At 39.2% G+C, this 71,855-nt stretch overlaps 2 protein-coding genes across 5 annotated transcripts; both read left to right on the plus strand.

Annotated features, from left to right (window-relative positions):
* The first annotated feature begins 16,821 nt into the window (after window positions 1-16,821).
* Window positions 16,822-48,397, plus strand: CPSF6 (cleavage and polyadenylation specific factor 6). Of its 4 annotated transcripts, none has more exons than XM_039570297.1 (11): window positions 16,822-16,948; window positions 27,538-27,747; window positions 28,920-29,023; window positions 29,764-29,909; window positions 30,566-30,739; window positions 31,883-32,387; window positions 33,605-33,697; window positions 34,697-34,812; window positions 35,150-35,303; window positions 35,895-36,089; window positions 43,634-48,397. In XM_039570297.1, exons 1-10 carry the CDS (start codon window positions 16,889-16,891, stop codon window positions 36,082-36,084), a joined length of 1,752 nt encoding a protein of 583 aa, XP_039426231.1. In that variant the 5' UTR covers window positions 16,822-16,888; the 3' UTR covers window positions 36,085-36,089; window positions 43,634-48,397. The 4 variants fall into 4 exon arrangements, with proteins under 4 accessions (XP_039426231.1, XP_039426232.1, XP_039426233.1 ...); XM_039570298.1 differs by having other exon boundaries at window positions 35,898-36,089; XM_039570299.1 differs by lacking the exon at window positions 33,605-33,697.
* An 8,974-nt stretch (window positions 48,398-57,371) lies between these two features.
* Window positions 57,372-65,733, plus strand: YEATS4 (YEATS domain containing 4). The gene is made up of 7 exons (XM_039571413.1): window positions 57,372-57,469; window positions 57,575-57,694; window positions 58,246-58,312; window positions 58,403-58,497; window positions 59,938-60,030; window positions 60,109-60,196; window positions 61,824-65,733. The coding sequence occupies exons 1-7, from the start codon at window positions 57,419-57,421 to the stop codon at window positions 61,991-61,993; spliced, it is 684 nt and encodes a 227-aa protein (XP_039427347.1). The 5' UTR covers window positions 57,372-57,418; the 3' UTR covers window positions 61,994-65,733.
* Window positions 65,734-71,855: the final 6,122 nt, after the last annotated feature.

Genomic DNA, 71,855 nt, shown 5'->3' on the forward strand with positions numbered 1-71,855 from the left:
CAGGAGGACAACTCCTCACACTCTTCCCCTGCTCCAACACAGGGTCCCTCACACAGGAGACATTCCTCCATGAAATTCTCTACCATTGGCCCTTCCCACAGGCTGCAGTTCTTTGTGAATTGCACCAGGGTGGCTCCTTCAGGATCAAACTGCTCCATCATGGGTCCCACACAGGGCCACAGGTCCTGCCAGGACCCTGCGCTAGCATGGGATTCCCACCGGCTCATAGCCTCCTTTGGGCATCTACCTGCTCCAGTGTGGGGTCTTCCACAGGCTGCAGGTGGATCTCTGCTCCACCGTGGCCCTCCATGGGCTGCAGGGGCACAGCTGCCTCACTGTGGGCTGCACCATGGGCTGCAGGGGAATCTCTGCTCCATTGCCTGGAGCACCTCCTGCCCCTCCTTCTCTGACCTTGGTGTGTGCAGATCTGTTTCTCTCATGTATTCTGACTCCTCTGCTCTGACTGCAATTGCTCCTGTGCAGTTACTTCTTTCTCCTCCATAAACACATTATGTCAAAGGTGCTCTCACTGATGGGCTCAGCCTTGGCCAGCAGTGGGTCCATCCTGGAGTGGTCTGGCATTGGCTCTGTTGGACATAGGGGAAGCTTCTGGCAGTTCCTTAAAAAAATTACCCCTGTATCCCCTTTGCTACCAAAACACTGCCTCACAAACTCCATACACATCAATATATGCAGACACATTTTTCACATTGAGGGAAGTCAAAGAACAGAACAGATTTTCCAGAGATGCTGGGCAGCATCCATATTTGGAAGTTTTCAAGACCCAATGGAATAGCCCTGAGTAACCTTTTATGAACTCATGGCTGACGCTGCTCAGAGCAGCCCCTGGGCTGCAGATTTCCTGACATCTCTTCCAGTTTCAGTTATTGGGTAATCCTGGGATTCTAGGACTATGTAGTGGATAGTTAGAGAGGCATAAAATATTTTTTTCAGTGGCTTTGGGGATAAATATTAAATAATCTACACACTGCTACATTTTAAGTCTTGGTTGTGTAAATCAATGAAATCCTTACAATATCCTTGTTTTCCTTGAAGTTACAGTATTAATTTTAACTATTCCAACTAACAATGCAGAGAGCTTAAATATTTTTACAAAATACTTTTTAAAATACACATTAAAGTTATCTTTCCTCCCTGACCACCCTGGAATGCATAGGGAAAACATTTCAGTCTCTCCAGTTACCATAATTGCAAGCTCCCACTATGTAGGACTAAGAATGCTCTTAGAGTAGAGGTGTACCTGTTCACACACAGAAGGGTAGAAGTACAGGCTATAAACCAAAGGTAAATCAGAACAGACAAAAGAATGATGAATGCAAGAGAAGATAAAAAACATCTGGTGATATCTTCCCTCAGTTCAATACCCTTCGTTGCTGTCCTCAGAGTCTCTGCTGCTGGCCGTAGACACAGCATATAACTCACTGATTCCCTTACAAAGCATTCCATGCCTCTTGTAACATGTTTGCTGTATTACCCATTGTTCTCAGGTTAATATTCCTTCCTTCTTCTGTTCCTTTCCACTGCCCTACAAGGACAGGATTTTTCTATCCCCTCAGTTTACAGCTACTCAGAGTTCACACCCTTTTCATCCTCTCTCTCAAGAGCTTTTGCAGTGCCCTTTCCATAAAAAATAAACTTTCAGATTGCACAGTGATTAGAAAGACTATCCACATTAAGCATTCCCCTTGTGAGCATGAACACAACAAAAGCTCATTTAAGAAGCTCAAGCACTGTGCTTTAACTGGGAGAGGTATCGCCTGTCTCCTGCAGAAGTGGCCTTTTTATTCCCTTGTTAGATTTAATCAACCATTTGTGTCTATCATCTCATCAAGAAGCTCTTTTGCTTCCTGAGGTTTGCATGAGTTCCAAAAGCTGCTGCTAAACCACCAGAACGCTTATATTAGTTTCTAGGAGTTTTTTAGATTCCCTATCTCCTTACCTCATGCTTAGCCTGTTCTGAGGTCAAACTAATAATTAAAAGCTCACACCTATTTTTTATGTTGGTAAAGCATTACCTAAAATATCTGAAAGCAAACAGAAAGGTCTGCTGTTTCTTGAGGATATTTCTCCCTGATGTTCCTCCCACCTTCATCCACATATCACTAAAATGACACAGTATAAGATAGAACCTGAAGAAACGTTCATTTATTTGGAGATTTGACTCCAGTGCAGAGAACTGTGTAAGTCATAAGTCTTTTTTACATAATCATCCCCCTTTTCCAGCCAAGTTTCCTGTTGTCCCAACAAATTATCTACAGTACACAGTTGATCCAATATTTTGTTTCTAAGGTAAATATTTTGACGTTTTCTCTCCTTTCAGCAAATATAGGCAAGGAGTTGTTTTCAATTAAGGCTAAAGAGTTTGCTGAGGACTTGGGAGATGCTTTTGAAGTTGGGTAAAAAAACAGTTGAAAACTCTGATAGCTTTGGCACAGCACCAAGCATTACAAATACAAAACCCCCATGTGATTGCCCATTACTGCCATCTCCAAGTGAAAGTGTCAGATTGAAATCTTCCTCATTTCTTAAGCTTTTCTGTTAAGTGAATGTGCTTCATTTGGCTTATGGCTGTTAAATTCATCATAGCAGGTGTAATATTAGCATGCCTACAAGAAAACAGTAAGCTACTGAGTACTTAAATGATTAATTTCCCATAAAAATTAAAGAAAAATTGACAAAAAATGCTGGTAACTCCCATGTCAGTCATGGTCAATATGGTCACGTATCAGGTAATATGTGAAATTAAACAATTATTATAAAATTACTATTTATGGTAAGTGCACTAAACGCAATACAAAACATTTAGACTTTCTTCTACTTAAAAAAAAAAATCTAGATTAAGAAACATCTTTGACTGTGTATGAAAATGTGTTTGTTCCTCATAATAGGAAGTAGAACAATTTTCGTTTTGATCTATGGGCCACGTTGCCCTGATTATGTAGGCAAAAAATTTCATTTATTGTCAGATTAAAACTGAGTCAGAGGGTACAGCAGCTCAGTACACAAATTCAGCTCTTAGAAAACATTTTAAAACATAAGGCTTCCATTTTATACCAGTTTTGTATAGGTGTTCTATTCCCACAAAAGAAGTATTAAGGACAAAATTTTTCCAGCCTCAGATGAAGAGAAAACTGAAGAAACAAGTAAGGATCAGGGATAGGCACCCTCTTCATGAGTTTCTTTTTTATGAAGTAAACTGAAAGGGTTAAAATCATTGTACTTGGGCATACTTGGGCAAGAATAAGATGCATTGTAAGCAATGTAGAATTTAGCAAATAACTTGGCAAGAGATAGGGAACAAAGCTCGCAAAAAATGAGGGACAAAGCTTACTAAAACCAGTGAACAAACGGCTGAAACCGCTAACAAGAGACTGCGCATGCCTAGAGGAGAAAGGTGGAAAGCGCAAAGCGAGGAAGAAGATGCAGCCTTCATCGAAAGGACCACCGAGCCTTCCTCAGCGCGACCACCAGGGAGCCCTGCGCCCGCGCTCCGCGCCTGCTAATGGTAATAACGGGTTCTCAGAAATGGTTTGCATAACAACACCTTTTCTAAGGAAGATGATGAATATGCATAAGATGTACCCATGTGTTGTAATGTGCTGTGTGCCTGGCGTGCGCGTGGCAGGAGGAGCGATCCCCCGCGCACCGGTGCGCTGAATGAAGCAAATACGCGCTTCTTGGACTTTGTCTCAGAAGTGTCTCTTGGCCCGGTTTGGGGCGATTCAAAACTGCAATGTAATGCAAGTTTTGAGGGGCTAGAAAGGCTATGTGCAAATAATGTGTTTTAAAAAATTACATAAGCAATTTTAAATGAACTTTCCCATAAGCAGAATTGTTAGTCTGAGTCATCCCAGAATCTTCAGGGGGTCAAAAGCAGAGAGCTACACTGCCTACCCATGTGGAGGTGGTACTGAAGAATTTTTTTCAAGTCTTTTCATAACCTTGCAGGACTTGTAGAAGAAATAAAGAGCTTTATATAAATTCCGGCACAGTAGAATCAAACAGAGATTGAGTATATACATAGCAAGCTTGTTTTAGTTTGTAAATCTGTTATGGTCAGGTGAAAACAGCAATTCTGGCTATAAAATTAATATAAATACTATTATAAAATATATTTTCAAGATTATTTTTTCAATTATATGTATGTTGGGGTTTTAGTTTAGTCTTAGTTTTTTTTCCTGTTAAAGGAATTTTCTCCCATATGCATGTTGCTAGGGGACAAATAGCTGTACTTAAGAAAGACAAAAAGGGGAGTGGGGCGGGCCTGGCTACTCCTTTGTCTACACCTGGGTGTGGGGTCAGTTCGCTCTGAGCGTCCGGAGAGAGAAGCTGCAGAGAAAGGAGCTGCTGCTTCTTTCTTTTTGGCCGTTCTTTCTTCCTGCTGGAAACAACGCCGGGACCCCAAAAGCCGCTTTCCCTGCCCTGCTGGAGACCGAGCTGTGGCTGCCCTGCCCCGCTGCTGCTTCGAGCTTTCGCTACGCTGTAGCCCTGCTCGCCCTGCCTGCCTGGGCCTCCGTGGGTTTTTCCCATCTGGATACATCTCGTCTGCCACCCGGGATTTGCGTTCGTCCCTGCCGCTCCAGCCTGCCGTTCCTGAGAGCCTGGGATCAGCTGCCCAGGGGTTTGTGAAGCCTTTGTCCCATCCCTTCCCGGGATCCCAGGGCACCGGTGCCGCGTGCTCCCCGAGCTCGCTCCGGAGCGCCCCCTGCAGCCGCGGGGGAACCATCGCACCTGCCCTGCTCACCGGGAGCCGCCAGCGCCCCTGCCGGCTGCGAGCGGAACTGCACCCGAGGGGAAAGGGCCCGACAGCCGAGAAGGCTGGGACTGGGTTTGTGATTGCTGTTACTGCCAGAGTTGTTGTTGTTTTGTTTGACTGGTTATATACATATATATATAGAGTAAAGAACTGTTATTCCTATTTCCCACATCTTTGCCTAAAGGCCCTTGATTTCAAAATATAATAACTTGGAGGGAAAAGGGGTTATATCTGCCACTTCAAGGGGGGCCTCTGCCTTCCTTAGCAGACACCTGTCTTTCAAAACTGAGACAATATAGAAATGGCTTATAGTAAACTATGAATGTTCGGAGTCATATTCCTTAAAGCAGTACCCTGGATCTAAGAATTTTTATACTTTTATTTCATATTCGTAGTTTAATGACGTAACTGTATCCTCTGATAAGCAAGTTACATATGTAATGTTTCAGTGAAATATGTTTTAAAAATTATAGCAGCCCAAGAAGAACATTCACACTGTTTGAATTAAGGCACCTGAGTCAGGAGCCCCCTGTAAATGGAGTGAGTAAGGTTCCTCTGAAGGTTAACTCAGGGAATCTTGCTTAGAAGCTTATTACTAATAATTATGCAAACAGTTTAAATATGAAGTATATGACAGCTGTGAAACTATGGTGGACATATTTTCCTTCAAAATTTTCATTGCAATTTTTTATTTGAAAATAGTCCCTGGTGACTGCTCTTTTTGGAATAAAAGTCATGCCTGCAGTTTGCACTTACCTAGATTCACTCTTTTACTGTTTCAACTATTTATCTTACCCAGGCCCAGTTGTTTACTGTGTCAAATTACGCCTTGAATCATTGCTCATTTGAGGTTTCCTACATGGTTGTTTATGTGTCAAGGTAAGAAAAAATAATGCAGTCTTATAAAAAAAATACATTATGAAAAACAGTTCTGAGGATTTTCCTTGTTTGCATGGAACTGTGCTCTCTGCTTTCACTCTGGCAATCTAGTGTACCCTAGTGCAAATGAATCACAGATGGTTTAGCTTTTGGAAAGGCTTTGTGAAACTTTTGCCAAATTAATAGTATTCCTAAGGCAGAAATATCTTGCTCTCCCTGACTTTCAGATTTCACTGTTGTTGTCTTAAAATTTGTTTTGTTATACTAGAAAAAAACACGTCTTTGCATTGTAGGAAGTACTACCAGCAGCATAATTGGTTTGATGAACACAGACATACAGACGCCAATAAGAGTAAAAAATACAGTAAAAAATACTACAGTCCTTTCTGCACTTCTTTTTGAACACTAAGAAAAAAACTTACACCTCAAGATCTGGTTTTATCTTGGCTGTGTGTTACTGAAGAAATAAAGGTCCATACATAACTAAAATTATCTTGAAGAAAGTAATGACCCTGATGGAATGCAGTAGCTGCCACAGCTGTATTTCAGTGTACATTGGACAATAAAATGATACATCATGGGAAGATTTACATCTCTTATGCTTTCTTGTGGAATTCTTCCTCTGCCCCTTGGAGAGATTTAGCTTGTCTTTTAAATATAGTATCAAGCCAGAGAATTGATTTATTTACAGCTCTATGATTTTTCTCAATACACCAGAAAGAAGTTCAGTAACAAGAAAGAGGTTTAGTAACAGTTGCAAATGCCTGAGGTTTGTCTAACCATCTTTAATTTGGATATCCAATATTGAGGGCCTTTTCCAAAGTATATATGGCTTAACAGCAAGAATCACTTTAGACTGAGTCTTCATTCTGTAAAACACCAGAACAACCTAAATAATAGTGTAGAGGAATGTGAACTGTTTTCTTCAAATGGGATATGCAGGTATATCTGAGATAAAGATATATTTCACATATAATGCAAGCCTCCATTCTAACACAGTCCCTTTGTGAACAAGGTGAAGTTATTTGGTCTCTCTCCTCTTTGATTTTCTATTTAGAAATGTGAACAACATTGCTATCCTACCTCCTGGGATATTATGAGAGCACAATCAGTAACTACTTTTGGGGTGCTCCAGTATTAGGGATATAGAGTCAGGTACAATTCTAGCTCAGATAAGTCATATTAATATGTAAATACCAAGTGCTTGCAGTATATTTCCAGGATGTGATCCTCCCGATTTACAGCAAGACATGATTGTTTCAGTTAGTAATAAGAAGATAGCAAGTTTAGATCATTATGTTGTATGTTGCTGATAACAGGCAAAATTGTAACAGAAATTAATGAAGAAAAGACGCATGTGTTTTCAGGTGAAATATTAAAAGTAACAAAAAAACTCTCTGAGTTGAGAAATGCAAGCGGATGGAAAAACTACTATGTAAATACATGATTCAGAGTTTTCCTAAGAAAACAATTTGACCTGAAAAATCTAAAACCAGAATTCAGCCACAACACAGATGCATGCCAAAAGCCTGATGCTTACTCCTTGTTGGAGTGTTCTTTAAAATTGCTCAAAGATACTATTTAGATGTTTGTGAGATCCCCAGTCCAGCTGACTTAGTCATTTGACTTAAGTTACAGTGCCATCTACTGTAGTAATAGGCACAGAGACTCCAGATCTATTCTAAAATTTCCCTCTCCTGAGCTTGTTTTGCAATTCCACTGTAACTGTAGTCAAATCAATCTATGAGTTTACAAGCACTCAAAATCACATCATATATGAATAAAAATGGAAGGACATTCAGAGTTAAAACAGCAAAGTCAGAATACCATTTTAGGAAATCAGACAGACATATAAACTACAATGAAGACTTTTTGAGGGTGTATAAATCTTGCTTCAGAGTTCAGGATGGCCAAACAGAAGGCTTTTTTCTGTACTCTGCTCTATTGAATGTATTTTCTGCTAATCTTAAGTACCTCCCTCCCAAAAGAGATGCCACAGAATTGAATTTTGTGCCCATCTGTCAGAGCATGGATGCAAAGTTGTTGATTTCCATATACAGAAATCCCAAAGTACCAGTACAATGAGCACACGTTAAATATCACAGTACATTAACATTGCAATCTGAAAGGCAGAACTGGGCATGGAAACCTTGTCATTTAAATGTAGAGAACTGGAACACCCTGAAAGGACAGATGGTAGTCAGAGATAGTTCCCCTGATTCAAGCAAGGTAAAGACTGATGGAGTAGTCTTCAGAGATTTTTCAGGTATGTTGGTATAATGACTGGGACATAACCAGCTCTTAGGACAGGTGCAGTTGACAACACAGCTCACAATTTTGCTGCCCATGTTGCTGTAAGTCTGGACAGCCCTGCAGAGTAATCCATGATATGCAATCATCTCATTTTTCTACATGTTTGTTACACCAGAGGTAATTATGTTCCAGAGACTCTCTTATGCAAACGTGTACATATATCATGTACCAGAATGAAGTAAAAGGAGCTACTATTTCTGTATCAGGCTTTAGTTTTCTAGATGCAAAGAAAGAAACCATGACCCTGAAAAGTGAGTAAGCTTCTGTAGTGTATGATTTCTGTTTATATTCCAGACCACATCCACTAACTTACTGAACCTGCAGCCAAATAGTATTTCATATTTTTCTCAACACTTTTGCTTCCAAGTAAAGTCAGGAGAATTCACATCCAAAATGCACCTGGTTGCATTACCAAACATCAAATTTAATGCAAGACTATACTGCTTTGTGTCTTAGACAGATGAGGCTCCCTTCTCTTTGCTCTCTACTTTTTCAGACCAGCCTGCCCTTCCTGCTGATTCCTCAGACCTTTTGGAAGCTGACAGTTGCACTGCAAAGGCTGCAGAGATTTACAGCTGGTTAATTCCCTCTTTCCAGTGAATTGCATTGTACATCCTGCTCCTTTTTGCTTGTATTGTGAATGATTCCCCTGTTGGAAGTTTTATTGAGCAATGGAAAACAGACCTTAAAAAACATATGATACTGTAGTTCACTGAGAGGTCATCTCATATAAAGACTGATTCAAGTTGGTTGTGTCTCAGATGGGACTTCCTAAGGATTTCATTCCGTATCAGCTGGTTGAGTTTTAGTAAGCTGGTGTGAAATATGTTACTGCTTGAAGGCACTCCTATTTGAAAGTCCTCTGTTCAACTTATAGCACATATATACCTGAAGAAAAAAGAAAAACAATTTTTCAATGGCTATAGCACCAGAACTTGTGGGAGGAAAAAAACCCGACAAAACTTCAACGAAAAAGACAAGCTAAGGTGCTAAGCATGGCTTCATTTTCACAGTTGTTTGGAACTGGCATAAACCAGAATCACCACTGAAAGAAGTCACCCTGCCCTTACCAGACCCTTGTGTGTGCAGCCCCCACCACTCCCACCTACTCACACAAAGGATCCTAAAGCCTCATGTCAGTTTTATTCTTTTTGCCATTTTGAATCAGATCACTGCTGTGACCCAGTTCACCGTGGTCTACACAAGTTAGGACTTTACTGCTAATTAAGGGAATGCCAAGCACTGCAGAGGGATTTGCAGCTACTTTCTTTACAGCTGGTCACCTCCAGGGAATGTCTCCTTCCTCTCCACAAACCCCCGGCCCTTGGTCTTACACTGTTCACACAGAGTACCATTGTGGCCCCAAGTCATAAATGTTCTTTTGTCTGCTTTTCCTCAGTTCAAAGATTCTGAAAGAATGGGATGACCATGTTGCAGCTTACCAGGAGAGGTTCTTTTATTGCATGAAACAGTGAGCATGTGTTGCACACTGTGATAACATGGGCAGGGAGAGCACTGATGATAGGATAGAGGGACCCAGAATTAACAAAGTCTTACCGGTCCTACCCAGTCAGGGGTATTCAGGGTTAAATTGTATCATGAGCCAGTCAAGGCACACAGGGAAGGTGCAGGCAGAAGGAGAAGGGCTGCAGAAGGCCAGTTCCCCTTCCTCCAGTGGCAGTCTCCACTTGAGCGCTTGGAGGACGTCAGCTGCTCTTGGAAGGATGCTGTGAATCTTGTAGCAAAGATGTGTAATAAACTTATCTTAAAGAAAGGGTATGTAATTCAAAGGAGTTTAAAACTGCTGAGTTGGCTTTGGGTGAAAGAAAAGATGTGTGAGCACTGGTGGGCATCAGTTCAGAGAATGAATCACTTAGTTTCAGTAAACCAGGGCTCTGGTTTACTGCTCAGGACAGAGCAACAGAATCTCTATCATGGACTCAATCCTGTCAACTAAAAGTTGTTGCACTTCATCTGTGCAAAATTATATGGTGGTGATACTGAATCTTCACATGTTCAACCTTGGGGCAGAGAATATTATTTGGAGTATGTGGCAGTAGACAGCAACCTTACTGTCTCTGCTAAAAAAAAAATACTGAGTTTATCTTCAGAGCTATTCATTTTTAGTTGCCATAGAAACAGCCATTAGAGCCATTTTATATCTGGCTGACAAACCCCACATTTTCTGATCTCTCTTGCTTTTCTTTCTCCTTTTTTTTTTTTATTCTTTCATGTCTGATTTTTAATTCAATGCAAAATGTCTGACAGAGATATAACTCCTACCTGAAACACAGATACAATTTCTTTTATTTTTGTCAGTGAAATTCTTCATTGCTCCTAATATGCATGTGCTCAGTTCACAATATAATTGAAAATAGAGACAAGGAATAAAGACATATATATATAACAAAATTACAGTTATAGGTACTGTTTTTTTTCCTCTTGCATTAAAGTATCAGATTAATACTAGGATGAAATCTTTCTTCTAATACATTCACAACTGCTCTCCTAGTTTGCTTCTCTTCAGTTATCCCAAATGGATTCCAAGCACAAATCAGGAGTTTATATTTAGTTACTTGCATTTTAAATTAGTCAAAATACATTTTTTTATTATTGTTTTCATTGATTGAGGTGTTATTATACTGTTTCTGAAATTTCCTAGTTCGTACTTTTTCTTTAGTAATGATATCTTGTGACCTCACACCTGCAGGAAGAGAAAATCAATGTTTTTTAAAATGTCTATTCACTTTGAGCAACTCAAGTACATAAAGATGCTAAATTTCACCAGTGTTTACTGACTACTGCTGATACTGCAATGACTGGCATTTTAGACGTCCGATTCTGACAAATTCAAGAGGTGCTTTTAGAAATTTGAGCTCAAATGTCTCCTTTTGATTACAATAAATATCATGGTACTCTTACCTAACTTACAGACAGAGAGTTAATGAATATATCATAGCATTTGTAAATGATATAATAAATTCAGATTTAAAGTGCTGGAAAAGTGCTAAATATTTATGAGTGTTTTGTGCATTTTCTGTAATTCAAAATGAATTTGGGCTAATTCAGAATGAGGCCTTCTATGCCAGAAGTTAATTATTGCATATGTAAATTTTTTTTTCCTAAGATACCCTTTAAATTCCTAAAGAAATAATCTTGTTGAGAATAAGGAATATTTTTCTACCACTAAGCTGTTAACAGCAAAAGGGTGTTCTATTTAGACCCATGAAAACAATGCTGAAGCAGTCCTTGAGAGTGGCCTTGAAACCCATAACTTGGCTGTATGACATACAAGTATTCTGACAGTAAGCCTGGTGGTATCAGCTCAACCATGCACATGGCTTTCATCAGTTCTTATTCTGCTTATTTGCTTCCCTTTGCAGTGCTTAAATCTAAACCTCTGTCCTGTAACAAGTGTAATCAGTGCACACATAATTGTTTTATGGTGTGGGCAGCAGTTGATGGCTCCTCCTCTGGGGTGAGTCCCTGAATTGCAGGGCAGCAAGAAGCTGCCATGGGGCTTACAATGGTTATTTATTCTGCGGTATCCTCAAGACCAAACCCCCTAGCTATCTGTGCAGCCTCATGTCCCTGGTACTCTTAGGGATTGTTGGAAGCAAAACCTGAACCTTCGTTCCTCTCTGCTGTCTCTGCAGCCAGGATGGCCCCTGTGAAAGCTGCAGATGAGAGTGATCCCCATTCCCTGTAGCACTTCTGCAAAGGTGCCTGGCACAGCTCATCCCGCTGCACCTGCCTGCTGTACCCCAGCACAGCCACTCCTGAAACTGTCAGTGGTACAAATGGGACAGCCTCTCCTCAAAATCTTGGTGATACAAATGAGACACTCAGCTTTTCTGGTGCAACTCCAGCAGTGGGACAGGGGTTGGGAGTTGCTATACCATCCCTGTAGCAGGAGTGATGAGCTCACAGAGGGCACAGGCAGGGGCATGTCCCCTCTGACCCTTGCTAAGTGCTCACGTGAACATCGCTCAGCAGAGCTGCAGAGACGTGGATGAGGGCCAGAGTGAGAAGGTTGGCGTGCTCTTTGAATAGGATACATTGCTTTCCAGTGCCAGACTAACTCTGCTTATTTATAACACAGTCATGATAGATACTTCCCCTCCTGAAATCTGGAAGTGTTCAAGTTTAAAAAAAAAAAAACAAACCTGAATACTACAGAGCAGGCTTCTCTTCTCTGAAACTGTATCTCTAAATAGCTGAGCTTGCAAAAGAGGAAGCCTGGAGAACAGAGTTGTGCCAGCCTGTGCTCAATGCGCTAAGGCATGCACAATGCATGAGTGAGCAGTGAAGACTTTATCCAAGTTCAGAGTGACTCCTGGTATCAGAAGTAAACAGAAACTATGTAACAAAGTTATCCCTGAGCTGAAATTCTTTGAAATATTAAAGAACATCTTAAAGTGATCTTCATAGTGCTGTTCCTTAATTTGTATATGTATATAGCCCATTCAGAGAAAGACCTTTTTAATGCAGTTAACAAGTTTGGGAGGTTTCAGTCAATTTAGAAGAGGAGTTGAACGGCAGAAAGGTATTGCAAAAAATAGATTAGTGACGATCTTCAGGAAAAAAATGAAATTTTGGAGACAGGTTTTTAAACAAGGGAAAGGGAAGCTATCAAAAAATAGGATATTATATAAAGCTGGAAATTCAATTTCATACTTTTTCTGAAGGTAACTGAGCCCTCTGACTAGCAGTTTATATGAAAGTGGATTCAAAGGGGGTGATGGAATTTAGTACCACCTTTTGTACTATAGTTGCCTTCTCTAATACACTTTTCTGCCTTGAGGGTTAGAATATGCATGCCATTTGCAAATCATATCCTGATTAGCCATAATTTTCAACCTGAGAATGAACAGTTGAACCAAGAGAATCAGCAGACTGACAGGCAGTTATATGGGGGGGAAAAAGATGGAACACAATGCTCACATGTACAAGCTCAAAACAATTGAATACCTATAAAAAGACAGCTCTGAGCAAGCAATGAATAGTGCCAACTATTTTCCTACAATAGGTATGACAGTAGGAGTTCTTGTAGATGTCCTTTGGATGCAGTTTTATATTACACTTAATCCAATCTAACTCTGAGCCACAACCAAAAGATGAGGTAATATTCCCTCTTTCCCAGCACAGGCTGTTGCTGCCTTTGTTGGGAACACAAATGTCTCTTTTCATGTCAGCCTGCAGTTACACAAGAGTTAACAAAACCTGAAATTTTGGCCTCTGAAAGCAATTATGCAGATTTGTGCCTATTTGTCATCTCATTTTGAATATAACATTTTTTCTCACTTCTTGTCTGTGGAATTTTATAAACTAAGGCATTTCAGTGGAAAAGACAATTTCTTACAGATTAGGGTGTACAGACTTGACCATTTGGATTATTTTACTGTGTGAAAAACAGTAAAAGGGCCTGCAGAGTGGCTGGAAGAGGATTTGGAGAGATCAAAGCCTTCAGGACTACAAATAAAGAAACAAAACATATTCAATGCAGTTGGACTGACATAGCTAGGACGTAAGTTTATATAACAAAACACACACTGCAGTTCTCAACTAAGCTGATGCCTCTTCTGATTTTGAGTATTATCCTGATTAACACAGCACTTTTTCGTATCTTATCTTTTCACTTTGTTGTCTATAACATTACTGCCTGAACAGTTTATACTGATATTGAAATAAAAGTCCCTTTGAAAGTTCCTGCACCATTCTCAGTCTCGATCCCTCAGGCAAATTCTACATACATTTATTTTTAAAAATATAAATATATATGTTTGCCATGTTGGTATTAGCAGAAATAGGTTAATGTTTGAAAATACTATTATATTGAAACTGGTTCTGCCACTCTTAACTAAAGTAATATATTTAAATGTATTTTGAGGTAATCACATACAATACAAAGGGGAGGGAAAAGAGCTCTCCTCCCCTTTGTCTTGCAGCAGGAACATCCTAGTAGAAAATGGTCTGAAATGCTTTGAAGATGAAGATATGGAGAGTTCTGTTGGCTAACAAGGTATGTGTTGGCTAACAAGGTTCTCAGAGAACCAGCTGCTGCTTTTGTGTTCAAAATGAGGATTATACCTGAATTTGCATCATTAACAGCACAAGAGACCAAAGGAACAATATACAAATAAAGAGGTTTTTGTGTATCCATGAGAAACAGGGACTTGTAGGCTACCTTCTTATGCAGAACTGCTACAGTCCCTTTCCCCCCGTTCTTTTGGTATCAAGGGAGCTCCAGCTGTTGTCTTCAAATGACGGAACATCCCATGGTGTGAAATAAGAACTGATGGAAGGCACCAGTTCGCCTGCTGCCATTTGTTCCCGTGGTGGGCTATAGGTTTCAAAGGTGTGCATTTTATGAGCAGTGGCTCTTGCTGCCCCAACAAAACTTATGAGGACACTTCTCCAAGACGATGTTGTACTGCCAAGAATTCTTTCTCTCATGATCACACTGCTGTTTCAACCCCTGCTTCACCTCAGCCTTCTGAATTTTATTGGGTGAAGGAAGGCAACATTTTGTCTAAATAATTTTAATGTCTACAATAAATAAAGCATTAACAGTTTCACTGGAGTGGATCAACTCTGAAGTTGCTTCACTGAGACACAGTAATTCACAAAGAAGCTATTGATGACCACAAGGAAGAGGAAGATATATTTAGTAAGTCTACCCATGAAAAGAACAAAAATACAACAGAAAATAAATAGAACAGCTTGCTTAATATTTAGTCTCCTAAATTCTGCCTATAGAATTTGCTTAGTAATATGCATACAAGAATAAAAATTATCATAACCTATTCTGTAAATGACTGTGGACAATAAATCTAGCAAGTCAAACTGTTTAGAAAGGTTCCAAAGTGGAAAAGCCCCCTGAGCATGAAACACAGCATAGGGGAGTCCAGGGTCTTCACTGATCATCCTTCACTATCGTAAAGAGGAAAGCAGAGACTGATGTCTTTTCCCGCCTCTTCAAAGGCCCTGGATGGGGTCCTTCAAAGGCTAGTGGTAATCCCTGCGGTGGTTTCTGAGGTGATGATGCTGACTTTTTCATTCATACTTCATTTCTTTGCCCTTTTAAACTATCTATGGATAATACTCAGACGCATGTAAAACATTGAACAGCACACGACCTACTGCCTGCTGTGATTTTTTATCTGATCATTGGGATAGCAAGGCTTAGGTTTTCTTGATTTCAGTAACTTTATTTAGCATGGCCAGAAGTGGTAACTGTCACAGTGCTTCATTTTATTCTCTAGAAGACTAGTTACTAAATCACCATTAAGCAAGTATGTAAACCCAATTAGATCTTAATACTTTAACAGTACCTGTATGAACTGTGAGAAATCCAAAAGAGTGAATCTTCCTTCCAAACCAATCACTCATTTAATTCACCAGCAACTTGTGCATTCACAGATGTGAACATGTACTTTTAACCTTTGATCAAACATAGTATTGCAAATCATAATTGCAACCAACACTAAAAGTTCAATTAAGATGTCTTGTTTGTTTATTCCTAACTACCACCTCTAAAATGTTTTTTTCAGGTGATGCTCTGAACTTTACCAAAGAGTTCACAACCTGCTAGTTTCTCTAATCAGGAAACTCCAATAAAAACCCCTTAAATACAGTATTTCTATCTTCCAGAATTAACAGCAGGAATGACACAATATCTGCAGCTGATAAATTGATCATGTCACAAGTTTGGTAAGAACCCCAGGAACAACCCAACCACCTCCATACCTGAAATATATCTAGACTGTCAGCAGGTGTGGTCCACAACATATCCCTCGTTTTGGATCTCTGATTTTTTAGCTATTTTCTGGTCTATTCATATTTCTTTTCCATGGGCACTTCAGTGTGGGATTGCAAGACAGACAGGGATGATCTGCACACAAGTCCAGGACCCAATATGAAGTCAGGACACTTTGGATGCTGATCCACACACTGTGAAGTACTCCCAGTCATGAAACAAGAAATTTGAGTCAAGCTAATAATAACAACATTTTTATTCATTGCAGTGATGTTTTTACATTATTTTAATTCAGTCTAAGAAGCACAAGCTTCTTATTGTCAGCTTGTGATAAAGTAAAAAAAGCAGGTTTATTTTTGGATGTGGAACATAATGCACAAAGCAGAACATAATCTTTTACGTAGAGCATTATGTGCACTGCGCTTTATGTACCAGGAGATGTTGTTTTCTAAAATCACCTGGAGCTTAAACATTGATCTGGGTAACAGAACATTGATTCAAAGTTAATTTGAAGCTGTCGCGCAATCCTAACAGTTCTGAATGCACAAAAAAAACAACCGAACAAAAAACCTAACACCGAAAAAAAGAACAACGCTTGATTTGACACTAATTATCTTCACTTTGTGATGTTAAAAAGAGAGCTCTGCAGCAGCACAGTAGAGAGCCCTGGCTAAATGCAGTTCGGCGTGCGCCTGTTTTGTGTCCTTTCCGCACGTCTTACTGCGCTCCTGAGCCAAGCGCGCGCCCGTGCTTTAACACGTAGCACGGCGCTCATTTTTCAGCCGATAATTACGGTCCTTGGCTACTGAGCACCCAGCGCGCTTTGACTGCTGGAAGCTCCCTTCCTCGGAGCGAGGCAGTGCGGAACACGAGCCCGCACCCCGCAGAGCCGACATGGACCTCACTGCCTCGCGCACAACAGCCCGGCCGAGCAGGGCCGGCCCGGGCCGGGCCCCGGCGTGAGGCGGTCCCCGCGGGCGGGGAGCGCCCGGGGCGGGGCAGGAGGAGCGGCCCGGCCCCCACCGCCCGCGCCGCCGGCGGAAGCCCCGCCGCGCCGCCGCGGAAGTGACGCCGCGCTCCGCCTCCCCGCTCCTTCCCCCTCCCCCTCCCGGCGGCGGCTCGGGAGCCGGGCGCGGCTGGCGGCGGCCCCGGGCGGGACCATGGCGGACGGTGTGGACCACATCGACATCTACGCCGATGTGGGCGAGGAGTTCAACCAGGTATGCGCGGCCCGCGGGCGCGGCCTTTCCGCTCTGCTCCGCTCCCCTTCCTCGCCCGCCTTCGCAGCCGCGCCGCCTGCAGGGCCCTCAGCGCGGCGGCCGCGCCGCCGCCATTGTTCGGGCGCTCCCGCCGCCGCCGCCGAGCGCGGGGCTGCGCGGGCCCGGGGCGGGCGCGGCCTCACGCCCGGGCCGCGGGTGCCGGCGGCGGGCACGGCTGGGCGGAGAGCGCGCCTGGCGCTGAGAGGGGGGCTGCTGGCGGGGCACTGGATGCGCCGGGGGCGAGCGCCTTCCTTCCCTCCCTCGCTTTTTCGCTTCTTCCCAACCTTCCTCCCTTTCTGACTTTTCTGCTCAGGGGCCGCTCCAGAGGGCTCTCCCGCGCCGGCTCGGCGGACGGGCCCTCCCGGATGCGGGGGGGAGAGCGGCCCCTTCCCGCCGGCTGCGGAGGGGAAGCGCTGCCATTGTTCGCAGATGAATCAAAAAGCCGCCGAGCGGTGGCTGTTTCTCGGCCGCGCTTTGCGGGGGAGGTGGAACTAGTGCGGCTTTATTTTGCAGCACTGGAGAAAGTATCCTGCTTTTTATATTTTCTTTTTTTTTTTTTTTTGTTTTCCTTATTCGTTATTATCTTCCATTTTAAAATGTTGCGCAAGCCTTTTTTAGAGGACGAGTTCCTATTTTGTTGAGGAAATGTGGATGAAATAAACAACTTTTCTGGATTATAAGTAGTCCAGTTTTCTAGTACCTTTTTTTTTTTTTTGCCTCTCATTTTTACCAAATAGCCGTGTGCCAACTTTCCTAGCGAAACACGATGTTTGTATCGGTTTTGCATGCCATCTGTCCTGTTAGCGAGTCCTGCACTTCTCCAGGTTGAGTTGCCCCAGATTGCTTTGTTCCTGCCCTAGAGCATAAATAACCGGGAACAACTGCACTTTCACGCACTTACAGGGCCCAGCTGTATGCCAGCTTGCCCTACAGAGAACTGGGAAGTAGGCAATGGTTTTGGAATTCACAGGTAATCTGTAATTTTCTCAGCAACTTGTAACTTTCTCAGAAGACTTAATTTCTTCTGATCTCGATTAATACAGTAATTCTAAGTATTAGTAATCTCATAAAGGTATACTATGAAAGAAGGCCATACTAAGGGGAGATGAGGAGTGATTTGCTCTTATTTTGTCTGCATGTGAAGGTTTGTCCCTTACAGTTGAAGACCCATCATATGAATTTAAACAGGTGGACAAACACCATTTAGCAGAAGAGTACATTTTTTGAGATTCTGTGATAACTTGAGTTTGGTTTAATAAATTCTAGATAAAACTGCTAACAAATAAAGTTTTTCAGGGAAAAAACCCTCACTTGAATCTGGTAGTGTTTGTGTAAATTCATGTGTGCAGAAGCCCTCAGAGTAGAATAGTTGTGTGCTGTAAGTATAGTGAAGAGAGGTAGTGCCAGAACAAAACTAATGGGGATGATCTGTTTCACTCACACGGTCCTGGTCTACTCATATTGTCATTACTGTTGATATTCTCTGTGGCCATGGTGGTGCAAATGAAGAGAGTCTTGTGATAATTTAGTTTAGCTTATTCCACCAGGCAGGGAACCTTTTTGCTTTTTTCACAGTATTCACCCCAGTTGCTTCCCTGCTGGGTTTGCATTTCTGCAGCCTGTTGCTTCAGTTCATAAATCTTGCAAAATATAGGGCAGAAAGTGAGAAGAGGCTAGTGCCCTTTTTTCCATCGGCTTGACTTTAAGGGTTTTGTTTCTTTTAGGGGGTTTTCTTCTATGTTTTTGTCTGTTTCACACACACCCCTAAAAAAGTGCTGTTTTTTCTTGTCCAGATTCCATTTTTGTGACTTTGTATTTAAAGTAATATTGTTGAACTGAGCAGGTCTTGAGACAATGTAAAAGTTTTACTGTGAGAGATTGATGCCTCTGCACTGTCCCATTTTCTTCTGTCATATATGAAAGAAGGCGAGTTGTCGTATTAGTTACTACCTCTTAATTCTGACATCATTGAGAAAGGTTGTCTAGAAACTTTTATTCATGAATTATTGTTCCTGATTTGAAGCTGACAGTTTAAATGGATATGGTGGAGCATAGTTCTGTGGATGTGTGAAGATGACAGTTAAGAAGATGCTTAGGGAGAAAGCGAATTGTATTATTAATTTGTTTGTTTAGAGGGCATTTTACGGAACACCATATTTATAAAAAAGTTGTCTTTATCTAGTGAGTGAACTATTGTTTTTTGATTTTGTTGCTCTACGTTAATTTGAGTTACTAATATTTTTTTGAATTGGACTATAGAAACCCTTTCCACTGGTTTTGGCAGTAACAGGGACTGAAAAATATACTGTTGTGCTTTGCTGTTCTTGTGGATATGTAGTATGTAACTGTATTTATGCCCAAGCTTTTGGGACAAAACTTTTGTTTGCATCTGGAGTTAACCTTTCATTTAGGACTTGTGACTGGGTGAACTTCCCTTGGTTGTTTTGTCTTGTTCTGGGCCTCAAGGTGCTCATCCTTGAGGCTATTCTGGGATTTTTTTTAATGCCTTTTTTCCAAGAGAAGGTGGGGAGGGATGTTCTGCTTGATTAGCACTAAATGAACCATAGATTATAAAGGTGAAATAAAGACCGCAGAGCCATGGGTTTACAAGCTGGCTAAGATGGATGACAACTCTAAACTGTTTTGGGTAGTATTTAGTGTTGGTTGCAATGAGCTGACTAACTTGATATCAGATCTTTTTAGTAAAAATGCATCTTGCCTATTCTATCTGAAGCTCATCGTCTGTCAGTGTTGCCTCTTACTCTTTTATTAACTTATTGTTCATCATAATCATATTTTTTGTCCTTGGGCTCACAGCTTTAGTCAATTTGGCTCTGACCGATTACTTTTTTTTTTAATTGTGCTTTTTTTTTTTTTCTCGGAGAACTTGGTTGAGTAATTCTTCATTATTTTCTTCTAAGCTGGCTTCCCCAGCCAGCAGTCTTTTCTATTTATTTAAAGTCTCATTTTGAGATGACAGTCGCATAAATGTAGTACTTCCTGCATGCATTGCTTGTGCCTTCTTAAAAATAGGTATTGCATGGACTATTTTACCTTGAGCATCTCCCTACATTACACATCTTGCTCTTCAAGAGAGGGAGATCTGTGCTGCTCGTGAAAACTGTTACCTGCGTACAAATAGCTGAGGATGGCATTCTCTCGAGGGCAGAAGACCCTCAGTAAGCCTGGAGTGCTTTAGCAAATATTAGGCTGTGGTTTTATACACAAAACCCTAGACTGTTGCTGCATGATACAGAGATAATGAGCTTGTGCAGGATACCAGTTTGGGTCTGACTTGAGGCTGCCTGCTGCTTCAGCCAGCAAACTGGGTTGCTTTCTTATGGTCATGAAGATTTGACCATGCATTGTCAAGTTCCCTCATGCTCTGAGCAGCTTTGCATTTCCCTTGCTCAGGGGGTTTTCTCCACATGCGCTCGTGCATGTAGTTAAATAGTAAAAACCGTTTATTATGCACATGTAGTATACAAATATAAATCTTGCTGATCAGGAAGAGGATGCAAAAGAACTTAAGGATATCTTATTTTAATGCTGTGAAAAAGGTGCTTGCTTTGTTTATACTCTTAATAAGTAAACTTGAATAGTTGCATTGTGGATATGTGTAAACATGCCTGTAGTGTTCTATTTTGATATTTAAATGCTAACAAATTAGGAATGAAAGAGTTTTGACTTTGTATTTTGTAACTGGATAATAAAAGTTATTTAGATGGAATAAGCAGTTAAGAGGCTAATTATCTGAAAACTACATTATCTAAGGAATGTGTTAGTTACTGTCTTGACTTCAGCTCTGTAACACAAAGAAAATTTTTTTGTGTGTGATAAATAATAAAAGCTAGCATTTAGTGGCCAGTTAAAGCCAGTTATTAAAAACAGCCTTTATATCATAAAGACAGGTGTCTTATCATGGGAGGGGATGGATATATTGTGGTATAATAAATTTCTACTCAGAAGGGCTGTCCTGGTCATAAAAAACATAAGCTGGCAGACCTGCATGTGTTATAAAATATGTACACAATGCATTATGGCATATGCATTTTGCCAATTCTGCTGAAAGGGGCCCTGGGAAGACATAATTTCTGTATACTGGTAAATACCAAACTCCAGAAAAACTTGATACCTTCTTATCTGGCGCCTCTTCACTTTGTTTTAATGTGAACAGTGATCCTACGTACCTTTAGTTTATATTTTTGACTGCTTGTGAATTTTTAGTTATTCTTTGTAACTCTGTAATTGCTCTGTAATTTTTAGTTACAAGGGATCAGGTCGCTTAAATTTTGGTGCTGTGCCAGTTGTAGAGCCAAGAGCATTTGGGCCTATAGAGTAAACATGAATCCTATGGTCTAACGAACTTGTCCACTGTGCTGGATGTTTCTGCCATAGGCAGTTTGCTGTTTTAGAAGTATCAAAGGCTGTCTTTTTTGTTAATGTTCCAGTTCGTATGTTCAGACAGTTAATCAAAACCAGAAAGGTTTTTGTCTATAACTTGTTATTCTTCAGGACCTACAAATTTTTTTTTTTTTATAAGTGAGGATAGTAGCATGTGTTTAGAGTTTTTGACCACAAATATTGTAACTCGAGTGAACAAAAAGGCAAGGGGGAAGCTGGATAGTTTGTTTTTCTTTCTCTTTTTTTTTTCCCCAGAAGCAACAGTAAATATTTTTCATGAAACTTTTATTTACCTCACTGATTTTTTAAAAATGTGTTCTTGAAGGTGTAAGTTAGTGTTTAACTCTTAAATTGGACAAGGTTCTGCAGAAAAAGCAAGTCTCACAGACCTATGGACAGCTTAAAAAAATTTTGCTTAACAACAACAACAAAAGCCATTTCCAAAACAGCGCTTGAAAACTAAGTGAGTGGTCCTCTGCATCTCTGAGGAGTATGACTGCTAAGTTGCAAAAAAGAAATAACATGTTTAGTTTGTCCGTTCTGGACATGAAGTTCCATATGTTTATGGCTTTCATATTGGAATGTTTCACCCATTCCACTTATTAGCACAGAATGTGGAATTTCAGTCCTGATTTTAAGACGAAGTATTTCAGACTGCGGTCTAGTTAAAACATAGACTTTGGAAATGCATTGTTGTCTGATTTGGTTTTAGAGGGGGCCAGAACAGTGGCGCTCACTTTGTTTCTTAGCATGTTTATTTGCAAGATTGTGAATTACAGTAATTGAGCAGAAATAATTTCTATTCATGCTTGATGTTCTTCTTGTAACTAAGGAAGTTGGAAGAGGTCAAAATTGGTTCCTGATAGAGGCAGAGCATTTGTTTAAATAGCTGAGAAGTAACACTTCCTGTACTCTTTTTTCCTTTTCTGCATCTAGGAAGGAAGGGCGTGGTTAGGTAAGTTTCCACAGATCATGTATGAAGGAGAAAGGATTGTTGGATCTTGTGCAACATCCACCAGGACACCTCTCTTCTGTCTACACTTGGGAGTTGCTGGTTCAGGTCATTCTTAATCATCTAAGCACACACCTTGCTGACAGATTGGTAACTGAATGAATTCCATGCTGGCCGCAAAACCAGCACAATGTAAGAAGAAATTTTAGTGAACAGCATCAGGTTTTCTCTTGTGTCTTTATTTAAATTAAGACAGTGGTGCTATTGGGCACTTTGCCTATCCTGCCCCTCTCTCAATTACATGCAGACTCTGCTGCCTCAATAATTCTCTCCCTCCACTGATAGTCACCTGAAAGCCTGTGTGATACAAACGATCTGTTTCAAGGAGTTTCTTGTCACTAGGGGAGTGCAGCAGAGCTGCAGTGGACTGCTGCCTGCTCTGGTATTTTGGCAATGCTGACTTCAGAGAGATAGGTTAGTGTACATACATCTGCTGTAAGATTGGTGATTGTCTGTTTGCATCTGTCTACCAAGACTAAATTCTACTTTCCTGAAGTCATTGTTCATATACACAGGTAACTAGAATTACTGCACATTTAGCAGAGGACTTCCTTAACTGCCTCGTGACATCAACCCTAATCTAGCTGTAAGATGTCGTGTTTAGGCCTGTCTCAGGCAGTTCCATGAACCTGATTTCATTAGCTATGGTGATAGGAGGAATCTAAACTGAGAACTGGACAGACTAGGTGAAATATGAAACCCTTAATTTAATAGTGATAAGCTTACCTTAAGAAGGAGATTTTTGTACTGAAGTTTATTGGGACAGTGCAGCTTACTGAGGATTAAATCTACTTGATTGACAATGCCAAAACTCAGTTTACCTGTTTGTTGGGGTTTTTTAAATTAGCATTATTTGTTTTAGTTACATTTTCCCTGTATGAGCAGTAGTTGTTAGTATTTTCATACAGAGAGTGGATCTTGTGGTCATGACTGTGGATATATTGGGTTTGCAGCAAACATCGTTAACTTTGCAGCCTGTGTTTTGTGGGGTCCAGCTTGGTTCTCTCTAGCTGCCATATCTGGTACCTTGAACTATTCTATCTAGGATGCTTCTGTGAGTTTCTAGATACAAATTCATAGTGGGTGCTGAAATATCTGTGATACCAAAATCTGGTGAGGCAATTTCTGTTCTGGAGTAGGGTATGAGAGTCCAGTAAACTGGGGGGAGTTGGCTTAGAGGGGCAATTGCTGCTTGCGGATGGACTTGGGCATTGGTCAGCACATGGTGAGCAATTGTATTATGTATCAATTGTCTGTCTTGTCCATTATTTCATCTCTTTTTGTTGTCATCTTTTTCATCATCACCATTATTATTTTTATATTTTACTTTATTTCAGTTATTAAACTGTTCTAGTCTCAACCCACAGGTTTTACCTTTTCACCAGTTCTCTTCCCCTGTTCCACAGGGTTTGGGGGGTGGAGTGAGGAAATGCCTGTGTGGTACTTAGTTGCTGGCTGGAGTTAAACCACAATAGCCCTTTGTTTGTCACCCATCGTGGGACTTGACAGGTTGAGAAAACAACAAATCTGACTAGAACATGCTAGAACAAATTTGTTATAAGCATTCATTATATTAGTTTAATAGTCACTGGACACAATGTTGATTTTATGCTCTCAGTTGTTCTGCTGGTTCTCAGAGCTCCATCATTTAACTCCTTATTTCCACTGTGTGCTCCCTGTTGTGCTGTTTATCCTGTGGGATACTGGTCTAGTGGTACAAGGTTATTGTGTTGTATTTTAATCTAAGCAGTCTGGTGTAGTGGAAGATATTCCTGCCCGCAGCAGGGGGCTTGGAACTAAACCATTCAGTGATCCTATGAACACTGACGTATGATACGACAGAAATGCTGGTTGTGAAAGTAATCTATTACTTGTACTCAGCCCTGCTGTCATCTTTGTACTTTGTGAGTGATCTGTTGGAAACTATTAATGATTACACCTTTTACCTTTCATCCTCTGAGAGTTAATCTGCAGAGGAGACGTGATCCCACATCTTCCTCTTCTCTACCAGGCTAATGACAATAGCTCTTGAAAATTTTGAATATCCTTGGGATGTTGAAACAAGCATGGCCCTATGGCCAGGATCCACAATTGTGTGCCAGGTCTTGTTTAGGATTAAGCAACTATTTGCAGCTACTCAAACCCCGTGACAGGCACTGTGGCTACTCAAACCTTGGTAGCAGGTGCTGCAGCTGCTCAGAGCCTTGCAGTGGGTGATGCAGCTGAACCAGAGCACCAACCCCTGCCAATATCAGTCACCCCTTTCCACCAGAAGAAATGGACATGAGAGAGCTTGTTTAGTAAAGGAGAACAAAGCAGGGCCATCACAAGAACAGGAGGAAGAGGCAGAACAAGAGGGAACCACTCAGTCCCTATTCCTGAGAGAGCTGTGGGATATGCAAAAAGATTTCAGCCATCAAGCAGGTGAGCATGTGATCACCTGACTGCTCAGATGCTGGGTACCAGGGCTGGTAGCTCAGAATTGGAGGGTAGGGAAACCAAGCAGCTGGGATCACCTTCTAGGGAAGGGGGCATTGACAAGGCAATTGGCAAAGGGCCACAAGTCCTCAGCCTTTGGGAGGCAACTCCTGTGGAGTGTGACGGAAAGACATCCCTTCAAGGAAGATGTTCTGTGTCACCCAGGCAAGTGGGCCACCACAGTGGTATCCAGTACCTTTGCTATGACCCAGACAATGCACAGTCACCCGCAGACCCAGAAGAATTCCAGCGCATGTGACCCGTGCAGCAGAAACTTGTCCAGATCATGCCATTGTCATATGCTGAGTTTTCAGGAATGTATGGATCCTGTGGTCTGGCACGTCAGGCCCACAGGAGTGTAAGGCTCTAGTGCACAGGGTACCCCAATGCCATCCAGCTCTGCAGGGGCAGAACCTATTTCTGTTTCTGGAGGGAGAGAGGGGGATCCCAACAGCTGACTGTATTGGAGGTTGAAGTGAGCCTGACTGGGAATGTGTGGCAAAAGCACCCCACTGTGTCTGGCCTGGAGGTTCTGTGCATTCCTGGCATAGACTGTCTCAGGAGAGGGTATGTCAAGGACCCGGAAGGGTACTGGTGGGTGTTCAGTACCACTGCCTTGGAGGCAGAGGAGGTTAAGCAGCTGCCTGCCTTGCCTGGTCTCTCAGAGGACCCTTCTGTTGTGGGCTTGCTGAAGGTCAGAGAGCTGTGCTGGTCACTACCATGGTATTACTCCAGCCGCAGCATTGCACCGAGACACCATTATTCCCATTCACAAGCTGATTTATCAACTGGAGAGTCAAGCGGTGATGAGCAGGACCAGACCATACGGCCAGTGTGAAGGTATAACGGAGAGTGGAGAGTAACAGTGAGCTGTGGTGGCTTGAATGAAGTCATGCTGTGGCTGAGTGCTGCATACTGGACATGCTGGAGTCAAAAGCTGCCAAGTGGTTTGCCACAATTGATATTGCTAATGTGTTTCTATACCTTTGACAGGCCACAATTTGCTTTCCCTTCAAGGAATGTCCAGTAGACCTGGAATCCAGAGCCCCAGGGGTGGAAACATAGCCCAACCAGTTCTGTGGACTGATCCATACTGGATTGGAACAGGGTGAAGCTCTGGAACACCTGCAGTACATTGATAATACCATCATGTGGGGTCCTACAACAGCAAAAATTTTTGAGAAAGGGAGGAAAATAGTCCAAATTATTCCAAAAGCTGATTTTACCATAAAACAATGTAAGGTCAAGGGACCTGCATGAGAGATTGAGTTTTTAGGAGTAAAATGGCAAGATGGATGTTGTCAGATTGCAGTGAATGTGATCAAGAAAATAGCGGCAATGTCTCCACCAACTAGTAAGAAGCAAACACAAGGTTTTTTAGGTGTTGTGGGTTTTTGAAGAATGCAGATTACAGTCTAATTGTAAGCCCTCTCTATGAAATGACCTACAAGAAGAATGATTTCAAGTGAGGCCCTGAGCAGCAACAAGCTTTTGAACAAATTAAATGGGACATAGTTCGTGCAGCAGCCCCCTGGCCAGTTTGGGCAGGGCAAGATGTAAAAATGTGCTCTATACTGCAGCCGGGGTGAATTGCCCTACCTGGAGTGTCTGGCAGAAAGCACCAGGGGAGACTACAGTCCATCTCCAGTCCTCTCTCTTTGGAAGTGGGGGTACAGAGTATCGAGGCCTCCTATACTCCAGCTGAAAGAGATATTGGAATCTAATCAAGGGGCTTGAGCTGCTTTGGAAGGGATTGGTGCTGAAGCACAGCTCCTCCTGAGACTCCAGCACAGCTCCTTCAGCTCCCCAGCAGCTGCCAGTGCTGGACTGGGTGTTCAAAGGGAGGGTCTTCTCTACACGTCATGCAGCTGGGGCTACATGAAATAAGTAGGTTGCAGTGACCACATAATGAGCTCAAATAGGAAATCCCAGTTGACCAAGAATCTTGGAAGTGATCATGGACTATCTAGAAGACAAAGATTTCAGAATGTCACTAGAGGAGAAGATAACGTGCTGAAGGGGCCCCATTGTATAATAAACTACCAGAAAATGAGATGCAATACACCTCATTTCCTGATGGGTCCTCCTGTACTGTAGGAAAGCATCAGATGGAAGAACATCATGCCCAGTACATAAACTGGTGGGAGTTGGGTGGAAGGGGCTGATCAGTGCTCAGGGACTGGCAGTTTATTTTATTTCAGTTTTTAAACTGTTCTTACCCCACAGGTTTTACCTTTTTCTGTTTTTTCTCACCCATCCCATGGAGTGGTTGGGGAGGGAGAAGTCAATGAGCAACTCTGTGGTACTTAGCTGCAATCTGGGGTTGAACCATGACACTTGTGCTTTCTAATGTATGCAATTCTGGGAGTAGGGCTTGTGGATTTTTTGATTCCTGCTTGTATTACAAGGGCAAAAGTATTGCAGTGGAAAACAGTGGCCAGAAGTATTTTTTTCCACATAAGTTTAGAATATAATAGGAGTCATAAGAATTTTACATGTTTTGATGTGGATGAAACTGGAGCTTAGCGTTTCAGCAGGGATGTTGTGTAGGTGGTGGATCAGACTCTCTGTGGAACATGGCAATTATCACCACTTTTTGCTTCAATGAGTTCTAAGAGTAATACAAATTGTAATCAAGATGTCTTTTTTATTTTAGGAGGCTGAATATGGTGGGCATGATCAGATTGATTTATATGATGATGTAATTTCTCCATCTGCAAATAATGGAGATGCTCCAGAGGATCGCGATTACATGGATTCTCTTCCACCATCTGTTGGGGATGATGTAGGTAAAGGAGCTGCACCAAATGTTGTCTATACGTATACTGGAAAGAGAATTGCCTTGTACATTGGAAATCTCACTTGGGTAAGTATCTTACTGCTGGTTAGTTGTAGACAGGAATTTTAATTATGGACGTAACTATTTTAAATTTTTTTTTGCTTTAAAATGTTTTATATGAAATATTATGAGTATAAAAAATCAGGTGGTTTTGTTTTTGTTGTTGGTTTGGTTTTCTTTAATTTTTATTTATGGTTGTGGGGTTTTTTTTTCCTTTTACTTGAAATTTGGTGAGCCTATCTGGAGCTGTTGTGATGTCAAATCAAGAAAATCTTCAGAAAATATAAACTTCAGAGTTTCTGTCATGTTTTAAGTGTTATGAAGGGATATTTGTGCTAGTATGTTCTTAAGGTTTTCAGAGAACCGAATGAAAGAAGAGAACAAGTTTAAACTAATAAGTACTTCATGCCTGTAAATACGTCAAGGTTATTAAACAAACCCAATTTTTAGTAAACTCTTGCTGAAGGTTTTAGTTTAAAAGGAGGTTGAAGGTTCTCTAGGATTTTCTTGAAATTACTTTTCACATTTTTCCAGGGCCTTTTCCGTCGGCAGTGACTCTTTCAGCATAACTGTTTTCAGGTATTTGTCTTGAGGCTTATTTCTCTGTCCAACAAGAACAGGTTTATGATAACTCACTGAACTGCAGTCACCCTTAAGACAATTACCTTTGTTAGAATGAAAGCATTTTAAAATCAATTACAGTTAAGCAAACAGTGCAAGAGCTGGTCAGTAGCTGAATTAAGTGGAAATTTTATCTGTTTACAGGAAACCAAGTTCTTCAGGGCTCACATATGCAAAATTCTGTTTTAAAAGATAAATAAAAAATGAGGTTTTTTCCTTTCTGATATTTTCTTACCAGGATTAAACTTGAAAAAGAATACTTTATGGGTGTTTTTTTCATTAGTTATTACATTATTCCAGGAGCTAATAGGTAAGTAAAGGACCTGACTGTTGGGTTGTCCCATTGTGAAATACATGAATGGAATCAGTAAAACGTGCATGAATTAGGTGAACTAACAGTTGAATTGTAAAATAAAAATGAGTACTCCAAAAGTCAGAATATATTGACATCCTGAATTAAAGTATTCCTGTGGATCAGTTTCACACACACACACTCAAAAATCCATGGAAAATTTAATTGCCCTTTGCCTGATGTTTTAGATAAGCTCTCATAGTTGAATATTAAAAATATTTTTCAGTGGACAACAGATGAAGACTTAACTGAAGCAGTTCATTCACTGGGGGTAAATGATATTTTGGAGATAAAATTTTTTGAAAATCGTGCTAATGGCCAATCTAAAGGGTAAGAACTTGTCATTTGTTTTTTCTGTATGTGGATTGAAGTTTGGGAGGGGAAGGAGTTCTCAGTTTTCATAATTGTCAATCTTTGAACTGCTAATCTTAGCTTATTGATACAGAAATGATTTGGCATATCATTTCATCCTAATGAATTAAATTTCAGGTATAAATTCTTGTGATGGTATTGCGTGTCTCATTATTTTGTGAGTTAAAGCTTGTTCATCATCTTCATTTAAGACTGTTCCTAGATTTTAGTTGGTGTGGTGGTGATTCTTGTTTTTCTTCAGTGTAAATGCTATTCTCCCAACCTTCATTATGAAATTTTTCTTTACGTCTTTATTTTCCATTAGCTTTTTAAAGTGCTTGAGCCCATTTTTCACTGATAACCTAAATTTCACTGCATAAATGTGCCTTCATGTCCCTTTAACAGTAATGAGCACGCAGTGTATGCTTAATAACTTGGTCGTATGAATTCATTATGTAGTCTGTTGATACTCCACCAAAAAGCTGCCTTTGTTGTGATAAATTTTGATGCATCTTGTACTTGCTCTTTTGTTTTCTTCTTTTATGTCCTAGAATAAGTTATTTTATCTGCTCCGAAAACTGGACTAAGACCTGGGAGACAATTTCGGTGTCTAGTTTTCAAGTATTCTTTCGCTTACTGTGTGTAATCTTTTTCATGAGGTATCAGGATGTCAGAAAATGGAAAAAAATTGTGTTGTAACTTTCTTCGTTTCCTTTCAGGTTTGCCCTTGTGGGTGTGGGATCGGAAGCATCCTCCAAAAAGTTGATGGATTTGTTGCCTAAAAGAGAATTGCATGGGCAGAATCCTGTTGTAACTCCGTGTAATAAACAGTTTCTGAGTCAATTTGAAATGCAGTCAAGGAAAAGTAAGCTTTTCTTAGGTGCTGTCTTGGAAAAGCAGAAAAAGTAGAATGGCAGGTTTTTAGCTCAGCGTCTTACAATTCTTACACGGTTTAAAATAGCTATAAAATACTTAGAGTCCAGGTGAATGAAGTAATATCTTTGTTTAAAGAAATCACTTCATACACTGAAGAGCTGCTGCATTCTGAAAGAAGGTTGCAGCTTTGTGCAGCTCTTAACATCTGGAGATGCTTTCTCAATTTCTTGTGGACGTAATCTGAAAAAAAAAAAGCACAAGAGCATTTAGAAATTTAACATTTGTAGAAAAACTGGACTAAATTCTAACGTGGGGACTGTCTGTGTTTATGACAGAATGGGGAAGAGCGGTTCTGTGTTGTACTTCAGCACCATGTCTTGTGTTTCCCAGTCCTAATCATTTGTAGCCTTGGGCTTCGTGGGAGGAAGAGACTGGCAGTCTCTCCAGATCCTCTTCCTTTAGTGTGTCCTTTAGTGTAGAGCATAGTATTTTAGCAAAGAATGTTTTCCTCCCTAAATGCATTGGGTTTGGGTACAGGGAGCAAGTTGGTGCTCATAAGGTCATGCTTTAGCACTTCAGATCAAGTGTTGAAAGGCTTTAACCTATTTCAGTGTATGTGATGACGCTTCTGCTTTTCCGTTGCAGCCACACAGTCTGGCCAGATGTCTGGCGAAGGTAAAGCTGGTCCCCCAGGAGGAAGCTCACGAGCAGCATTTCCACCTAGTAATAGAGGTCGGGGCCGTTTTCCAGGTGCCATTCCAGGTGGAGACAGATTCCCTGGACCGGCAGGGCCAGGAGGGCCACCACCACCTTTCCCAGGTAAAATTACTCATATATGGAGTTTCAGTTTTACTTGTGTTTTCTTGTTTCAGTGTGGTATACTTATTTGGGAAATGATAAAGATCAAGGCAATTAATGAACCATAATCAGTGTTCACAGCAAGATTGTAGGATTTGACTGTTCCTTTGTTGCTATTCACCAGGAAGTTGTACTTACTAAATTTGATAGCAAGATAAGAGCTTTTTTAGATACATTCTTTATACTATGTTAATATATGTATTTTAAGTATGAAAAAAATTTAAATAGATCATGTTAGCAAGTAGATTTGGCTTTAATGTAGTATAGTTCAGATTTTCTTATTTGCTATATGTGCTGAGAATGCCTGTGTGGCAGCGTGTAAAGTAACTAATTTCCTTACTGTAGTTCAAATTTGCGCGTGATCAGAAATTCAGCTTTGATTCATGCCCACTGACAGGTCTGTTAGTTGGCACCAGAAATTTGAAGACGAGGTCTTCATGCTTAGTTAGGTATCTGATATGGAAGAAATCTGTTAAACAATTAGCTTTGCACTGCGGTGAAGTTCTTTTTTCAGCTGACATATTTTTTAGTAAATGTCATTCAGTAATAAATTGTCTACCAACAGTCTAAGGGACATAGTCAAATTGAAAAGCCAGTAATGAGAATCTAAGAGTAGGTTTGGATACTGCATTTACATTACTTTCTCCGATACAGCTTCTCCCATATTTTTAATATATATTTTATCCTAAGCCCCATATGAAAGACTAGCTGCAGTAAGATGCAATGGCTTCTAGCTTTTGTAATCTTCTTGTGGGTTTTGGAAACAACAGCAGGTGATTAAGTGATTTGAGGAGGGGCGTTGTCCGTTTTCAAGATAATGCTGTTCTCTTTAGATATCTCTAGATATCTAGTATCAATAGATACAGATAAGTTAAAAATTTTCTAATCTACTGGACCCAAAGCGGGAACATGCATGTCTTGTACATGTTGCACAATGTTCAGGGAGGGAGGGTTGCTTTCTTTTTCTTTTGTCATTGTTTTTAAGAATAAAAAAAAGGAAGCATTTTAAAGAATTTTATTTCCTCGTATTTATTCACTCAATTTTATTTGTTGTTTTTTTGTTTGTTTGTGTGTTTGTTTTTGTGTTTTTTTTTTTAATTTTAGCTGGACAAACTCCCCCACGTCCACCCTTAGGTCCTCCTGGCCCACCAGGCCCACCAGGCCCTCCACCTCCTGGTCAGGTCCTCCCACCTCCATTAGCTGGACCTCCTAATCGTGGTGATCGTCCACCACCACCAGTTCTGTTTCCAGGACAGCCTTTTGGTCAGCCTCCACTTGGGCCACTTCCTCCAGGCCCTCCTCCACCAGTTCCAGGCTATGGGCCACCACCAGGTCCACCACCACCTCAGCAGGGTCCACCTCCACCTCCGGGTCCATTTCCCCCTCGTCCGCCTGGCCCTCTTGGGCCGCCCCTGACTCTTGCACCTCCTCCACATCTCCCTGGGCCACCTCCAGGTGCTCCACCACCGGCACCACATGTGAATCCAGCTTTCTTCCCCCCACCTGCCAATAGTGGCATACCCACTTCAGACAGCCGTGGCCCACCTCCAACAGATCCATATGGCCGACCTCCACCATATGACAGAGGTGACTATGGGCCACCTGGAAGGTGAGTTCTTTTGGTCTAATGTGTTTGGGTCGCATATTTTACTCCTCTTGTTGGAAGCATTTGATTTTTCCCTTCTAATGCAAATGTTAGGAACAATTAGAAGTAGGGCCAAAAGGGATCCCACCAGTCCTGTAGTTTGCCCCTTCTAACTTCTCCAGGGGAATAAATCTGAGAAACATGTTTGCAGCAGGAAGAAAATCCTGATATGTAACACCAGTAATCTTACTTTCCCTTTTCAGCTCTGAACTGTTTGTCTTTGTTTTATTTGGCAATGTCATTATTCCATGTGTTCTACATGTAAACTTACATATCACTTCTTATGCAGTAGCTTCTGGTTGTGCTTCTGTCTTAACTTGAAATTCTGACTTTTACCTGTATCATCGTGCTTTGCAGGCTGCCTTTTAAGAATGCTCTGGAGTTTTCTTTTTCAAATATGTGCATATGTTGAGGTCTTACCAAGCTCATACCATTTTCATCTTTCAGCAGCATTGCTTGTCCCTTTTTTCTTCAGGATTTAATTAAAACTTAGTGTTTGTCTTAAAAGCCAGGTGTGAATTTACTGCAAGACTTTTACCTTCCTTTCCTACCAAGATGTTTCTGCTCCTTTGGTGCAATCTTGCTGTGTTTGTAGCAGTGGCTTTTTCTATGGTTAATCCTATCTGCGACAGAATTCTTAAGTCCCTGACTTGACTTGTCAAGTTTTTCACTTCTTGTTTGAAACATCTTTTTCATCTGTGATTTCAAGCATCTCTGTCTTGCTGCTGTTTCTTGATTTTCACCATATTTGTATTTGTCAAAAATTTTGGCATAAATTTTAAGAGGGACAATTTTACATAGTTAGATTTGAATTTTTTAATAGTAATTTTATTGCTAGCATGAGACACACTTTCCTGGCTTAAAATGTTTTCTGCAAAGATGCTTTGCTGGGATGCTTTTTTTACCACAAAGTTTAAACCCTGCCCAAGCATTTGTACATGTGATGTTCATACAAAAAAACCCTAGAAATTCAAGCATTTGGCTTAATTGCCTGAAATATAAGACTATAAGGTGTTGGGTGTTTTTTGATGGACAAAATCAAGGTTGTCTGCAGTTTATAGAATGTCTGGGGAGGGAAGGAGTGGGAATAGGACAGTATAACTTACTGTCCAGTATTTTCATTAATAATGTTAAAGCTATCATCCATAACTATTTAAATTGTCATTAATTATATATCATAGGCGTTTCACTGGAAATAACATGTCCATAAGAGAAAAATTACATATTCCATTCTATGGGAGGCACACGAAAAATAATACTCAAAACTCAGGGAGGTATGAATTTTTAGACATTTCCTCTTATGCTAAACTGGCTATAGGATCTTGTTCCACTTCTTGCAATTAAGAGGATAGCATTGCTTATTATTCTGCATTTTCTTTCTACCAGAAGAACTAACACTGTTCTAGAAATATCAAGCAGTGGGCCAGTTTGACAGTCTCAGCATTTATCTCTTAACACATTTCTCCAAATTTTCTATGTGACACAGACTGGCTAATAGGACACTGCAAAACTTTTGGGAAAATTTAGGTTTACTTCTGTTACTTGGCAAACCCTCTATAGGTAGCTGATAATTGAAGTGTAATGAGTATGAGGATTCTGCTTTATTGGTTCCTCCTTACTGTGACTAGTATGGAGATTAAATTGGAGTACCTTGAACTTGACCAGAAATTTTTAAAAAAAAATTGCTGTAAAATGCTGACATATCATTCAGAAAATTGAGTGTTTTAAAGATGATAACTATATTTGTTTTTCAAAAGTTACAGCATTCTGGTCTTAGTTAAGATCTGGGAAACAGGATCATATAGTTCTGATTCCAGTACTGTTATGAAAATTATCTCTAATTTTGCTCAAAGTTGCATTGCCTATGTACATGTATTTCCACATCCATTCAGTTGGGAATATCTATTTACGTACCTTCAAGGATTTTACGAAAATTGTAAATATTTGTAAAGCACAATATTAAGTGCTGCTGAATGTTTGAAATAGATGGGATGAACAAAAAATAAGTCTATTTATACAGCAGTGTCTTAATTGTTTTTTGGGTTTGTTTTTTGTTGGTTGGTTGGTTTGTTGGGGTTTTTTGGGGTTTTTTTTTAAGCTTTCAGGATTTTATACTATAACGATGGTCCTTAACAAAAACCAAAACCAAACCCAGATCCTGCTTTCTTTTCTGTTTGTCACTGCTTAAAGTTGCAAACTTGGATTGTTGAAATTGCAATGATAGCTTCTGAAGTTCTCCTTAACCTTTTAAATACCAGTTTTATTGCTTGCAGAGAAATGGATGCTGCAAGGACACCTCTAAGTGAAGCAGAATTTGAAGAAATCATGAATAGAAATAGGGCGATCTCAAGCAGTGCCATTTCGAGAGCTGTATCAGATGCCAGTGCTGGTTAGTAAAACTCAATTAATGTGTTTGCTATTGTACCCAACTGAAAAGAATTTATAGGGTTTTTTTAAATCAGGACTCTGGAAGGTCTGAACCCACATTTTCCTAATAGGACACTGAATTTAGGTACAATTTATGACTGATTTTGAATTGTGCTTCAGCTAGTTTCTAAGAAAACCTTCTGAGCACTGATCTGGACAGTATTTTAGTATTTGGTGCTACCGTAAATTATCTAGATGGCTGCTTAAGAGAAGATACTCAAAATGATAATACTGTTAGAGATAAATATCTATATTTTAATTTGCATAATTTTCTGATCCTCATCTTACATCATTTTCAGGGGACTATGGAAGTGCCATAGAGACCTTGGTAACTGCAATTTCCTTAATCAAACAGTCCAAAGTATCTGCAGATGATCGCTGCAAAGTACTTATTAGCTCTCTTCAGGACTGCCTTCATGGAATTGAGTCCAAGTCCTATGGTTCTGGATCCAGGTAAAACTTTCCTTTTCCATCTGCTCTTACTTAGGAAAGAGAAGGTGTAGTGGAGGACTAGTTTACAGAGAAGAAAGTAATGCATGTAAGAAGTTCAGTGATTTGCTGAGTTGCACAGGAAATGTGTGAAGGAACCAAGTAAGTGTTTCCTGAACTTAGGAAAGCTGCCTTTTAATTAACCCTCTTTTCAAAATTGATCTGACTAGCTTCAATTGAGCTCTTAGTTTAATTTAGTGGTTTTGGCACAGATTTTCCATATGTAGATTAGCAGCCGTGTTGTAGTGATCATTTGAGATGAGGTGCATTTCCCCCAGCTGATTTCAGTCATCCTCCATTCTGAGTATGTACTTTGACTTTTCTTTGCTAGATTAGAAAGTGGGTGCCCCTTACTACCTGTTACTGAGTTCTTAGGCACCACTCTTTGTACCAGGTATCTTTAATTGTATGTACAAAAATACACCTGCATTGCGATGAACAGATCTTTCTCTCATATCTGTTTTTGGTCAAATTCATACTCCTAAGCAGAGTACAAAACTGGTGTGGGGATGACAAGTATTTTGAAGAAAAAGTTAATGAAGTAATTTCTTTTAGAAGACGTGAGCGATCCAGAGAGAGGGACCACAGTAGGTCACGAGAAAAAAGTAGGCGCCACAAATCACGTAGTAGAGATCGTCACGATGACTATTACCGGGAAAGAAGCCGTGAGAGAGAGAGGCATCGTGATCGTGACAGAGATCGTGACAGAGAGCGAGACAGAGAGAGAGAATATCGTCACCGTTAAAGAAGGTGAGCTTTTCTTTCATGTTCTTGAACTTTACTGGCTTACTAAAAGTAACCACTCTAGGTTTGAGATGATTTATACCGTTCATATCTGTATTTAAATGATCCTGCAGTATGTACTGAACCACTTTCTTCTTGCAGCACCTGGCATGACCACAGGTAAGTAATAACAGGTAATTAACTAGTCTTGGGAGGGAGCAAGAATTTGTGCAATTATCTTCTACATTTTGCATGCCACTTCTTTTATTTTGGCTGATAATAGTCTTCCCAGTTTTTTTGAAATGTGATTGAACCACTTCTTAAAAAGTCAGTAAGTCAGACTGTTCTGTTTGTAATCTTAGAAGATTATATGAATTTTACAGTTTTATTCCTTAATTGTATTTAAAAATACTGATTTTGTATTTTAAAATATACTTGTGTAAGGACTGCAGCATTTAGCCCTTCATAGATTGTGTGTGGATTATTTCAGTGTCCATACAGTTATTGTCCTTGCGCAAGTACAGTGGTGATTTTTTGGGTTTTAGTATTTGTGGGTTTTGTTGTTTTGTTTTGTGTTGGTTTTTTTGTTTTTTTCTTTTTCCTGGTGAGTTTTAGTCAAATTCAGGAAATATAACCAGATTTTGGTCTTGATTTTATGAAACGTGACCTGTCAGTATCTTCTGCCTTCTAGCTAAATTCAGGTGTTAATCTTCAGTAAAATTTATTACCAGTTGTTGCCCACCACCCTTATTTTTCAGTCCCTCCCCCTTCTGGTAGTAAAGTCATTTTCTGAAGACTAGTAAACAAATACATGACAAAAGAATTGATTTTTTTTCTGGTTGTTCACAAACTAACATGCTCTTTTATTTCATGTATCTGAAGTCTTGTATACATCAGATGTCTAGACAGCTAGAGTACCATGCTAAACAATGGGTTTTTTCAGTGTACTGCTTTAAAATGCATAGAAATGTTTACATTATATAATGTACTGTTTCGAAGGTTGGGAATTAAAGCTACCCATGATTCCTTATATTTGACAATTGAAAAAAAAAACAACCCAACCCTATCTAATAGTGACTCTCTAGTGGTCTTTTCCCTTTTTAAAAGAACTTCCCATTACATCTACACTGAAATTGGAGCTTGTAGATGTGCCTGTCTGCCCAGCTTCCATTTCTTAGATTTAACCTCAGATTTAGTTTCCAGATTTGCATGTGTTATTTATTCATGGCAGTTCATTTGCCAACGTTACAGAGCAAAACTTCAAAAAGTCAAGTAAAACGTAGTATAGTCCTAAGTGAAAATACAGTTTTGTATGTGTTAAGTGTCAGTTTTTCAGTCAGGCTTTTTGTGTCACTGACGTTTTTCTGGGAGAGAACAAATTATGATACTAAATGCTCTTAGTGTGTTGAGAATTAAGTGGGATGTTGTCTCGGGTTCATATGCTAACAGGGGACACAAAAAGAAGTAACTGACCTAGAGGAGGGGAGCCAAAGGCTTAAACAGGAAGGTGAAACATGGCATCTAAAATAAAGTTGGCAGTATATTTCTGTTAATGCCACTTTTTGCCATTAAAAATTGATTGGTAGAAATATTTCTGGAATTTAGTAAAAATATCAACTGTGGTTCTTAATTGTAAAATAACGCAAAAGTACACATATAACAAAAGTAAATGTAGTTTATTTTGTTGAACTGGGTTTTTACCTTTTATAATAACTGTATATTTTTGATATTTGCACATAGTTGTTACAAATAGGGGTAACCATTGAGCTGAGTAATGGATGCATTTCCAGAATGTTTTCCTTCTGGTGGAGATGAGCAAGCCATACTAAAAATTGTTAATAGCCTGGAATGAAAGATAATTTTTTTTAACCGTTGGCATAGTTTACTAATGTAGCTTTATTTTGTGTATTTACTGTTGTGCATGTAGATAAAGATTTACTGTGCCAAGTACAGATTTCCTACTCTGTTACCCAAAGAAAATATATCAAACAGCATTAGGTTGCATTTCATAATTTCCAAAGCACAATTTACACTGAGGCTGTGATTTCAGTCTCAGTTCAGGTGGGATTTATATTTGGAAGATCCTTCAGCTTTGGTGTGTGTTGGGATTTCTCTTTTTTCTTTCAAAAGGGTATCTTGGTAAGATTCCCTTGTGCAAAGAAAATAGATCCTAAGAACTTGCTTTAAAGGGCAAATTTAGTATACTACATGTAATTGAAAGCATTTGGTATTTTTTTTAAGTTAAGTTGTAAACATTTTGTCTTGTTGCTGTCTTAATGAAGAAAAGCTTTATTGTAGTTTTGTTTTTATATATTTACACACACACACACACACACACATAAAAGAAATACAGTTATCTCCTGGTTTGTATGTTTCATTTTCACTAAGATGTATGTTGCCATACATTTTTTGTTTCATTTTTTACATTGAATAATATTCATAAATGGATTTAACACTCAGTCATTTAATAAATATCAACAGTGCTGAAATGAGTTATTCCCCATATTAATGTGTTTTGCCAGAAAACATGAAGTTGCCTCTGTGCCTGTACCCTATGAATGGCACCTATATTTCTCCTTATTGTGTACGTATAGTCATAACTGTGATACTGTACTGGCATTTTTCCAAAATGTTAACACGTCTAGTTCAGAAGGATTCTGAGGGTCCATTGTGAACATTTTTGTAAACAGTGAAATTCGGTTTGTACTGTATTACATTTATAGAGATGGGTTAAATTGGAATGACTTACAAAATATGTTTATAACAATAAAACTCTATAAAAAGTTTAGTTGTACCATACCAGGTGTTTACACTTCTGTTTGTACACTTCATGATTTAAAATTAAATTCTTGCAAGATTTTTGTGCCTTCACTTGCATAAGGCTTCAATCCATTCTCCCGAATTACTGTAAGCTGAATGCTTCCTTGGAACATCTTGCCTTTGCTCATAGAAAGCCTATAAATATAGAAGGGAGCAGTGGATTTAAGACAAATATCTAACCAGTATTAGTCAAAAAAACTAAGAACCCAGTAGAATGACATTTAGAAGAATTGACAGCAAAATTAACGTGTACAAACAGAATAGTAATGTAACTTCATTAGCATGAGTCCTGACTTATTAGGCAGAATTTTTTTTTATTTAACTGATACTCAGTAATGTATTTCTAGCTGATACATTGTCCCAATCTTAATCTGTCTGAATTTCTATAACTGCTGAATGTTAAGTTTTTCATTTTGTGTTTTTGTTATTGGGTTGATTATTTCCTATTTAAACTGGATTTGGATTGATTTACAAAGACAAAACCACAACATTGTAACAGTTGATATGTATGTAGAATTTGTACTCCATATTTCATGTTTATTCTCTGATTTTTCTGCTCTCAAACCACTGTAAGCAAAATAATTTGAAGGTCTGAGGCTCATATGCTTCTTCAAAAACTGCTCTCAGATCACTCCAAAGTTAGTTTCAGCTTTTGAGTGATTCAAGAAGTAAGATGGTTGGAATTTTTTGTGTCAGTAGGAGGGGAAATGGTACTAATGGCTTACATACCATTCATTATATTTTTGCTTCTCTAAGCTGGAACTGTCCTGTGACTGCGCTAATAACCACTTAAACATCAAGTGAAGTATGAAATTAGCCTTTTAAAAAACCTTGTAAACAATTGGAAAATGCCTATTTTTAATAGGCTATTTTAATAAGCTTCTAGTTAATATTAAGTGAATCATGTGGTAGCATTGTTTAAGACCTGGGTATACATACCTGTCCAGAATTATATCAGGTCTTAGTCTTAAGCTATTATGAATATTATTTACCTAATCTTTTTTTTTTTTTTTTTTTTTTTTTTTTTTTTTTTTTTTTTTTTTTGTGTGTGTGTGTTTTTGAGGAAGCACATATGTGGGGCTGGCACTATTCTTCTATATTTAGCGTTCATCAGAGAAATAATGCTTTGTGCATCTGATTCAGTATTTGAAATCCAGCATAGCACGATAGAGGCAAGCAGTGCCACTGCTTTATGTGCTTTTTAAAGTCTGTTTTATCATTATTCTGGTGCTTTGCAGAAGCACATAGTTTGTCTGTTAATGTTCAGTGGTGAATCTGATTTTCTTGAGGGTGAAACAATGATTTAAAAAATGAGCGGAATATCTTATGCTACTTACTTTCAAATGCATAACTTTTATTACTTTTTTCCCATGAATATGTTGCTGTAATTTTATTGATTTCTGAGGTGTCGTAAGACACTCATTTTTTTTTTTAGTTCCTCATATCCTGGGCTTTTTTATTTGTGAATTCATTAGTTTTGACAAATTTGTTCTGTGTGAAAAGTTCCCCATGAAACACAGAAGTGAAAATGTTGGTTTGATGCAATATTCTTCAAAGAATGGAAAAAATTCACTTTTTTACTTTTGCTCATTGTGGTTTGAGAACTAAGATTTCTTTTTACCAAAAAAAGAGGAGATGTGAGAGATCTTCATTTTTATGTTTTCCTGTGGCAGCCCGATCTACATTTTTGTCTCTTCCTCATATATTAATGTGAAAAACACTTGCCAATAATTCATATGTTTTTAATTTGTAAACTAAAGGTTGAATTTTCTGACCGCACCTCTCTGTTCATCAGTTATTTTTGGTGAATAGACAGGCTGGGATAGTGGAAGAAAGATACTTGACAAATGAAATTAGTTTGGGAGGATTTTCCCCCATGTAAAATTATTTATACAGTCATGAAATTGTTGTTGTGTTGATATTAAATTATACACTAAGACTGAACAAAGACAGCAGGTAAGTACACTCATAATAGGAGATGGGAAGAGGCAGCAAATGTGAGAAGATGCTAGTGGTGATAAAATAGTCTGTATATGTATGGTGAACAGAACAGAACCACATGTGTATTTGCTTACATGCTGAAAGACAAATAGAAAGTCAAGCTTGAAAATCCTTCCTTCTCACTATGTTATAGCTAAACCATCAGAATATTTGGGGTATTTTGTGATGTTTTGGAATGTAGGTTAAAAAGAATTTTTTGGCTTTTAAGATGATACTTTCTGTGGGGTTTTTGGTTTGTGTATTTCTTTTTCTTCATGTATAGAATAAAACAAAGGAGAATTACATGAAGTAATTCATAGGAGCTTGTAGGATACAATAACAAATGTATATTGTGCATTTTACTGGACTGTGAACATGTGAGATTGAAATTCAATCTCTGAAAATACACTACTATAATAAAACTTGATGGGTATATGTATATACAGCTTTAAAACTGCTGTAGAATTTTCAAAATTTTAAAGGCTGTTTAAAGCTTTTATGTGATTATTTAGATAATTGGAATTACAGGGGAAAAATTAGAGCTGCTATTGCAAGATGCTTTTGATACATATATAAGAAATCTATTGGGTTTTGTTGTAAGAGTGTGTCTTTGTGGGTAAAAAAGTGCTCGAGTTGCATCTTGCATAAATACAGAAATGTTTGATTACTAAAGTTCTGGGATTTCATTTGTGAAATATTCTGGCATAAACCCCTAACTTTTAAACCACAAAATGTCTATTCAACACCTAAGTCTGAAATTTGGGTAGACTTGGTAAATTTTGGTAGAAATGCTGAGAAACTGATTGCTGTCTGGTGTTAAATTGTACAACTAACACATGCTTGGGACAGATAGCTTATATATGAGCTTGAGGCAGATGGAAAACAGTATTGCCAAGAAATGCTGACTAGAGTTTTAATTTTTTTTTTTTTAGTTGTTTGTTGCTTCAATATTCTACTTGCTTGTAGAATACTGAAAAGGGCTGAGCACACAGGTATAATCCATACAGATCTTTTTTTTTTTTGGAACCACTAGGGTTTCCAGTTTTGCCAAGATACAGTGGCAGAACACTTTGAACCAAAATGTACACTGCTTTGGATTTTAGTTGGTCACGTTTTTAAAAATGAAGGCTCAGTGTGGTGCTGACCGTCTTAAGAGTCCTATACCAAAAAACATTAATCCTAAATTCACTTCATTGTGCATTCTTTGGAGTTTCTGTAGTTCCATAAGTACCTTTATAAATCAACAAATTATTCCCAGGAACTGAAGCTTTCTTATAGTAATATTATAAATCACATATAGGGTGCTTTGGATCTGTTAACTGTTGCTGTAGACGTAATAAAGATCCATAATTCTGGCTGCAGCAATTGTATGATGAGAGCAGCAAATTCTGACGTGCAGTCTCACAGCTGTCAGCTACTTACTTTCTCCACTGGAAAACTGAGATTCTCTCCTGTCTGTTTGTGCTAACTTAGCTCACAACTCCAAACATATTTTTCTGGTGGAGGCACCACTTTGTCACTTTGCTACTAATTAATTTCAAAAGTACATATCACCTATGGAAATATCGGCCTCTGGGGAAGGAAATTCCCCAAAAGTAGTTACTGGCTGATGCATTCAGGACTTGAGAACAAAGTCTGTGTATAAGAGAAGAAATTTCACTCACTGATTTGGATTAGTTTATGTGCATACTGTAGTGTATAGAGTCTAGTTGGTTATACTTTGGATTTTTTTGAAGTTATTATTAACAGTCACTTTGAGGAAATGAAGAAGAAAAATTGAATACTTAGTTTTCCCAGTTTTGAAATTATTGTACTAGTAGAAGAATATTTGACAGCTGTGTACTGTTGCCTGTTCATGAAATTGCTTCTCTAAATGTCTTGGTTTTCAAATGAACAATTTAATGTGTTGGCTTTTTTAATAATTTGATTGAAACTATTTTGAAATTACTGAATGTTGAAATTGTGAATTATGATTGAAATTAAGATAGCTAACTGTTTTGTAATAGAATTCAACTGAAATCCAGTGTATGGAATTATACCATCACAAGTATTTTGTGAACTCTTACAGTAATTAACTCTGAATTGTGTGGTTCCCTTGTTTGCCAAAATAGATGAGAGTAGGAAGTAGGGTTTGGGGTTTTTTCTAGGCCAAGTAGGTGAGGAAACCTGCAAATCTACATTGTATTAATTGAAATGTGGGTTCTTGTGCTTAAACTGCAAGTGTGTATTTTTAGATGTGAACCCCATCCACCTTGCCACGAGTCTGAAAATTTTGAAGTACTGGTGTCAGATTCTGTGTGCTTTTAAATGTTACTGAGCTGTGAGCCATCCACTTCATTATACAATCAATAAATTACTTAAATGTCAAACCAGCTTAAAACTTCTGTAAGTGGGCAGGTAAAAATGTAAAAATTGAATTGTGGTAAAATTAAATTCTTGTTCAGTTACTTTTGCAGAATGCATACTTTAGGAAGTGTTCTATATAAATGTTGCCATCAGTCACAGGAGCAGTAGTTATTTCTTTATCATCAGTACTTTTAACTGTGAAGTTTATATTCTTTCAACTTTGTTGTACAACAACATGAATCTTATTTTTAATTACTGTATTAGAAAACAACTTCAAATGAGTAGCTACTGCTTCTGGGTATTTTGTGTTAGTTTACATCATGGTGAAGTAGATGCACGAGTTGTGTATGTATAGATAAGCCAACAATTTTCTATGTGTTATGGGGACTAGCAAAATCTACATCACAAATTTTGACACATTACAGCTGAAGGAAGAGGAACAGCGTGCAAGACAAGATACATTCTTCAAGGAAAGATGCTTGTCCAGCAGTTTGCTTCATGTGATTGAACTGAGCCTGTAAGGATTCATGGATAAAATGAACAGGAGTAGATCTGAATAAAGCAAATCTGCATACATGGTAACCAGTAGCTCTTTTACTTTTTTATGTTGCTTAACTGTTTTATTTGAGGGAAACCTGTGTGATTTAAACCTTATAGCTTTTGCAACTTTATTACTGGTTATATACATTTGGCAATTATAATGTGCAAGCAATTGAAAAAAGTCAAGTAAATGCTTGTTTTTATAGTAGTTTGTTCATGTTAAACTGTTCCTATAATGTCTGTACACAGCACCACTGATTACAGTAGATGTAGTGTTGTAATAAACTGTTTAATGGGGCTGATGTGTAAAGCTGTTCAAGTTATTTGATGTTTACACCTCAGGGAAAGTCATGTGTTCAGCAATATTTAAAGATAATGTTACAATGAAAACATTGATGCTGTCTTCAAAAACATCGCAATAGTTCTTGCATATGCCTCAACCTAATCTTGCATTCAGCGAGTGAGTTAAACGTACTAATGTTGCGCTCTCCCTCTCAATTTTGATACAAAACCAGGTGGTTACATAAAACCTTTAATGCTATTTTGCTTTTTAGCAGTGTTTACCTAGGTGGCTTGTGAATTTGCTAATTGACATATAAAACTGTAAAAACTGCAGTTCTCTGTGGTCAGTTGTTCTGAGGAGAGATAGTCCCAGATCTGTGATTTTTAGCACACTGAAAATTTTATCTCTCGTACAGCCCTGATCCTTATTGACACTACAGTTAGTATAAGCTTAAACTGTTCATATGAACTTAAACTGCCCATAATAAGGGCTAGAAAGGTTAGGTTTAAAACACGCAAAATCCTGCAGTTGTTTACAGTTTTATAGTAATAGTGCTTGTGTGTGTTCCCTGTCCACCCCCAAGGCCGTAGCAGTCTGTACATAGTTGTATATTAGAAATGTGCCAGAAGAAACAAGATGTTACCGTTTTTATTACTTCATGTTTTTGGTATTTTCTTAATACTTCGGGGTTTATTCACACATGCATATAAAAGAGAAGGTACACTTGTATGTCCTTGTTTACCAATGGGCAATATTTAAATGTCTTAGCAAAAAATGGCACTGGTTAAATTTGTCAGATGAGGTTTTGTAAATTTACCTAAAAACAAATTATTGGAGCACTCAGTGAAAGTAGGCATCAAATTAAAGAATTTGTTTTAAATTTCATCAAGTGTGAAATGCAAGCAAATAGAAATTTCATAAAAGCTGCAAAACTTTAGTTTCTGTCAGCCTTGTGCAAAGGCTCGCTTTTAGTCTATTGTAAAGCATTACGTAACGGACATGCTCTTGGAGTTGTCGCTCGTTCAAATAGCTGCACTTAATGTTTTAAGTTAAGTTTCAAGACCTCAGATGGCTTTAAGAGGCAACTCTTAGAAGCCTCTTGATTTCTTTTTTACCAATTTTGAAGATTTTACAGCTGACTTAAAATGTTATCCTGTTCAGGAGAGCACTTATATCTGTTTGATTTTTCCACAGCATATAAAACCATGTGCTTACATTTCATAAATTTCAAGGAATGTAAACATTAAGTATGCTTTAAGTATCGTATTTGCATACATGAGTGATTTTTATGCTTTACTGAGTTGGGACCAGTAGCTTGTGCAACTGCAAAAGTTTTGCATAAGTCTGAAATGCTCTAATATTTTTGGCACCTACTATTCAACAAGGTTTCCTGCAGCCAGGTTGATGCTGTTGGACTTGCCCCTTTTTATTTTTTTCTTAAATTGTGTACCTCAGTTCCTCATGCATGGGATCACTGGTGTTTATTGAACTATTTGCTACTGGGAAGATATTTCACGTGTTTGTTTAATCCTGTTTAAAGATGAAAACTGCCTTTAAAAATTTTGTAAAACTGAAAGTTGTATCAAGCAAGTCATGAGTCACTTCCTGCTTTTTTTTGTGAATAGGTATTGGTTACAAACAGTACTGTTGTAACTTCTTTTTCTTTACTTAAAAACATTGTTTACTACTGTGTGTAATAAGTTTAAGGAAGAAATTACCTGCCTGTAGCAGTTAAATGGGGAATAGCTAATACTGAAAAAGCAGCAGGTAAGTAATGTTCCATTGCATAGATATATTAAATTTTAAAATAAAAAAAAGTAACTTTACAAGCATTTTATGCAGGAACTGATATTTTAGTCCACATTGAAATAGATTTAAGGAGACTGTTGCTCTTTTTACATAGAGTGTAATTTCTCACTCACTTATTTCCATTGCTGGCAATGGAAATAGCAGGGAGGGAATAGCAGCAGGTAAATAACGTAAGTTAATTAAACAGAATGACCATTGTGACCTGAGAGATGAGATCCCTGTATGAAGCCCATTATTTCTGCCTGTTCTCCAAATACTTAGTTTTAACTGATAAATGTACTGTGTTGCAATTTAGATAATACTCTTGTTGTTGTGAGTTTCCTTTGTTAGATTTTTTTTATAAAACAAAAAAATGTACAGAAAAAACCCAAAGACCCTGATAGACACCAAAAAGGAATATGCCTAATGTACATCATGTATAACTGGATCTGTAGTAGAATTTTTACCGAGTTTTGGTTTACTAAATGTTCCTGGCAATTTCCTGTGCACATGCAGGAAATGGCAGTTTGGAAACATAGTGACTGATGGTGATGCCATGATGGCTACTGCTCTTTAATATTCATTCAGCTGCATTTCGTTTCCTTTTGCTGATGAAAGGATGAAATAATCTGTGAGGAAATACTTAATTTCTTTCAAATATTGAGTTTATAAGTAACATTGAAAATATTATCTTAAGGCTGTGTCCTTTATCTTGAAAGACAAAACTAGCTAGTAGTGACTTAGGGGGTGGTGGTGCTTTACCAAGAGAATTTGTTTTATTGGTGATGTATTTTTTAGAAGTAGAGGGTGGTTTTTTTAAAGTAAAAATTTTACAGGACTATACGTTTTGGCAGGTCAAAGTACTTAAGAAGAAGAACATAGCATTTTGGAAACTGTACAGTCTTTTTTTTTCCTCATTCCCTTTTTGCTTTCTGTGCCAATAATTTTTGTTCTGATTACGTTTTGAAAAATGTTTGTCAGAACTTCAAACTTTTATTTACAGTGTGGCTTATAAGCTTGGATAGATGTTGTTTTTTGTGTTAAACAAGATATTTTTATTACATTTAGAGATTAGCTTTTTTCTTTATGAACTGAGTACTTTTTGGTTTTGTTCCTTTGAAATCGGTGAGGCTTAGTTTTTCTAACTGTATTTTTTTACCTGGTTGTTAGTTGCATACCCCAACCCTTGTAAATGTTTTTTTTCCTAGTTGTATGTGGATAATTGGAGATTTAAATGTTGTATATACTTGTCATCTGTGTTTCTAGTAAAATACATGGCATTCTTTATAGAAATACTTAATTCCTGATTTTCTTTCCTTATCCACTTGCTCTCTGTGTACAGGTTAAACAGACTTTGCTCCCATTTTTATTTATAGAATTTTATACATAGCCTGTTAAAGTTGTCTATGATTCTTGTGTAAACTGAGATACAGCCTTAAATTTCCTAATACAATGCTCGTTAAGATACTGTCAGTCATGTAGATTTAAATATAAAACATGCACGTTTAAGACTGGTATTCTTCAGAGATTTAATTCACTAAATTGCTTCTGCATCAAAATAGAAACCCTTCAAGATTTTAGAGAAGGAAAGTGCAGCTCAGTGTCCATATAAAAAAAAAAAAATTAACTTGAATTCTTTCCAAAATAGCAATTTTAACATAGAAGAGAAGCAATGTGGATTCAGTTGAGATTCAAATTATTTTGGTAATTGACTGCACAGGTCTTGAACATAATGGTTGCAGCATGCTAATGAATCATGATGTTTATGCAGAAATACTGTCTCTTGCAATTATGATGCCTTGCAATTAATACTTCAGACTGGCTTGGGGTGGATGGGGGTGTTCGAGTTGGGGGTTTTTTGGTTTTGTAGTTGTTTCACCTTCCTCTCCTTTCCTCCCCATACCCCATTAACGTCTGACATCCCATGTATTTTTAGAATTCCTTTTAGCATTAGAGGATAAATTTACTAAGGAGCAGTTTGGGGTATAGAAATTAATCATTTTGATGTTCTTGTGGGATTAATTTTCCCCCATGTTGGACAAAATACAATAAAGCTCCTCATTCCATTTGTATATAATACTTTTGTTAATTCTCAAACCCTTTCTGTAGCTCCAGTGATTGCAATAGGTTCTGGGATGATGCTGATGCCTATGCCCGTGCTTAAATCTTCTAAATACACTAGTTTTACAGAAGTCTCTTGAAAACAGTAAGCAGTACACCTTTGATCTCAATGGAATGGAGCATTTAAGTTGTAAAAATTCCCATCTATTCATACAATGTAATGTGATTTTTACATGATTTCAGAAATAACACTTCGGAGTATATTCATCTAATTGACTTCAGCCTCACCCTCTTGTACACAGTATTTTGTAATAGAAAATATTTTAAACTGTGCATATTATTATCACATTATGAAACAGACATTCCCTTGATCTTCAGATGTAAGAAAATGAGGAATGTATGTGCTTTTATAAATATAAGTGATTGCAAATTCATATTCCTTACTTATTCCTTACAGTTGTCCTTTTTTTAAATAATAAAGAAAGAAAAAAAAAAAAAAAGCTGAGTATTTTAAAGGTGAAATACATTCCTGTTTGGTAAACGATAACATTTTTATGATGATTACCAGCACTGCTGACTTTCTAAACAAAAGGTTGTGTTGTCTTCCTGTACCATTCCATTTCCTGGTTCCTGCTTTGCACAAGGGTATATGAGTAAAATATTCAAGAAATGGTTTGAAATACAGGAGGGGGGTTGTCCAAGTTGGAATGCAGAATTGCAATGCAAAATGTAAGGAAATGGATGCCTGTCAGAATGCCTGACTCCAAAGGATTTTATATATATAGTAAACAGTTTCCTGATGCTGGCAGGCCAAAGAGTCTGTTGAATACTGGAGTTTTTGAAGACCTATATTTCTCCACAAGGTAAGATGGTATCCTAGCAAATGTGGATTTCAATACATTTTCAGCAGAGGTACTGAAATAATCTGTAAGTTTAGGGATAATTTCTTATTTTTTAGATGTTATACTTGAAATACTGCACAACTTTTAGCTTTCATAGGTTTCTTTTTTTCAGCCTTTAGGAGACTGTTAAGCAATTTGCTGTCCAACTTTTGTGTTGGTCTACTGCAATAGTAGTTTACCTTGTATTGAAGAAATAAAGACCATTTTTATATTAAAAAATACTTTTGTCTGTCTTCATTTTTAGCTTGTCTAATTTCTTTGCAATTCTCATTATTTCCAGACTTTTCAAATTTTCAGATATTAAAACTTGGAGGGTGGACATTCTAAGATAGTTACAGCTAGATTCTGTGCTGTAATTATTTCTGAATCTAGAAATAGTTTATACTAGCTCTTGTCCTTATCTGGTCTTTAAAGACTTTTTTGCAAAGTTTAACAGCCAGTGAGAAGTGCAGACTTTTTTTTTTTTTAAGATAACCATATTTTTCTGTAAAATACAGTGTCCCACATGAAATGTGTTAACTAAAAGGAAAAAATAAGCATATGCGTAAAGCAATTTCAGTCTTTTAAAATTACGTTTTCAGACTCAAACATCAGTGTAGTAATGTTTGGAGCTGTGGGCTCTATGAGAGGCATTAAATCACTGATGATAAAACTTTTTAATCTGGTTTCTTGCTTTGACTAGATCTGGCAAACGTTAATCATTGCAGAGCATGTGAGTGTTAAACACAGCAGCTGTAAGACAGGTATATGGCAGATTGAGCTGTTGTCAGCTCATTTCATGCAGAACATTGGTTTGGTACCAGTGACAGTATCTATCCCCTGATTTAAAACTACTTTTGATACTGGAGTTACACGGGCAAATGTTTTTGCTGCTAAAGCAGAACATTGTGTTACATAAAACACATCTCTGTGTTACTTACACAAAGCCACTGGCATTGCTATACTGTGCCATTCTAGTGGTGAACTTCCACAATTCATAATACTCGTCAAAGTTCATTCACTGGCACAAAACAAGCTATATCCATTGTACCATCTTAGATTAGAGGTATCATTTTCTGTGCTGTTGGCTCCAAATTTGGCCTGTGATGAGCCTCTACCATGTGACAGTGTAAGATTATGTGAGAATGCTGGTTTTTGTTGGGGAAAAAAATTAACAGTTTCAAATAAAAGTTTAAAATTTAATCTGATTGGCTTGGAAGAACACAACATTCATGATTGTATTTAAACCCAATGGGTAATTGTACAGGTCTCTGTAGAGGAAACAAAATGTTCATTAGAAAATTAACCTGAATTTCTTTGGGTTGTGCTCTAAACCTGCAATAATGGAAATAACATTCACTTACTCTAAAGGGCTCAGACATTAATTGTCAAAATAGCAAGCAACAGGATAGCAAAGCCAACTTGGCCACTGGGTTTACTGTACTGTGTCAAAATTTCACTGTTACAACCTGAGTTTTTAACAACATGACTGTGTGTTGTAGCATGGTTTCATTGACCACATGAAGGGTCAGAGATGGAAATGGTGTTGGGCTATGGCTGGTGGGGTTCAGACTTCCTTCTGGGTTAAGAGCAGAGGGGAAAATCATTGTGAACTCTTGATTTTGAAAGTATCTTCCTGCAATTTTCCTCCAGGTTAGGGTTCAACAGTTCCAATTGCTGAAATGTGAGACAAGTGTAAAACATCCTGTCCCCAAAAACATGGGATGTATACTCTAAGGTAAACATAGTGAGGATTCCGTAGTACGTGGATGAATTCGTTGTGGAGGTGTTCAAGCATAGGCCAACTAACCAGGATGCAAGACCATCGAGGTATGCTTTGAAATGGTACTGGAGAATGGGGAAGGTAATATAACAAGTATGAGGTTTGTTTTCTTTTCCTTGAGAGTGCCCTAGGTAAAATATCCTTCGAGTTGCAGACAAGGAAATAATTTGATAATGTTTATTAGGAAAAGTTTCTTTCTCAATTCTGCTTGTTAAGAACCTTGCCTCCAACTTTTTTCTGAGTCTTCTTCATAACTGCTGCAGATTGAAAGGCCCAAAGCCTTAGGTGAGCTGGAGGGAGAGATCGTGGTGGAATCCAGGCTTCAGATTGTTGTCCTTGCTTGTTTCTCTAATACTGGAGAGTCTCCACTGCTTAGCAATGTGGAAGCTGGTGCAGGAGCTTCCTCTCTGCCACCTCAGCAAAGAGAGCTAATTCTTCCCATCTGTCTTGTCCTCTGAGGGTTGGAAACAAGATAAAAATGCCAAAAACTCAAAATCACCCACACCAGGATAAACCTGAACATGGCTGTACGTGGCTGAGTAACTTCACTGAGTGGCCCTTATTATTGACTGTCAGTTTTTTGGGAGGAAAGGCAGGTGGAAGGCATTTCTGAGGTTTGGCAGAGGAGCCTAAACTAGTCAGTTCTGTGAGCCTTCTGTTCTTATGCTAAGTGCAATTGAAGGTAGATTACTGGACTGTAGGAACTTTTTCTTTGAGGAAGATGTGGAGCTCTTATGCACACCTGCTGTGGGTTTTGCATGCCAGGCAATGTGACAGATGAGTTCTCCACATGTTTTTACAGGAAGAGGAAGTCTTCCCTTTGCTGCTGTACCTTTTCTGCACCAACATCACTGAAAACACTACTGAAGTTTCTTCTCTCACAAAGCTGGCATTTTCCTTTATTTTCTATCAATACAGGAGTTACTTATCAGAGAGAGACTTTAGTTTTGGAAATTTGGTCCCTATGGAAGTGAGACATCTTTAGCACCTTCAGGGAAGCAGACACTGAGTAAGGAGGTCAAAGTGTCTTCTTTAACCCTTGTTTGGGCTGGAAAGAGATGCTCAGGTTTGGAGTATTAGTGCTGTTCTCTGCCTTTTCGTTTTCCCCTGGTTCATCATTCAGACAGTTCCATAATACTGCAGCTTGTCCAGGGAAAATGGTAAGCTGCAAAAGAGAGAAGCAGCAGAAAGCAAATCAAACACCCAAATGAGCAGAACAAAGTCTCTAAGTTTGTCCAGTGCAGACTGAGTAAAGGAAGACAAGAGATATGTGTGTAGTTTATGATCACGAAGATGCCTTTTTTACAAATATTCCATGAAGTTCAGGTGCAGGCACCTGAGTGTCTGTACCCTGAAATTCTGGAGTGTAACAAATCATGACACACCAGGCAAGGAAAAACTGGTTTAATCACTTATGGCCAGTACCTGTTTTGTCTTGGGATTTAGCGGAGTCCCCTGGAAGGCCTGCAGTATCACACTCCCAGATATAAAGTAGTCAGCTGAGAAAGGAGTTTTGCCAAGTTAGCATTTTTCTGAAGATAACCTCCTGGTTAGCATAGCATATTTGTTAAAGGAATGTAGTCTGCACGCTCAACACCTCTGACAATGGATTTAGCATATCCTAAAGTACTTAAAGCATGACACTACTTTCTGAATAACAACAGGGATTACTCCAGACACAGCGAGGAATTTATTTATGAGTTGATGCTCATTCATATTCTATAAAGTATATGGGGTTCAAGGAAGTGATCAAAAATTCTTCAGCTTTTTTCTCCACTCTTTTTCTGGTCCTGGAGAGACAGTGTGAAAAACAATTGCAGCCCTGTAGAAACTGGGCTCTTTGCTGCAGATAGAAGATTGCTATTCCTTTCAATTATCTGAACCTGTTTATGCATCTCTTCTGAACAATTTGCAGAAAATTTTTAGCATTTTGCTTCCTATCAGACTGCTGGAAGTCTTGTAAATCTTGTGCCCTTGGTGTAAATGGGAAGTAAAATTAATTTCTTCTCAAACAAGGCTTCCCAGCTTTACAGAAAGGACCCAGTGTAAACAGATGGTTTTAAAAATTATATATTGGTGAAAAGTTTTTTCAAAACTACTTGAATCTACTTAGCACTGGCAGTCATTGAGTAGATTTTTTCTTTTATCCTGCATTGTAGTGGTGAAGATAGGCCTCTAGTGTCCTGTCACACAAGGAAGAGTACATTCAAAATGGTGTAGATGTGATCAAGGAGTGTAAAAGGGCTCTTTCTGCCATCTAGTGGCATCAAAAAACCTCTCCACTTAATTAGTAATCTCATTAATTATGTCTGCATTGTCAGAAAAATTAGGTGTAATAATCCTCAACTGTCCTAAATTTAAGAAGATAGCAGTCACTTCTTTCCCCCCTTTTCCACAAAATAAACAAGCTGTACTTTCTTTTCCTTGGCTTGACACCTCATGAAGAAGTCCCTGTTTATTGCCTGAATGCCTTTTGAATGCACTGCTCTTAAATTCCTCTGTGTTTCCCTGTATGATACACTGGTACTGAAATACTTAAAGGCTTAGAAACCTTTCTTTAATGCTAGAAACACTGGAAAAAGATACTGTCCACACAGGCAGATAAAATGTTACCTGTAGTGGAATGCATCTCTAAAACCCCTCTGAAGCTGGGTGGGGTTCCTCTGTGGAACAGGCAGCATTTGCCTCTGAAGGAGCAGTGAGCTCTATGGAGTTACTGCATTTAGGAATGGTTACTCTTATACTTAAAACTGGTTTCTGAGGCTCGCTGGTGTCCCATTTCCCTTTCAGCCATTTACTTCTTTTGACAGGCGGCTACTCTTGCCACCTTTTACAATCTGCAGCCTGTGCTTCACTTAGCAAATATAGGGCTCTGCTTGGATGTGTTATAGCTCCGCACTGGTGGGAGGAGACAGAAACAGAGACCATTCATGCCAAACAGAATCCTTATTCATGGCTCAAGTTTTAAGGGACTTGGGCTACCACCTCAGAAAGTTAATTGGAGCCTATATGTACTTAAAACTGCAGTTCTCTCTTTCCTGAAAGTGATTTAGCCTGCAATCTTTGCAAGATGTAGGTTCATAGCCCCTACTTTCTCAAAGACCTGTAGTGTAAGGGTAATGAAAATGGTGAATGGTATAGAATGGCCAACAGAACCCTGCAGAAGAAACTGTTGGAAATAATGTCTAAATTGTTTGGTGGGTTCTTTTTTTAGTACATAAAGTACTTTGAATAAAAAGAGTCTGAGAAAGCCAGTGTTTTATTAGCAGCTCTAAAAAGCTGTATTTTGAGCTTCTCTATGTAAGTATAAATTCTCCATAAGATTAAAGCTATCTGCTGGGTGGCTTCTATCTCAGCAGGAGTCCAGGAAAATTTTCCTGGTGTTAATTTCACAGTGGTAACAGTATGATACTTCAGAAAAATAACTTACTTGGTCATACAGGATCCCTACTGTGCCCTCCTAATTCCAAGTTGATCCGTACTGTGCCCTCCTAATTCCAAGTTATGCCTTGCCTGTTCCATTTAGTTTAGTAATTTATCATATTTTAAAACTAGTTTTATAGCTTTTACTCAAAAAGAATTTAGAAATAAAACTTAAACCTCTACATTATAATTCCTACTTTTTAGGTATAATTACAGCAATAGGTAGCTCAGATTTTTAACTGTGAGGGGCTTGGGTACATTACTGAAGAAGTAAAAAAATGCAGCTCTTTATTTAAGGGAAAAAGGAGGAACTTGCCAAAACCACATTACCATCAAATTAAATTAGTAGTCTGTTAAAACAGTCAGGGTTAGTGAGAGAGATGGTGGTATACCATTCTTTGCTGGAGCCAGGTTTGTGCTACCTCCAGCTGCACTTGATCCTTGGAGCAGGTGGCCTTTTCCCCCACTCAGTTTGTCCTTTCCAGGACTGGAAGAAGTTTGAGGAAAGTCTTATGTGACAGTTCTACAAGGTCAGCTACTGTGAGGTTGTATGTAATCCCCTTACAAAGAATAAAAATGTTACCATCTCTTTTGAACTTAAGAAAAAAAAAGGAAAATTAAACCTCACGATTTTGGAATTAAATTTTGAAATGACCTAACTTGGGTAAAGATGCTGAGGAACGTGGTAATTTTGCTGAGAATCTGGAGTTGGAAATGGTTCTTTATTTGTTGTGTATGCCACTATCTGTGTGTCATCTGAGGACAGCTGGCAGTGAAGGGCTCAGCCCTGAGGAGCAGGCTCCCTGTATGTGGCTCTTGCCTTTCACAGCAGTGGCATGTGATAAAGCTTCACCTAAACTGCACACTTGGGCAGAGGCTGGGCTCAACAGTTACAGCATGGTGGCAGATCATGTGCAGCAGCTCCCAAAATAGGTCGGTAGAAGCAGATTTCAGCACTTGTGTTCTTCAGGGTGCTCCCAGCCCTTCACTACAGACAGGAACCTGCCTAACATGGTCCCGTTCAAACCATCCCATCCATTTCCAGTCTCTCCCATGTCATCTTGTTATGCAGATTCTTCTCATTCCACATGTTCCAACAAAGCCACCCTCCATAGCCACCATCTGCCTCTGACTCTGAAATTCAGTGACTGCCTTGAAGACTTCTCCATTTGAAATTATTTTCTTTATTTCAGTTGGCACAAAGCACATGTCCAGTGCCAGTTTTTCCAGTTCTGCCACTTCTTTTCCTAAATGTGCTTCCATCTTGGTAACAACATTCAAGCCTGTGAATATTCAGATAATAAATCCATTAACTATTCTTTTGGTGAACAAATCTTTGTATGAGGTTTAAAAAAGGAATTTATTTCTTTTTCAATGAGCCTGTATCTGTCTTCTCTCTGATTGGCCGTACTTACAGGCAAAACAGGTTGGGAATGGTGTGGGTGTGTTTTAGCCTTCCATACTTCATTGCAAGGCCACAAAAGGAAAGAAGATAGCAAGAAAGACTGGGAAATGCTGCCTGAGATATGAAGCTCAATCTTGTCCTGGGGCAGGCAACTGCATTCTTTAACTTCTTCCATGATTTATCTTAAAACCTCATAGGGTCTGTCTGGGGTGTTTGCTCCTGCACTTCTTACAGGACTTCTATCATGCTCCTCCCATGCTCCATGGGTTGCAAAAGGAAATTGCTGCCTGAGTGTCTTCTTGGCTACATTGTATTAATCTGATTTTTGTGCTGATACTGCTCACTCTCTAGTTATTTCCCTTCCCATCATACTTAACCCCTTAAGGCATTTGCAACAGCTAGTTAATACTTTCTCTGCCTTTATTTTGACAAATTTGTTTAAGGAGGCTCTGGCCTTCTTTAGGACACGGTGTTTGCACCAATTTGCCCTGTTCTTGCATATTTGCCTTTCAGTTATTTTTTCTATAACAGGAGATAATGCACTATTATTAGATATTAAGAAATTTGTCACTATGAGGGTGGCAAGGTACTGGAACGGGCTGCCCAGAGAAGTTCTGGATGCCCCACCCCTGGAAGTGTTTAAGGCCAGGTTCTATAGGACTCTGAGCAGCCTGAGCTCGTGGAAGGTGTCCCTGCCCATGGCAGGGGGGGAGGGAGAGAACTAGATGGTCTTTAAGGTTCCTCCAAACCCAAACCATTTTATTATATATTCTTTTAACAGAAAGGTGCACACTTTTCCAGATGGGGTCTTAACAGGGTTTGTAGGATAGCTTCTGATGGAGTTTTTGATGCTCTTAATACTGTTCTCTTTCTAACAAATTAACAAAAGTTGGTTGCACCTCTGTCTTTAAAAACCAAAGCAGAAATGTTCAAGCACACCCTTCCCAAAGAGAGATCTGTAGAGGAGTAATGAGCATGTGGGAGGAAAAGGTTTCTTTAGAGCAGGAACTGCACCATTCCCCTTCTTGCTCATCTTGTTACTGGAATAAAGAGTTTTCCATAGAAGCCAATTATTAATTAGAAGTTAACCTCAGAAAAATTTTCTTTGAAGACAGAGCTTGACCACTTGTAAAAGAGTGGCCCAGCTACCAGTCTTACCAACTTGCTTTGTTTTACTAAGAAGAGCTGTACCATTATGTAGCTGAGCAGTGCTGTTCACATGAGATCTAGTTCATGCAAGAACAGGGCAGGCAATTTTTGCTTTCTGGGAGTGGGTTAGGCATGATCTTCACTGCCTTCTTGTCAGCCAGGAGTCCCAGCACAGGCATAGGAGCGCCACCGGAGGGGGATGCTCTGGAAAATGTTTTGCAGGCAGGGTCTGGCTGCAGTTCCCCAGAGGAGTCCACCGAGTTCTCCAGTCCATCACAGGGAGGGACAGAGCTGGGCTGACCAGAGGGTGCAGCTGGGGCAGGGAGCAACTCCACAAATCAACAACCCGCTCAGATTCCTCTCCTCCTCAGAGAGTTGGGGTCAGCCTGGAGAAGGCTCCAGGGAGACCTCAGAGCAGACTTCCACTACCTAAGGGGGCCTGTAAGAGAGCTGGAGAGGGACATGTAGTGACAGGCCTAGGGGGAATGGCTTTAAAACTGAAAGAGGATAGATTTAAAACTGATATTGGGAAGAAATTCTTCACTGTGAGAGTGGAGGCTGCCCAAAAAAGCTGTGGATGCCCCATCCCTAGAAGTGTTCAAGGCCAGGCCAGATGAGGCTTTGAGCACCGTGGTCTAGTGGAAGGTGTCCCTGTCCTGGGCGCGGGATCGGAACTGGGCGCCCTTCACGGTCCCTTCCGCGGCCTGCCTTTCCCGCGGCCCAGGCCGGGACCCCTCCCCCGGGCCCGTTCCGCTCCGGCGGGCGGCGGCGGCGCGGCCCCGCCCCGGAAGCCGCGGGGGATGGCGGGCGCGGGGCGGCGGCGGCGGCGGGAGCGGCGGCGGGGCCGGGCGGGGCGGGCGCGGGCGGTGGCGGCGGCGGGCGGCGCCCCCGGGCAATATGTTCAAGAGAATGGCAGAGTTCGGGCCTGACTCCGGCGGCAGGGTGAAGGTGCGGCCTGGGCGGCCGCCGGCGAGGCGCGGGCCGCGGGGGGCGGCGCGGCGCGGCAGCGCCTCTCTGAACGCGCCGCGTCCGCTTGTGTTCCTTTTCTTAAAGGGCGTTACCATCGTGAAGCCGATCGTGTACGGGAACGTCGCGCGGTACTTTGGGAAGAAGCGAGAGGAGGATGGTCACACTCACCAGTGGACGGTGTACGTGAAGCCGTACCGGAACGAGGTACAGCAGAGCCGCTTCACCGAAGGGCTGGTCGGGCTTTGGGACAGGCGGCCCGGGAAACTGGGGAAGCGCCATCCCTGGAAGCGTGCAGAACGCCTGTGGATGTGGCACCTGGGGACATGGCTTAGTGGTGGCCTTGGGTTAAGGGTTGGACTCCGTGATGTTAGAGGTCTTTTCTAGCCGGGACGTGGGGGTTTGAAAAGCCGGGATTCGAGGAAGGGGCAGGAGGGTCTTTGGCTGTAAGCAGAGGAAACACATAGGCTGGTGGGTTTCCTAAAAAGAAAACCATGGGAAAGGCATGCTTTCACTTCTGTATTTTTGGAGTGGTCTTTCCAGGTTAGGGGAAGACTGGGGAGCATTCGTGGGGACAAAATACTAACAGACCTCTGTGCCAGAACTAGTTTTTGGATTTACTGTTTTACTTTCCTTCTGTGTTTAAAGTCAGAAGTAATACTCTTTTAAGTCAGAAGGAATGATAGGCATGTAGGATAGATGAATGAACAGTAGCTTGGTGTGCTGAATAATCAGAAATAGCAATGTTTCTGTTGTAGGACATGTCTGCATATGTGAAAAAAATTCAATTCAAGTTGCATGAAAGCTACGGTAATCCTTTAAGAGGTGGGTTTTGCATTTTGGCATTTGTTCCTAGAACTGGGCTTTTGTTCCGGCTTTATCATGGGTTTAACACTTCTGTGTTTCCTATTGCAGTTGTTACCAAACCACCATATGAAATCACCGAAACAGGCTGGGGTGAATTTGAAATAATCATTAAGATATTTTTCATTGATCCAAATGAAAGACCTGTAAGTACACTGAACTTTTAACAAAACTGAAATAATTAATTATGGTGGCCTACAGCTGTGCTCTAAGAAATTGGTGGTCAAAATAAGTTTCATTGGTCATGGAAGTAATAAAAGTCTGGTTTTGTAGAAAATTAATTTAAGGATTGGTCACGTTTTCCTGTTTCTGTGCTTTGCTCCTGGTATTCATGACTGCTTTTCCTATGCTTCGCTTCTCTGACATTTTCTAATACGTGACCATGTATTACACCTTACCTAGGTTGAGCACACGCTGAGGATTTCTCTTCCATGTAGCTTCCAAGTTCTAGGATATTTGAGTATTTTCTTTTTTTTTTTTCTGTCAGATCAAAATCAGTTAAAAAGCAGCAGAGGTACTATGCTAGCATAAAGTCTCTCCCTAAGAAAACCAGGTTAAGACAACTCTGTAGTTGCATAAAGCACTGGAATTAATTTCTTTCTTCCATTCCTGTGTTTCAGACATATCTTGTAGGCTTATTTATCCAGGTTTAGGTAGGAAACTTGATTACTCTATTATAGAGAAAAAGGATGTTTCTGGAAGCATTGTGTTCCTTCTGCCACATGAACAATCCTTTTATTTATCCATTTTTTGCTAAATGAGAGGGAAACTGAATTTTATGTTTTTCTTGAATACGTGGCAATCTGTAGAAAGGGTTTCCTATGCTTTTGGTCTCAGTAGCATCCTGATTTGTATTAATTCCATTCACAGCTTGACCAAGCTGTCCTAAACTGGTTGGGTGTTTTTTCTTTGCTGCAGTTCTTGGAAGGCTGTTCTGGAGCCTGTCACATTCTTCCTTTCCAGGAAGTACCAAGAGGAGTAAGGTGGTGCTCTGTCCCACCATCACTCCTGGGCCTGTTCGTAGAAGGGGAGAAACGTGGGCAGTGTGTGCTCTTCCCAGGCCCTGGGCCAGGTGGTCAGTGGCTCCTCAGGGCTGGATAGAGGGCTTCCAGTCCTCTCCCCACCCTGCCATGTGCAGTGCAGGGATGGAAGAGTAACTCCATAAAGAGAGATTCCAGTGAAAAGCGATTCACAGCCTCCCTGGTCCTCTCTTTTTCAGGAAGGGAGGATAACATCACAGAAAGCACTTTCTAAGTGATTCATTGGGAAAGTCAATTTTAATTAAATCACCTATTTGGAAATGTTTGAGAGAAGGTGGTATTAGTCGTTTTTACATACCAGTACTGAACCACTTTCCCAGGCATTTTTAAAGTCTCAAGAGGCCTTTGGATAGTTGGCATGTTTTAACAGTTAATATTAAATTTAAGTAATTCTACTGAAGCTATATGACATTTATATTTGCATTCCTAAAACATTTTTAAATCCTATACAGTTGCTTTGTAGAACAAGTACTACTTTTTGATATCTAGAACAAGATTTCTATTTCCCTACAATTGTCAAGCTAATAAAATTCTGTCTTTGCATAGGTAACCTTATATCACTTGCTGAAGCTTTTTCAGTCGGATACCAACGCCATCCTGGGGAAGAAAACTGTAGTTTCTGAATTCTATGATGAAATGGTATGAACATTCTTAATGTAATCCTCACTTTATTTTTAAAGAGTATTAGTGATACCATGTATTTTTCTCCTTCATTAGATATTTCAAGATCCTACTGCAATGATGCAGCAGCTGTTAACAACATCTCGTCAACTAACACTAGGTGCTTATAAACATGAAACAGAGTGTAAGTAGAAAGTCAAAATATTTAATTTTAGAAATAACAATAGCTGGATGTGCTTTTAGTGGGTTTTTTTTCTGGACTGTAGCAGTACAATGGATTTGGATGCTGCTAAAAAGTGATATTTTTGTATTAAATTTAACTTGAACTTTTGCAAAGATATTAATACTTCAATACAATGTAAAGTTTTTTGTGTCCTTTTTATCCAATTTGTCTCCAAATATAAGCAAAAATATTAAGGGAATTAAGGAAATTAAATTAAGATCCATTGGATCATAAGTTGTAGTGTGTTTAGTGATTATTTCTGTTCTGATCTTCTGTACTTCATCTCTTACTTGCTTTCTGAGAGTAGAAGATTTAGTATTTATTGAGCCAAATTCCTGCCCTAATAATTACAAACTTTATTCCATCGTAGTCCACCTCACCTGACCTTATGTTCACCTGACAACAAATGTCAGGTATTTTTTTGGACAGCAAACACCTAGAGCTAAGAGTGGAGAGTGATTATGAGTTTGAAGCTCTTCAAAGTTGGGGTTGCTATTTGCCTTATGTCTGCTTGGCTATGTGGATATGTGAGCTGCTTGTATTTCCTGCCTCAGTTCAGCCAGTCTTGAGGTGGATTTTTGTTATTGTTGCATGTTACAGTTTTTGTTTAGAAAATGTTTAATAATATGATTCATAAAAACATCCAAATGTAAACTTTCTTAGTTTAAAATTTTCGGATATTTCTCCAGAGAGTAGGTAGAAACTTTTAGTGTGTTTTTTTTGATAATATTTGCCTCTGCCACAATTACATAATGTATGGGATATGAGGGGTCTCTGTGGTCTTCATAGATTTGTTGACTTTACCATCTTTATCCCAAAACTTGTGCATGAAAAAAATAATAAAAAAGAGGATACTTGATGTCAGATGTTCGTAAAGCACGGCAGCATCACTAAAACTTTTGAATATGTAGAATTAAACTCCAGTGAGACACAGAAAATGGTTACAGTACGTCGAGGCAGAACCACAGAGTGGTGGAGGCTTGAAGGCACCTGTGGATGCATCTTGTCCACCCCCTGCCCTGTCAGGGCCACCTAGAGCTGATTCCCCAGGACTGTATCCAGATGGCTTTTAAATGTGTCCAAGGATGGAGATTCCACAACCTCTCTGGGCAGCCTGTGCCACCACCTGGTCACTTTCACAGTAAAAGCTTCCTGATGTTCAGAGGGAACCTCCCAGATTTCAGTTTGTGCCTGTGGCCTCATGTGCTGTCACTGGGCACCACATATTCATAGTTCTTTTTCATAGTAATTTCCCATGTATTTGCTGTTACCATGTCAGGCTTTATTTTCCTCACCAATCTTTAAAAAAAACTGTCTAAAATTATTTTATGAATTGTATAACTCCCTCTACAAAACTGATGGGCTGAGGGCTGAAAGAGGCTGCAAAACAAGCTTCTTTTTTTTTTTTTTTTTAAATCCAGATTCTTGTGTGGATACCATTTTGATTACAACCATTGAATCTCTAAGGCTAAAAGTAATAGATTATTTTTTCAGGACACATGCTATCCAAATTACTGTTTCAATTTTTTAAAAAATTGCAACTTTTCATGGTACTTGAAACATTTATTTTTCTTTATCACCACCACAGTTGCAGATCTTGAAGTGAAAACAAGGGAGAAGCTCGAAGCTGCCAAAAAGAAGACTAGTTTTGAAATTGCTGAGCTTAAAGAAAGACTAAAAGCAAGCCGTGAAACCATCAACTGTTTAAAGAATGAAATCAGAAAACTTGAAGAAGATGATCAGTCTAAAGATATGTGACCAGTGCTGACTTGTATGTACTGAAAATGGAAAGACTTCAGTCATGGAATTGTGTGAGTTCTCTTCAGTTCTGTAACTGAGCCTATGAGAATTTCACTGGTAAATGATTGAAGTTTGTGGCAATCAACTCCATAAATGGAAAAAAGAAAGAATGTATCCTTGTTTTATAGTTAAAATCTGTGGGTACTTAACGATTTATTTCAAGTGGAAGTGGTCTTGGAGACCAGACTACTTTTTTTTTTTAAAACTGCATTTGAGTCGTGTATGAAAACTTTGTATTAAGTCTTGTATTAGTTCAATGTGACTTTACAAAATGCTGGTGTTTACTTTTTTTACTGTTTTTTTTTTTCTACTGATTGTTTAGAGATGCATCTTTAAAGCTAAAAATAAAATATGCGTTTTTTTATTTTAGTACTTGTCTCTGTCCAGCAGTGGGCTTCAAGAACAACTGTAAGTAGCATACCCTGATTTCAGGCAGGTTGAAATACAATGGTATGCAAGTTGTTTAAGTCTGGTTGCAGTGACTTTTGGCATGTCTCTCTGTTATCAGCACAGTGAAAACACTTTATGAAAACAGGATTTTAAATAACTTGTTTTTAAAACAGGTAAGAGTTTCTAGCCCCAAAGCTGCTTTAACACATATAAATGCACCAATGCTACAAACTATGTTCAGAAGCAGCAAATTATTCCAGTACTGTTTTGTAGGATTTTGTTTAATATTTGTACTGTACTACAGTCACTTCACCTGCTCCAGCCTGGTGTCCCTCCCACAAGAGATGGTCTTCCATGAACTTCTCAATGTGAGAGCTTCTCATGGGCTACATTTCTTCACTAAATGCTCCAGTGTGGTTCCCCCATGGGGTCATAAGCCCTGCCAGCAAACCTGCACCAGTGTGGGCTCCTTTCCATGGGGCCACAGAAGCCTGTCCAGTGCAGGCTTCCCATGGGATTGCAGTCCTCTTTGGGCATCCCTCTGCTCTGGTGTGGGGTCCTTCACAGGCTACAGGTGGATCTCTGCTCCACTGCCTGGAGCATCTTCTCCTTCCTCACTGACCATGGTGTCTGCAGGGCTGTTCCTCACATATTCTCACTCTTCTCTCTGTTTCCCTGGTGTAAGCAGGTTTTATTTCCCGCCTTTTAAATCAGCAACCTGTTGGGCTCAGCCTTGGCCAGTGGCAGGTCCATCCTGGAGCCATCTGGCATTGGCTCTGTTGCACATGGGGAAAGCTTCTGGCAGCTTCTCACAGAAGCCATCCCTGTAGCTCCCTAACTACCAAAAACTTGCACATAATTCTTAAGTCACTAGCAAGTGCTCCCCCAAAAATCTACATGATTTTATCAATGCTTTGAGAACAAAGCACTCTTTTCTTCATATTTGAAAAAAACTGATGATTGATTGACTTTTATATGGCATGGTAAACTGAATCACTCAGTATGTAGATTTAGGGTTTTCATTAAGAACAGCAATTTGGCATACTTAGTTTATGGTATTATGTATGCACAGAGGCTGAGGAACAGCTTGTACTGTGCTGTTTACACAGATCCTTCCTAGCACTGCAGAATATCGAAATCTGTCAATTTTTGGCTAAGTGCTTTGGTTTCTTTATTCAATAGCCAATTTCCTTTTAAGCAGCAGCTGAAGAAGAATGCTGTTTTCAGAGCTGTGCGTTGAGAGTAAGACTTGCATGGGCCACAGTATATTGTGTATGCTGAAACAAAAATGGGAATGGAAAGCACGATTTGTGGTGTATGCAACATTATTATCTTCATATTTGTCAGTCAAAATAGTAGTAATGATGACCAGCTCAAATGGAATATTAAAGAGGATCTGCAAGAGCTTTGACTAACATGAGTATGTGCTGAAACAGACTTGAACAGACCAAAAAAGAATGGAGATCTACCTTTTGAATCCAACTTTTTTGTGGGAGCCTAAAGTATTTTTTTTGTTTACATCCAATAAACATCCTGTATCCTAGTGTCCTAGGATACAGGAACAACGATCCTGGCTCCACTGTTAGTAGCCCTCAGCATGCTAGACCACTGATGTAATTTCTGTTTGTCATTAGTGGTCTTTTTTCCTCAGTTTTTCTTTCAACTTTTTGTATTTTTTTCCTTCTCCTTTGTGCTCTCTGCAAAGATCCTAGAAGAGTATTAGGCTCCTGAGAGCATATGTGTACACAGAGAATTTACAGTAAGTGTTGATCTTCTAGTGCATATCATTTTCAAAGTTATTAGAAGTGAAATGGAGTGGGGCACCTAAGGACACAGTTGCATTTGACCTCCATTGCCTTGAAGAAAAAGAAAAACCCAAACGCTACACTCTGCTTTATTTTAGCAGCCCTACAAAGATGCGATTGCAGAGAAAATAGTTCTGGTTTGTGCTTGCCAGGATGCAAACTTAAATGCTATTTATATTGCTGAGGCTGACCTTAGACTGTGGCTTCAACCTGAGTTATGATTGGGAAACACAGTTGTATTTAAATGTTCCTTTGCAGAGGCAGAGAAAAAAACCTCACTGTGTTACAGATACAGTTTGATATCACTGAATTGCACAGTAATTTGTTCAATTGCCTACTCTAAAGCTTTAGCAACCACTTGAAGTTGCCTTTTGGTAGGTAAAGATAAACCATGGTTTATCTCAGTTTATGTGCTTACTGTTGTGAGTTTTACCAGTGAGCATCAATATCAAGTATGCAAAACTAGTAGTTAGTGTCATGGCCACTTCCACTATAAAGACTTGGGGGTTTTAAATGTTTGAGCTAGGACAAATGACTACTCATCACAGTAATTTCAGACAATGACCTGTTTACTCAGTACCCAGTATTATGTATCACTAGTCCTTTTCTTACCTAGCTCCATCTCATATAACTTAGTTCTTTCCTTTGGGTTTGGCCCTCTGTAGTTTACAGTCAGACTGTGAAGTTGTATAAGGCTGTTGCCCAGGAGGTTTCTCACCAAAAGTGCCATTATCCGACAGGAGATGTGTAGATATGGTTAAGTGAAAGATTTACTTGAGAATTTTTGTAGTCAGTACTGGAAGCAACATTAAAGCACCCTGTTCATTTTTCTTCTAGACAGATGCTGGTAATAACCTCTTCTGATTATGCATTTCATCCATATAAAATACATCAGTGTGTGTTTGCTTCTTAATGAGAATACAGATTTAAGAGCGTTTCAGGTGGTTTTCAGACATGATGTTTACCAAACACCAGGTGGCAGCTATGTCCAAAATATTCTCCAGTCTCTACAGCAGCTTCATTACTGGGATTTTGGCAGATCTGTGATATCTTTGGTTGACCTCATTTGCTTTGAGACTTGATCATCTCATGAGACAATCTGTATTTGTTTTAGTAGAGGTGACCAAATTATCTCTTGCATGTTACAGAACTGTTCAGCAGCCTTGTCAGCAAATCAAATGTGCTGTGCCAGGAAGCACAAAATAAAGTGTCAATGTTTACAATTTTTGTTCATTTGGCAAGGGAAGCAGCTTTCAAATAAAAATCTCTTTGTTGTTTTTAGGGGTTGTTTTGAGGGGTTGTTTTCAGGGTTTTTTCTTTCTTTTTCAGGCCAAGATTATGTTACAATCTGAGTGCACAAAACTTAATTTAGGCACTCTACTGGACTACATGCTTTGCTTGCACTCAATTGTAGGTCCAAAATGGCAGGATTTTCCACAAGTAAAAACAATTACTTTTTAAAACTTAATGTTGATAAAGTTAATAAACTTCTTTGACTACTTACTGTGTAATGAATACTACAAATGAACTTTGCTTTCCAAGTGTGTTGAAACTTCTAATTTTCCTGTATACAGCAGGGAAGAACACTTTTACTTAAGTAAGGGGAAGAGAAGAGAATTAGGATGGTAGAAAAGAATAGCAACAATGAGCAATTCCTGTTATATGTATTAGTGGGGATTTATGTAACATTCATTTATGGTACATTTATGCTATTTCCATTTTAAAATGTTCTAAGCTAGCACATGAAGTTGTTTAAGTTTCTAGTGAAACAGGCTTGCCTATGCAAATAGCTAGTACACATCCAAAATTAAAGTTTATGTTTTGATTTTCATAGGAAAAACCTCTTGAATGTCAATGAAAAGGCCACAAAAAGAACTCCATTAACATTGCAATATACAGTATATCCTACTCTGCCCCTAATAACGACTGTATTTTTAAGGCGTTCATGTGTTAAATGAGAAGCTGGCCGTTCTTATTCCCATACTCATGGGGAATTCTGTACTTTAGGACAGAAACAGATTTCATCTGATGTACTACTGGCTTCTGCTTTGCAAATACTTTCACCTGAAGTGACCAACAGCTTTGTTTTCTTCAATATCTCAATTCTGCAGTGTCTGGCAAATCTCACCTTTTTTTTCGTCTACAAAATCAGCTTTTTTCAAAGTGCACATTTCATTTAACCTCTGATCTAGAATGTTAATAAAAAGCATGGGTTTTAGTTAAACATGCTTCTAAGTTTCTCAGTGAAACTTGTCTTTATTCATAGAATCAAGAAACAGGATATATGACTAAGAAAGTTCTTCCCATGATGAATTGCTCAGGCAGAACTGCACCTCAGTTGAAATGATTTTGAACAAAAGATAATAGAATCATTCCACAGTTAAATCATATTTTCTAATCTTGCATCTTTAAGCATGCTGGGTAAATGCAGGTATTAAGAGTTGTCAAATCCAAGGTTTATGCTCCTCATGCATGTAATAAGGGTGACAACTTTTGGACCTAAAATGTAGAAACTGAATAGGGTTGCAGCACTGTATTGTTCCATACACTGAGTCTGGTGAATGTAGCAGGGCCAGCATGTGGCTCCTTTTTTATCTCTTTGTTTATTAAAGTAAGAATTAATCCAGGTAATTTTTGTTTTAATTACTGTCCTGAGTAGAGTGATAACTGTGTTCCACATAACACTCCATTCAGGGCCCAAGCCACCTGAACTCCGAGTAAGTAAAAAGGAGAATGTTGAGAAGTTGTGTTTCAGGAGCTCGCAGTTAACTTTTGGTGTTATTTCCTGGTTTCTTTATGGAAGTTTATGTAGTAGGTAAAGCATTTACTTGGTAAGCTAAATATTCCTGAGGAAAACTGAATCTGCATCACACAGTTTTAGACATTCTTCACCGTGAGATCATGAGAGTGCTCTCCAGTGCTGCTGCCCACAGTGAGCTGTAGACAGTCAGCTCTGAAGGACTTCTCTAAGACTGGACAGGGAACAGGCAAAGGAAAACCATAACCTCATGTAGTGATTAGGGCATTAGAGAAAACAAATGGGTGCTATTTTTCAAGCTGAAAAAAGCCACCATCCCAGGAAAGGGTTGCATCCTTAGTAAATAAATATGTCTAAATTAGATTGAATTATTTTCCCATTACCTTTGGAAGTTACACAACTTTTTTGTGGTTGTAGAATAAATATATGTATTGGACAACTGGAACTGGTTTTTTTTCCTTCCTGCTACAGGTTAAGCATGTTTGCATGGTGAAGAAAGACGCAGGACTAAACTAGACAGACTGAACTCCAGCACCCACTACATAGTGTTTAAAATGATCAAAGCATCCGCTGCTTTGCAAAGCTTTGTGGTTGCTCTGAATCTTCCTTTCATAGTCCTTATCAACAACAGCCAGGAGGGGCAGTGCTAGATGAAGATGGGCGTTGCCTTGGATCATGACAGAACATTGTGGGCCATGTCATAGGGCACGGCTGATTTGCTGTGCACTCAACTGCTGGGCCTGCAAGTCACCAACCACAAGGCTGCTCCTCTTGGGTGCTACTTTGTGCTCATGGAGCATCTCATCACTGATCAGTCTGCTAGTCCTGCATCCTGATAGATTCACTCGAAATTATTTAACAGTAAGGAGTCTACAGTTTCAAATAGAGAGCACAGTCTAGCTGAATTTAAACTAAACTGTGTTGTGAGTTTTGCTTGTTTTTTATTAGTAAATGAGAAATGAGTCCTAGTCCTTGTGCATTTGCTGAGAAAAAAGAAGATACATTTCTAAGGCTGTGAATTCTTTCTAGTATTCTTTTTCCCCTCAGGCATAAAAGACAGAAACAAAAGCACTACTTTTTTGGAAGAGGCTGACACAGTATGTGTATTTTTAAATGGAAAAGCAGTAAAACTCTTCATGGATTCATTGTCTGAAAATTCTTTGTTCATAGTTTAATCTGACCCCATATGGTACTAAATGCTTGCAAGTGCTCTGCCTCTGTGTTTGGAGATGGAAATGCCTGGTACTTCACTAAATAAACCTGACCTTCGATCCTTGTGAAGTGAGTGAATTTCAATCAGACCTCTGGTGCATGAAGGTAATAAATCAGTAAATGAAGGAGCCACATTTTAATAGTAGAAGGGACACTTTAATCATGTTTTATATTTCATGATAGTTAAGACTTTACAAGTATTAAGCTAAGACTTTTGGAAGTCTGAAGATACCCTATGCATAAACTTAAACCAGTTGTCAGTTTGTCACCTAGCCATTGCTACTGCATGCACTCTTGTTGACTTTGCAGTAGAATTATTTTCTTGCACTGTATTTTGTACATTTGCCAGAAGATTTGGCCTTTATAAGTTCCATCATTCTCCTCAGTTCTATGCTACAGCTACATCACCACTCAATAAATACTGGACAAATGATCTGTAAGACATAAAGCAGTGCAACTTGGTTTTGCTGCTGCTGTTACTTCCTGAGCTTTATCTGACACTGATGCTGTAGAGTGCTAGCTTCAGTCTTACCTAAGTCTAGAGACAGTTTGTGTGACAGCTCTGAATACACTGTGATCATCTAATAGCTGTGCACACTCAAGCATGTTGAACTTGGTTAGCAGCCATCATATACCTGCATCACTTCTCTGTGGCCTTGTGTAAAAATACCCCCAAAAAACCAAAACACTGTGGCTGACGCTTTATCCTAGTGTCCCTAATACAAAAAAAAAAAAAAAAAGCTGATCTACTGTATTTTAATAATAATAACATTTTGTAAATGCCATGTAATGCTAAATCATTGATGTTTCACATCAGATGCTTATTATCATTACAGCTTTGTTTGGAATTTCTGTCTAAAAAACCCCAACACCACAAAAATCAACTCAGTTACTTGGGTTCAATTCTGATCTCTTTACTGCTCCATAGTCATACCTGGTTTTTTGAGGACTGACTGTGATTTACTCTACTGGGGTTAGAATTGCATCCAAACTAACTTCAGTAAAGACACTTTGTAATTGCAAAGCAGAACCAGATTTGAAATAACATTCTCATGATCAAAGATTCCAAGAAGCTTTTGTAGTAATTGGAGAATAACAACTATATAAAATGTGTTTGCTTCTCATATTTAAATGAAGCATAAAGATAAAATGCATGAGAGGCATATTAAATGAACACACAGATACTTTATCTGATAAGACCAAAGCAATTGAGTGGGATTTTAATTTAGGTATTTGACTGACTTTGTGAAATAAAAAATGTTTTTGAAGTAATGCTGGCCTTGTTCCACAATATCTGAAAGGTTCACTCAGTTGTGGATTGCTCCAGTGGGCTATTCCCTTCACTGATGATATATTATTATTTATATTGTATCCTGAGAATACTGCACATGTAAAATGCACAGGCAGAGTTCCAGGCCTGAAGGCCTGCAATCTGAATGTGCAATATAGGATGGGTGGTATAATAAACTGCAGCCCTTTACTCCAACTGTAAGAAATGTCTTTCAGCTCTAAAATTATACCCTTCATCCACTTTGATCTGAAGAAGCATTCAGTACACTACAGTTCTCATCCTGTGGCAACACAGTCTGACTGTAGTGGGTAAGAGAAGCAACTGCTGCCTATGAATTCACCATCTTTAACAAATCAGACTTATTTCTTAAAAAATAATATTCCAGGAAGTCACTTGCATGAAAATTGTTGTTATGGTTTAAGAAAGGAGAGATGGAAAAAAGAGTTGAGAAAAAAATATTCTGAAAGTCTGCCATTTGTAGCAAAAAGGCTATTTGAGGGTTGAGTGGGCACACGTTTTGTACAGAATTAAGTAGCCTTGGGAAAAAAACTTAAGAACAAAAACTCTAAGCATCTTGCATCATTACTTTGACAAAATAACCCTGTACCCACCAATTTTGAAAGCAGAACAAAAGACCCAAATACTTCAGGCTGCTTCACAGAAGTCTGCACTGACGAGTGGGTCTTATTTATAACCAAGGTATGCAGTCTATCCCGAGCTCTGACACTAATAGCAACTGACTGAACATCTCAGGAAAGGCCAAGAGTGTGACAGAGAGAGAAGGAAAAGCCCATCAAAGATTGTCTGTGGTCCACAGTCACCACTTTGGCTCTCCTGCCATAACGAAGCTCTCTGCCGTGAGGGGCAGAAGTTTTCTTAGTAGTGGAATGAACTTCCCCAGGAGGTAGGCTCATAAACTTCACCTTTTCTCCCTTCATCTTGAAGGTCTGTTTCTTTGGGGTTCTTTTTTAAAAAATGCTTCATTAAAACAAAAACTGTTCTGTCATCTTTCCCTCCTCCTGCAAAGAGGCAGTGGGGAATAACGAACACAATTGGGCAAATCTCTCTGTATAGTACAGTCAGTTAGTCCCACCTGAATCGAACTGCTTCAGGAAAAATTCTATGAGCAAGACTTCTTTGGTCTCCATCCTTCAGACTCTTCTCCATACTTGTTTCTGCATGAGTGAATAATGTTGGTATATATTTTGATTTTGTCCCTAAACTGCCTTAAAATATAAGCTATTATATTACAGCTGGTGAGGGGTCAGTAGCTCTGACCGAGGCTGGGCATACCCTACACTATTATATGCTACTGAAGGGAAATCTAATGATTTCTGCTTGAAATAATTTTTAAAATATCATTATGTTAACAAGGCTGCTTTTATTTCCCTTGTTTCAAGCAATTATGTAGTTTGCTTCTACTGGCTTGTGTGTGAACTTAGGCAGTCCTAAAAGTGAGAAATAATATGCTGGCTGCAAAATGAGGCAGTGTAAAAACAGCTTTACATTCCATTACCAATAATTCTGCTTTGTCATAAGTCACCTTTTCTTCTTCTATGCCACTTCTAAGGGAACATGCCCAAAGTTATTTCCACAGACTTTTATGTTGGCTGTTTCAGCTCTAACTTTAGAAGTTATTTTTTTCAAGGGCTGGGAGTGGTTCATCACTTTGGATGGCCCATCACCTCCACTTGGTTGTTTCTGCCTACATGGTAATAACGTTCTTGTTTTCCTGAAGAAGACCACTCCTTATTTGCTGGGGAGAAATGAAAAAACCCTGGCATTTATGCTTTTCTTCTCTTAAAACATCGGGTTATGATCAGTACTTCAGCAACAGCTTCATAAACTGAGCCTTCCACTAAGCAGTGGTGAGACCCTTCCAGGGGAGGGTAGGTGATACCTTTCAGAGTGCTCCAATTCCCATCTGTCTGTATAAATCACAATGCTTAGTTATCTACTCATGTCCAGATGGGATTTTGGAGTCCGTGGGACAATGGCACATGAATGAAGGAGAGTGAAGCCTGCTCTACCAGTGTTCAGAACAGCTGACCTTGCACTTCCTTTGACCACTGATTTCACTAACAAATTATGATTAAGAGGCAGAAGAGTAATCCTGCCAGTGTGAGCTTGGGTTCCCTCTGTAGATTTACTGCTGAGCAGGCAGAATTGTTTTGGAAGACAGAAAGAGAGTGTGTTTTACTGTTTCTCAACATGATAATCTGACTTCTTCAGAGAAGCTCTTATGTCTTTCATGAAGTACTATATCCATCCCAGAGAAACTGCATACCACTGTGAGTCCAATTTATGTCACTATTTATATAAAAGCTAATTTATATAGTGAAGTATATATAGAAGTAATGTATT

This window comes from Corvus cornix, chromosome 1A, assembly GCF_000738735.6.
Source record: "Corvus cornix cornix isolate S_Up_H32 chromosome 1A, ASM73873v5, whole genome shotgun sequence".
NCBI lineage: Eukaryota > Metazoa > Chordata > Aves > Passeriformes > Corvidae > Corvus > Corvus cornix.

Coding starts and splice junctions, on each gene's coding strand:
- CPSF6 (XM_039570297.1), top strand. CDS start 16,889: ATGGCGGACGGTGTGGACCACATCGACATCTACGCCGATGTGGGCGAG. Junction 33,698..34,696: donor AATACTCAAAACTCAGGGAG/GTATGAATTTTT, acceptor TATTGCTTGCAG/AGAAATGGATGCTGCAAGGA. Junction 34,813..35,149: donor TGTATCAGATGCCAGTGCTG/GTTAGTAAAACT, acceptor CATCATTTTCAG/GGGACTATGGAAGTGCCATA.
- YEATS4 (XM_039571413.1), top strand. CDS start 57,419: ATGTTCAAGAGAATGGCAGAGTTCGGGCCTGACTCCGGCGGCAGGGTG. Junction 58,313..58,402: donor CTACGGTAATCCTTTAAGAG/GTGGGTTTTGCA, acceptor TTCCTATTGCAG/TTGTTACCAAACCACCATAT. Junction 60,197..61,823: donor TTATAAACATGAAACAGAGT/GTAAGTAGAAAG, acceptor TCACCACCACAG/TTGCAGATCTTGAAGTGAAA.